Source organism: Arvicanthis niloticus, chromosome 26, assembly GCF_011762505.2.
Source record: "Arvicanthis niloticus isolate mArvNil1 chromosome 26, mArvNil1.pat.X, whole genome shotgun sequence".
NCBI lineage: Eukaryota > Metazoa > Chordata > Mammalia > Rodentia > Muridae > Arvicanthis > Arvicanthis niloticus.
In genome coordinates, this window is record NC_133434.1 from 26,978,663 (window position 1) to 27,050,142 (window position 71,480).

The following is a 71,480-nucleotide window of genomic DNA, read 5'->3' on the forward strand; positions in this document are numbered from 1 at the left end:
CAAAGGCATCCTTCATAAATAAAGGGGGGGAAAAAAAAACCTTTCCATGATAAACACAAAGTAAAAGGATTCTCTTAGACAATGCTATGGAAGATACTTGAAGGATACAGAACATATAGAAACATCTATGAGGTCACAGTAAAGCATAAACTGCCTTGGAGCAGTAAGTACATAAGAAAATAGCAAACATAAAACCAACAAAGACAGTTCAACATACATAGATCAATGAATGTGTCAGACACCATACACAGTATCGTGCATTGAATGTTAGCCTCCAACATTCTCCTAGGCGTATAAAGGATGCAGCCGTGGTCCCATTTGATGGGTATGACTGATTCACTTTCCAAGTGAATGAGAGACCTTGGAGGGCTGCTCGGGAGGGCTTGTTCCCTCCACCACATGCCTCTCCTTGCTGGCATCTCACACAACAGTCGTCTGGTTTTGAGCAATCTGTTCCTGGAAAGCAGAGGGAAGGAACAGATTGACTCATTGCCTGTGTGTGGCCAAGCGATTTATTTTTAATGTGACTAAACAAGACACACACCTGCCTATGGAAACACAGTCACATTGATGCATCGGGGACTCAGATGGCCATTCAGGCAAGGAAAAGACAGAGGAGGCAGAAAAGAAGCAGGCTAAAGAGAGGAGAGGGATGGGAGAGCAGAAAAAGAAAGAAGAGAACAGGAGAGAGGGGAGGGAAGGGGAGGTGGGAGAGGGGACAGAAGAGGCGAGGGGAGGAGAAGAGAGAGAGAGAAGATACAGCCTGGGCTAGCTCCTAACAGTTGAGTAGCATCTATCAAGAGCCCCATATGCCCTTGACTTACCCTTACTGGTACTTAGAATCTCATACCTTGACTGCCATTCCTGTGACTTCACCAACACGCCCCACCCAGAGTACCAATGCACTGGGAGATACAGATCACTAGACTCCACCCACTGTCTTCACCACAGCAAGAAAGAACCTGGGAGATAGTTTATGACATTCTTACCTTTCCTTTTCTTCTCCTTTTAGAAGGATGGAAGCATAAAAGCAGTTTATGGAGCCACTAGCTTCAGGGAAAGGCACCGAGGGACTGTGGAGCCGGCTTCCTGCTGAAGGGCTTAGCTCTTTACAAACAAGGGCAACAGGAGTTTAACCCCCAGCAGCGGGAGGCAGAGACAGGTAGATTCCTGAGGCTTGCTGGCCAGCCAGCCTAGCCTACTTGAAGAAAACCTGTCTCAAACAAAGAAACAAACAAACAAACCAAAACCAGCCAACCAACCAAACGAAAACCCCCAAGGTAGATGGCTCTTGAGTACCTCACACATGAACACCCCCCCCCCACACACACACACACGAACAAGAGAAATACACATGTTTTTACCACTCTTTGAAATGTTCCTGTTCACACCTGAATCTAAGTATGTGGCACAGGCCATGTGGATACCACTGTTGACACCGAGGTCTGGAGTCACATTATAGAGTTGCCATTTTACACAGAGAGGATAGATTTCCAGCCATGTGTACTCTCAACCGTAGTACAATCAGACCTCTCAAAGATCCACGGCCCTGAGCACAGTGCCTGGCACATAGTAAACACCAATTGACAGACTGAAATGCCTGGGAGGGGACATCGATGTAGATGGTCTCACTCAAAGCTGCCTGTTATAACCTGTTCCGAAACATTCCACCGGCTTCTCTTCAGAGCAGCCTGGGAAACTCGTGGCTTTGGGAAGCTAAGTGTCCTCCAGCCAGCTCTCTCCTCTACTTCCTGAGTTACAGCCATGAGCTAGTGTCTGCATGAGCTAGGAGTCTGGCGAGCTGGCAACCAGATCAATCCACTCTGGCCTTCATTCCAATGTGCCCTCTCCCTGGTGAAGCTGGGGTGCTCTCAAAGGGAGGTATGACTCCCCTCACCCCCGGGGGCTTTCTGGTTGGGGTCACAGCTGGAGGCATATCGTTCTTCATAGCAACAGCCTGTCTTGGTGTTTTCTGGTACTTTTTTTTCTTTTCTTTTAGCAATTTCATTTGAACCTCCTCGGCCTGCTTGAGTAGTGTTACAAAACAATTATAAAGCCCTAAGTGAAGGGGAAAGCCCGTCAGACAGAAAGATCTAGGATGTGTGAGGGGGAAGAAATGGATATTCAAGCATGGCGGTGAAGCCCCCGTTACAAGTCTCTAAAAGAATAGACTACAGAAGCGTGGGTGGTTCCACTGGTCTCACCAAAGGATCATAGTAAGAAGCAGTCCTACCCCACCCCACCAGTCAGCACCCACTGGCCAGATACGTGTGGAAGAGGTTGCCCGTCCTGGTTAAGTCTCAGTAGGGGCACTGCCTATAAAGAGGCTTAACTGTACCCATATCAAAAGCGCTATGTGGGAAACCGCCCAAGCAGGCAGCTCCCAGATTCCCAGCTGCCAAAATGTACGAGCAATTGTAGTATAAATTATATCAATAAATTGCCATGTGATGTCTGCATGCATTGAAAGCATACTCTGGGGGCGAGGAAGGCCCTCTTTTCAGACCCAAGCATGTTTGTGTCAAAGGGTCCTTCAAGGCCCCTTGTTGTGGACAGCTGGGCCCTGGCTCTGTGACAAGGACAAAAGAGAAGGGCAAAACATCCAGAGAATGCAGAAACACCATGTCTTTGAGAACAGTGAGGAGAACCATTTCCAGCAGAGATTACAGCTGCTTGTCTGATAGCATAACAATGTCTGCAGTGAGGGGCTTTGTGGATTGCTCAATTGTTTAAGAGTATTGGAGTCCAGCCGGGCAGTGGTGGTGCACGCCTTTAATCCCAGCACTTGGGAGGCAGAGGCAGGTGGATTTCTGAGTTCGAGGCCAGCCTGGTCTACAGAGTGAGTTCCAGGACAGCCAGGGCTACACAGAGAAACCCTGTCTCAAAAAAAACAAAAACAGAAACAAAAGTAAAATGTAAAATCTTTTTTCAAAAAGCTTCTGTCAGGAACAAGAAGCAGATGCTTATCCATGGAGAGAAAGGTCTCCCTTACACGGCTCTGTAAGGAACCAACAAAGCCCAGGGCTTCCAGCTGATTTCTGTTAGATGTTGTATGCACCAGGCCTGATGATGCTTTGCTGACTCTCTGATACTTGCTGTTTGTTCTTTTACTCTTGCTTGCTGCTTGATAAACTCACTCATTCAAAATTGAAGGCATGGATGGCTATCAGAGCTCATTCTCTGGTCAGAACGGCAGTATTTATTTATTATGGCATTAAGCAACTGAATCCTAGAGTAATACGCTAAGTAGCACTAGATAAATAAGAGAATAGTTTGGACCAGGAATTAGCTCAACTGGTAGAGTGTTTACCTACCATACCTGAGGCCCAGGGGTTGATCCCTAGCATCAGGATAAGAAGGCCTTGGTAATGCTTATAATCCTAGCACGGGGGACAGTAAGTAGGAGGACTAGAAGTTCAAGGTCATCCTCAGTTATGTGAGATCCTGTGTCAAATAAACTATTTTTAAAAGGCAGCTTTTAATGGGGCAGGTAAGATGGTTCAGAGGGGAAAGGTGCCAGCTACCAAGCCTAGCCTAGTGGTCATCACCAGGTCCCACATGATCAGGTCCAGTAGATCGCCCTCTGTCTGCCACATAGATACCTTGGCAACTACCTTCCCCTATAAATACATAAGTACATGGAGAAACAACTTAATTAAGCCAGGCATGGTGGCACATGCCTTTGATCCAAGCACTTGGGAGGCTGAGACAGGTGGATCTCTATGGATTCGAGGCCAACCTGGTTTACAAAGTGACCCAGGTCACCCAGGGCTGTTACACAGAGAAACCCTATCTTTAAAAAGCCAAACAAAACAAAATAAATAAATAAAGCCTTTATTAAATTAATTTTTAAAAAGACAGTAGCCACACGGAGATTAGAGATGGCACAGAGGTTAAAAGCACTTGTTGCTCCTGCAGAGGACCCAGGTTCAATTCCCATTACCCACATGGTGGTTCACAACCATCTGTAACTTCATTTCTAGATCCAACACCCTCTGCTGACTTCCTTGGGCTCCAAGCACACATATAGCGCACATAAGCGTGAAAGTGAACCCATGTATACGCATAAAATAAAATGAAATCTTTAAACAAACAAACAAAAAAACAGTAGTCATTGCTTCTAATTGCAGCCCCGCCCCTGCCCTCAAGAAATGTTACTCATGGAAGATTAAATAAACCACAATAAACTCAGCAGACATAGTGGAAAGCTCAAGACAATAATACATAAGGCAGCAATACTTATAATACAATCCCAATTACAGAAAACACAAAAAGTGATGTACAGACACATATATCCAATATATGTAATACACTCATACTTGCATCTATACAAACTTATCTATTGGCTTATGTACAAGGGGAGTTTGCCCACAGGGGAGCTGGGGTGCTGTAACAGGTATTGGTGATGCTGAAAGAGACTGGTGACTGGTGGCTTCCCATCTGATATGTTAAATAGGCACCTCAGCCATTTGTCCTGAGTCTGAGACCCTACCACCAGCTTCCCACGGAAAAGCAACATGGATGAGAGAGAACTTCAACAACTTACTCCCTTTGTTGAGACAAGACCACACGCAGCCTAGATTGGTCCCGAGCTCACTGTGTGTATCCAGAAATAACTTTGGACTTCTCATCCCCCTGCCTCCTGTCTAGGGCTCCCCGATATCAAGCAAGCACTCTACCCACTGAGCTAATCTGGCTTAAGCATTCCACCAAATCTGGCTCAAGCTCTTTGAGGCCATTGAGAAGTTGACACATGGAGACCTTTAACGGAATAAAAACTCACGAATTTTCTTCCATGTATGTAATTTAATAATGAAATACTCTCTACCAAAGACTAAAATATCACCTTAGGAAAGTTTTTATTCATTTATTTATTTTCTCTTCCTCCCCCTCTGTTAGTATTCTGTCTAAACTACACCTCCCCAGTTACCTGGCAACAGCCAGGTATGCTCCTCCCCACAGTTACCTGGCAACCGCCAGGTAGGCCGATCCACTATAAAAGGGGCTGCTTGCCCCCTCCTCTTCCTCTTATTCTCTTACTCTCTTACTCTCTCTCTTACCCTCTTGCCTCTCTGTCCCCTCCCCCACCTTCCTCTCTCTCCACGTGGTCATGGCCGGCCTCTACTTCTCTTTTCTCTTATCTCTTCCACCTTCCTCTCCCCACCTTTGCTCTATCCCCTGAATAAACCTCCTCCCCCTTGGAACCGCGTGGTCTGGAGTGGTCTGTTCTGAGCTGCGGTCGGACTTTTTCTTAAAACAACTAGCACCTTCCCCCTCCCCCTCCTTCTCCCCCTCTTCCTCTTCTTTTTCTTCTTTTGACAAAGTCTCACTATGTGGCTCTGGCTGTCCTGGAACTTGCTGTGTAGACCAGATGGAGCTTAAACTCACAGAGATCTACCTACTTCTGCCTTCTGAGGCGATGGAAATATTTGAGTGGCACACCTAGTGCTTTCTTGTGGCCTTCTAACTCATCTGTTACCCAGCAAGGTCATAAAGCTAGCGTGTACTTCCCTATGACTGTCCCCTGCCCAGACTTGTCTCTTGTCTGTAGGCACCAACTCTACCTGCTCCTTTTTATGTCCTCTGCAGTCCAGCCCTCCCTCTCCAATACCTGGAGGCTTGAGGATCCTGATTTCTAGCCATTGGCTTTCACTCCGGCAGGACCCTCCCCGTTCCCCGTTCCCCGTTCCCCGTTCCCCGTTCCCCGTTCCAGCTTCCGGTACACGATGGTTATAATGAGTGCAGACTCAAGGCTCAGGGCTGATTCCTGTTCTGCGGTAGACACCCATGTCTGATCTGACCTTTTTTCTGTGCTGAGATCTCAGAAGGCAGAGACTCTCCTCGTCTGTTTTGCTTCACAATTTTGTCTTCAGAGCTTGGCCCTGGGACCAAACAACACACACGGTGTTCAAAGGCAGTGGGTGCATCAGTATTTGAAATTAGCCAATTATCCTCAGCGACCCAGATAGCACTGAAGAGAGGCAGGGAATTCATTCCATCCCAGGGTTCAGCCTGGCAAGTCTATCGAGCGCCTTGTGTGCTCTACACAGGTGACTCTCCATCCATGCCAACCTCAGTGTTAAAATGAACCCGGCCCTCACCTAACTTTGCTGGCTCCCTAACAGAAACCAATTATCGAGACCTTTCCCTGGGTGTCTGTGATCACCATAGAAATATCACTAGTAGTCATTGCCGGCAGGATTAGCTCCGCAAAGCGTTTTAAAGTTTAGCTAGAAAGCCTCTGCAAATGTCAACAGCACCGCTCTGTCTTCTGCAAACCAGTGTTCCAATCAGCAGGATGGCCTTTTCCAGCTCACAGAGCCATGACATTTTAAAAAGTCCCCACATAATCGCTTCTCTGCAAGAAAAATACCAAAAGGCAGAGAAGAGGCAACAGCTATCACGGCCTCCAACACAGCCCGCAGTACTTACTGCCTCCAGGCTCCACACAGCAGACACAGAGGCTCTTGGGAGTCATGTTTCTTGATGTTGTGACCAACTTAAAGGAGGGAGGGAGGGAAAGAAGAAGGGAGAGAGTGGGAGGGGGAAAGGAGGGAGGGAGAGAAGGAGGGAAGGAGGGAGGGAAAGAAGGAGGGAAGGAGGAAAAGAAGGGAGGGAGAGAAGAAGGGAGGAAGACTTTGACTTACAGTTCAAGAGTATATCATGGTAGGGAAGGCACAAGAAACATAAGGCAGCTAATCACATTGTATTTACAGTGGGGGAGAGACAGAGAGAGACAAAGAGACAGACACAGAAACAGACAAATACACAGACACAGACATAGACAGATACAGACACACACAGAGGGAGGGAAGGAGGGAGAGAAGGAGGGAGAAATAGAAACAGAGACAGAGAAATCATTTTCTCCTTTTTATTCCATCCAGGCCCCCAGCCCATGGACTGATGCTGTAAGAATTTACAGCAGGTCTCCCTACCTCAGTTAACCTAACCTCACAGACACATGAGTGCTGATTCTAAATTTCTTCAAGTTGATAATCAAAACGAACCACCACGATACCCTATTTCCTCATCAGGGAACTAGCCTGGTGCCCCACCGGGGTTCAGTAGTGTAGATCATGAGGGTCTTTGGGGGTCGATCACAAGGAAAAAGAATGCTGTTCCTCGAGTCACATGCCCTGCAGGGCCACTCCTTCCTTCCTTTTTACACCTTCTCGACAGCAGGTATAATGATACAATGCACGATTCTGGAAATTTCTCAGCTGAAGGGAGAAAATATGGTGTTTTATTTTTATGGGGGAGCTGTTTGTAGTGTCTGTCTATTGGGTCCCTGGCGTAGCAGCTGGAAGGCCTGATGGGATTTCCAACTGAAGTTCCTGATGGAAATGACACACTGGGGGCTTTTCAAAGAAACTGCTAAAAGAAAATGGCTCCTGCCTAAAAGCAGCAGGTTGTCACAGCTGTGAGGACACAGCAGGGAGGCTGGGTCCAGATGAAATGTTAGAGTGGGGTCAGCCCTCAGCCCTGGGTCTGCACAGGAGGCAGATCTTAGGAGGACGCAAGGGGAAGGCATTAAACTGCGTACTAGGACGCAAACTCTAGGTCAGCCATCAGAGACACATAGAGCTAAAGATATGAAGACTTTTTTTTTCAGTCTGGAGAGTGAACTTCTGGGCCTTTCATATATTAAGACAGGACCAGGGCACACTGAGGTACCAAGGCACTCTTAAGGCATCTAACCTTAGACATAGGCAAGTAGCTGTTTGTAGAAGCTTAATGCTTGGTTCCTGGCAGAAGCCAGCTACAAAGTTTCAGATCATGACCTCCGCAGTATATCCCTAGGTTCCAAGACTAATGGCTCTTTTTTGAAGTTTGTTCTTTTTGTTTGTTTATTTGTTTGTTTGTTTTTGAGATGAGGTCTCAGGTCTCATCTTGACATGCCTACGTAGTCAAGGACAACTTTAAACTTCTTTTGAGATTATTTATTTTTACACATGCATGTGTGCAAGAGGTTAAGTGCACCATTTGCATGAAGGTGCCCTGGAGGAACTGGAGTTACAGGCAGTTATAAGTTGCTTGATGTGTGTGCTGGGGACTGAGCAGTAAGTGCTCTTCACAGCTGAGCCATGTCCCCAGCCCTGACTATGAATTGCTGGTTTTCCTGCATCTATTTCCCAAGTGCTAGGATTACAGGCATGCTCTACCACACCCCGGCTGAGGCAGTGAAGAAGAATACAAGTCTAGGCTGTGCCCATGCTAGGCAAGCCCTCCACCAACTTAAGTATCTCTCAACCCTATGTTGATTGAATATACCACTTAGGCCAGGCTTGCCTTAAAATCCACATGCTGCGGCGACGAAACTGAACTTCTGATTCCTCTGCCTCCACCTCTCAAGTGCTGAGATCGCGGTGTGGACGGCCACCCCCAGCAAACTGTAAGTACAAACGTTCAGGTGAATCATAATCTAGCAGGGTGGAGCCCGGGTGCCAGATATTGTCAAAGTTCTCCATATGATTTTGCCACACTCCAAGGTTCAAACCTTCAAGGCAGTCCAGGCAACACCAACACAAGACTCAAATAAAGCACCCTGTCTGGTCATTCTACCTAGGCCTCTCCCTGGATCTGGACTCATGAGCCCCAAAATATTGTACTTCTTGTTTTGAGACAGAGTCTAGTTGTGTAGCCCTGGTTGGTCTGGTATCTTTGAAAGCCAAACTGGCCCTGAAATTGCCAAAATCCTCCTACCAATCCAGCCTTCCAAATGCTGGGATTACATAATTACTGTGCTCTATGATAACCAGGCTGAAAAATCTGGTTTTTTTTCCTTGTGTACATGTGTGAGTGTAAGTGTGTGTATGTGTGTGTGTATGTATGTATGTGTGTGTGTACGTGTGTATGTGTGTGCTACTCTTACAGTTTTACATGTGTATGTATACATGTACGTATGTATATCTGTGTTTTACACGTGTGGGGGTGCATGTGCACATGCATGTGGAAAACAGAGATTATCTGTTATTGAGGAAGAGGTCTCTCATCAAATCCAGAGCTCACTGACGGAGCTAGTCTAGAGTTAGTCTCCTCCACCAGTTTGCTCTGGGATCCTCTGTCTTCTTTCCAAAGCTGGTATTACGGGCAGAATTAACATGGTTGCTGGGATCTGACTCTAGTAATTACACTTCTTCCACAAGCCCTCTAACCCCAGGCCTCTCCCCAGCACCCTGAAAATCTGTTTTGTTTTAGATTTTATTTATTTTATTTAATGTACATGTAACATACACTGTAGCTGTCTTCAGACACACCAGAAGAGGGCATCAGATCCCATTACAGATGGTTGTGAGCCACCATGTGGTTGCTGGGAATTGAACTCAGGACCTCTGGAAGAGCAGTCAGTGCTCTTAAGCACTGAGTCATCTCTCCAGCCCCTGAAAAATCTGTTTTTAAAGTGGCCGTTGGTAGTCGTTCTGGCCAGGTTATCTTGAACACCCACAACTATAATAAAATGCTTTGTGTTCATGTTATCTTGGTGACAATTGGTCCTCTGGCATGTTGTGACCCTGTTTAGGTGTATGCTATTGGAACCATCATTAGAGGAAAGGGGCCTTGATCTGTCTTCTGTGTTATTCCCAGCATTGGGAAGACTGTGAACAAACACTGAGTATTTGATACATGGGTAGTCCTGAATGAACAAAGAAAAGTGTTTCTTTGATTTTCTCACTTCTATCCTGTAAAGACAGTTAAGGTCGAGATAAAACTTTAGGGCTGGCAAGATGGCTCCTGGAGAAAAGGTTCTTGAAGCCAAGCCCGACGACCTGAGTTCAATCCCCAGGTCCATACCACATGACAGATGGAGAAAACAGACTCCGAGGATTATTCTCTGACCTCCACAGGACTCTTGTAGCATCGCATGTGCTCCCCCCCCCCCACTACATAACACAGAATAAAAGGGAAAAAAATGCATGTATATGTGCCCTCCCCCCAGCCTTGAGCAGGCTGGAAAGACCTTGTTTATCACAATAGACCTAGTAATAGGACCTAGGTAAAGTTATCCACCTTGGCTGCAGATACAACTTCCTACTGGAAAGAAGAATAGACTGCCCACTGAGCTTGTTTGCGATGTAGGCTGAAGCAAAGGCTGAAACAAAGGATGGGTTCAGTGGGGGCTTTCCCTTTAAATAGAAGAGCTAAATATTAAACTTTGAGCCTTGATCAGAAAACTTTGTCTTGGCTTCATGCTTCTTCTCTCGCCTCTCCGTCCTTGTTTTCATCTCCAGCCTCCTGTTCAGGTGAACCCAGTTTGTCTATAGCCGCAGGCAGCTACATGTATATGAATTCATATGCACTGTGAGAGTGTGCATGCACACACCACACACACACACACACACACACACACACACACACCTTTTATTTTGCCTTCCTTACAGATCAATGCTATTGTCGGGAACAAGTATTTATTGTATATGAAACTTGATTTCCTTCACTCACTTGTCACACTTATTTGTGAAGACTGGAAAACACAGATAGTAAGTATTGTTCAGGAGAAGAGGGTGTCCACAGACACCCTGGAGAAACTCCCCCACCCCTGGATAATGTCTACTTCATTTCAAGCCTTACACAGCCTCAGGTCTCCATAGAATCAAGCACAAAATGCTTCCAAAGAAGTTGGTGTCGCTGGCTCGTTCAGAAAACATTTACTGCGTAACTACCAGCTGCCAGAAAGTGCCCTGGGGAATTTAGTGAGAGACAGGGAAACAGTTCTTCCCTCGGAGGGAATTCTCGTTAGTGGAAGCTGGCTATGGAAGTGGGCAGTTCGGGGACAGTGTGACAACAAGGACACTGGCTCTAAGACACCTCTGTTGAAAGATTTGCTATTAACTTATGTTCTGCTGAGAAAAACACAGCCAACGGAACTGTGATGGGCAGAGGGTTATAAGACACATTCTAATTTCAGTGTTATAAAAATGGAGTAGGGCAGGGTGTATGAAGATGCATGCAGCTCCGTAGAGTGCTGGCCTAGCGTATCTGAGATGTTGGTGAACACCTGTGATCCTAGCACTCGGGAGTGAAAAGAGGATTAGAAACTCAGTTTATTCTCAGCTACACAGTAAGTTCCAGACTAGCCTGAGCCATAAGAGATCTTGTCTGAAATCTCTCTCTCCCTCCCTTTCTCCTTCCTCCCCTCTTTCCCTTCCTCCCCTCTCTCCCTCCCTCCCCTCTCTCCCTTCCTCCCTCTCCCTCTCTTACACATACACACACACACACCACCACCACCACCACCACCACCACCACCACAACAACAAAAGTGAGGTGGGAGGTGTTACCAGCAAGTAGAAATTCAGCTGAATATTTTTCAGGTTCTTGGCCTCTTAACTAAAGAATTTAAAATAAAGGCTCATGCAGATTTAAATGAAGAAGGAAGAGGAAGAAGAGGAGGTTGGAGGAGGAGGAGGAGCAAGAAAAAGAATATACTGCCAAGCTTGGTAGCAGGCCACAGGTGAAGATATCAAGGGCCCTGATTACTGTCTGGGGCTTCCTTTACGGTATTCAAGAGAAAGCATTGTTGGTTGCTAAGGCGCAGGGTTTGGGTGGTTCTCTATTTTGAATTATAATTACTTCTCTATTGCACACGTCCCTTCCCATGCTTCATCTGATTTTAATCATATGCACACCCAATTGTGCATAGGCAACAAGATGATAAATAGAGGAGTCTCCTTAGAAAGCTGTAAGAGGACACAGCTATTCCTTACTGCACATGCACCCCAAACCAATTCAGACCACACCGGCTCTTCCACTCTTCTTACAGGATACACTGGGAACACACTTGAATAGGAAGTGTTTAATGTGATTGTTACTAGGGATGGAGAACACATGCTGTTATTCAGTTATAGGAATACTTGCAGTCTGATGAAGGTGATGATGAAGGTGATGGGTTCTGAAGGTCGCTAGGTGTATGGCTTGGAGAGGGGTGTGCATGCTTAGTATGTGTAGCTAGCCTGCTGATTTCACTATCACAAGAGGGAGCTGTGCATAATCTCAAATCAAATGGGGTCCCAAGGTACCAAACTAGCTCCTGTATGTGCTTGCCTCAGGTGTTTGCATTCTAGAATTGATGATACACGTACGGCAGATGAAATTTCACATTGGAAGCGCATCCAGCGTATGGCAGTTGCTTTTAATTGTCAACTTGACACAATCTAGAATCACCTGGGAAGACCCTCAGTGAGGGACTGTCTAGATCAGGCTGACCTGGGGCCCTGTCTAGTGGGAAGTATCTTGATTACATTGATATACGAAGACCCAGTCTACTGTGGGGGGCACCATTCCCTAGGTCTGAGCTGTGCACTGTAGAAGAAATGGAGAAAGTGATAGTACAAACATGTGTGCATCTATGTTCCCTCTGCTCTTGACTGTAGTATGATGTAGATGTATGCATCCATCTCCCTCTGCTCTTGATTGTGCTGTGATGTATGTACATGCATGCATCCATCTCCCTCTGCTCTTGATTGTGCTGTGATGGAGCTAGCTGTCTCAAGGCGCCATTGTGACTGCCACATACTGATGGGCTATAACCTGGGACTGTGAGCTAAAATAACCCCTATCTCACCTAACTTGTTTTTGTCAGGATATTTTCTGACAGCAATGGAAAGTAGAACACAGCATAAGCCAGAGGGGAGGGCGTAGGAGGAACAGCTGGTGCTAACATTCTAGAGGGAAGCTCCTGCTTAGAACTCAGGGTCCCTGGGGGAGCACCGTGGGCTGGAACTTGAGAGATGAGGCTGGAGTGGGAAGCCGGGCAGATCAGCAGAAGCCATCTAAGCAGGCGGTCTTTCCTGGTTCACACCTGTAGTCCCGTTTCAGCCTTGAGTGTCCTGTTGAACAATGAACTCTGTGATCATCCTCTAATAAAGAACACACATTTTGAGATGTGTGTTCTCTGTTCTAAGAAAACATTTTTAAAAAGTGACATGGGCTGGACAGATGGTTCAGTGGTTAGGAATACCTGCTGCTCTTCCACAAGAGTTAGGCTTTTGGTGCCCATAGTTGGCAGCTCACGCATTGCCTGCAACTCCAGGTCCAGTTGCTGTGTCGCCCTCTTCTGGTCTCTGTGCGCACCTGCACTCATATGCACATATCTACACAAAGTCACATATACAAATACAATTGAAATAATAATGAAAAAAAAATTTTAAAATCTCAAAAGGGATTAACATACAGACTTGTGTATTTGTATATGTCAGAGGGGGTAGGGATTGCATTTTTGATATGCTAATAACAAATGTAACAACCCAAAAGTGAAGATTTTTCCCCTCCAGTCTTGCAAGTCATGCTATCAACATGTTTGGTTCCTCTTTCATTGATATTTACTACACATATGAACAAATCTTCTTTGTCTTTCATACACACACACATACATACACACACACACACACACACACACACACACACATATAGCCAAAAAATGTAAGAGTAAAAGGAAAAATAATCACTATTGGAAATACAGTGAAAACTGGGAAGAAGCCAAAAGAAAATCCACAGAACTCAAGACCAGCCTGGGCTACATTGCAAGTCAGAAGCCAGCCAGCCTGGCTCAAACAACAATTTATTTATTTTGCTTGGGATGGGTGGATGACTATGTGGGTGTGCTGTGTGTGCCCTGGCACTTGTGTGAAGGTGAGAGAACGGCTCCCTAGGCTCCCTACAGGGAGTGAGTTGGCAATTTCCTTCTACCACGTGGGTTACCACGTGGGTTCCAGGAATTGAACTCAGGTCCTCTGGCTTGGCAGTGAGAACCTTTACCTGCTGAGTCACCACTCATTCCTCAGCTTCAAAGGTCAGATAGTCTTCTCTGGTCTTCCCACCAGCTCTGGGTTCATCTCCTGTGTGTCTTTACTTAATCTTCAGCACCTGGAACTTTTTCCTGGTGGGAACTGCTGCGTCGTGCTTTCTTTCTTTCTTTTTTTTTTTTTTTCTTTTTTTTTTCTTTTTTCTTTTCTTTTTTGTTTTGTTTTGTTTTTCAAGACAGAGTTTCTCTGTAGCCCTGGCTGTCCTGGAACTCACTCTGTAGACCAGGCTGGCCTCGAACTCAGAAATCCGCCTGCCTCTGCCTCCCAAGTGCTCGGATTAAAGGCGTGCGCCACCACTGCCTGGCTGTGTTGTGCTTTCTAATTTTCTGGCTAAGAATTTCTTCTTTAAAGCCACACTCTTCCCTGAATTCTTTTCACTGTTGCTCATTTTGTCCCTCCCCCCCTCATATTTTAGCTTATCAAATCTTCATGTACATCACTCATCATAAAAGCAAATATTTCCTTTAAGAATATGTATTCGCTTGTTCATGTGTGTGTCTGCACATATGGGTGCCACAGCAGTTGAGGAAAACCTGCAGGGTTGGTTTTTAACTCTGTCTTGCAGGACCTGGGAATTGAACTCATATCAACAGAGACTCTTATCCCTGAGCCCTCTCACTGGCCCAGAGCAAGTTTTTCTTTTCCTTCCTCATTGATCTCCTTCGAGAGAGAGGTCAAGGTTGTCTTCCACACTGGCAAAATTTCTCCTGTGAGTCAGAGCTGATGAACGTGGATTCTCTCTAGTCCCTGGGGACCTCAGTTGTCATGGAGACAGATCTTATTTAGTCCTCAGTGGCATCCACACCACCAGTACGATATGCTGCAAACACTGCACATGCAGATGTGCCCACCACTTCTGAGATGTATCTCTCAGGTTGCCATGACACTGCCTTGCTCCACTTCCTTCAGTGCTGTCTCCAGCAGGTGGGTCCCCATTCCTGTTGGTGACTCTGTTCTTTGTACCTCTGATATATTTTAGGTGTATCTTATTTTCAGGGAAGAAAAAAAATATGTTTTATTTCCTCAGTTCCTTCTTACTTGGGCGTTTTTCCAGAAAAAAAATAATAAAGAGGGAGAGGGAATTAATGATCTATTGCATTTACAAATCAGCCCTCATATTAGAAAGATGATTCCTGGCCTTTGAGCAGGAGCGGGCAGAAATCTACTGGGCCTGTGGGGAAGTTCCTTCTGCACTAAGAGGTTGGTATTGGAGCAGAAAGGGACAGGGTGGCTCCTGGACATGTGTCAGTATGACACTGATGTGCTCTGGGCATATGGATGGTTTAATATGTTGTGGAACGGGGAGGTATGGTGTGGGTTGGGAGGACTGGAATATTCCAGGGCTAGCTTGCTGATGTGGCTTGTGATTTCACATGGGGCTGGGTTTCCTCTTCCAGTCTGTAGCTTCCTGTCAGATTGAAGCCATACCTGTTTGGTCCAGTGAGGCCCTCTATGAAGGTCAAAGGGATGATGCTGTTCCCACCCTTCAGAGTTAGGAATTGGCCACTGCAGGCCTTTCCACTCCTGTCCTCAGCACAATGGCCCATGTGTATGCTAGATGCCGTGTCTTGGGTTATCTTCCCCAGCTCTGACTGATGGGAGCAGCGGGGAGATGCTGCATCCTACCTACCAGGTTTTACTCTTCCCCTTGATTCTTCCTAGGTTCTAGTTCTTGACTTATCTAACAGTTCCAGACTCACCTGCCTCAGTGTCCCCTACATACAACTGTGATCACCGACAGCAACATTTGCAGGCACCCAGCATAAGCTGCTCTCTGTCAACAACATTGTCCACGGTCCCCAGCGACTGCTAAGCTCTTATGATTTTACTTTAATAAGAATATTATTAGATCCTCCGGTGCTTAGGACTTTTTGCTCAAAAACTCCCCAAACTGCTGGGCCAGCAAATAGCTTATCAAGGAAAGAGGACTGCCACCAAATCTCACAACCTGAGTTTGATCCATGGAACCCACTGGGTGGCAAGAGAGAACTGACTTCCACATGTTGTATTTTGACCTTCACAAACACACAATGACATGTGTGCATACCCACTTACACATAATAAATAAGTAAAATACATAAACATAATTTTGTTTAAAAATAAACCACAGAACTATGGATCTACCCTTATTTAAATGCCCCACTTTCTTTTAAAATGGTGCTTCTAAGCTGGGAAGTGGGGTACATATCTTTAGTTCCAGCACTTAAAGCACTTAAGGCAGAGGCAAGTGAGTCTCTGTGAGTTCAAGGCCACTTTGGTAAACAGAGTGAGCTCCAGGACAACCAAGACTGCTCAAAGAAACCCTGTCTCAAAAACAGACAGACAGACAGACAGACAGACAGACAAAATGTATTTCTAGCTGGTGGTAATACAAACCTTTAATCCCAGCATTTGGGCAGCAGTGGTAGGGAGATCTCTGGGTTTAAATTCTAGCATCTCAAAACACAATCAAACCTTAAAATGATATTCATATAAGCCAAGGCATTTAGAGAACCTTCAATACTTGCAAGGGAGCTGAGGATGTACATCAATGGGCAGAGGGTTCGTCTAGATTTGCTCAGAGCCCTGGGTTCAATCCCAGCATCACAGAAATTGAGTTTGGTGTTTCACATGTAATCCCAGAACCTAGGAAGTGGAGGCAGGAGGATCATCCTCAAGGTTATCCTCAGCTACATAGTGAATATAAAGCCAGCCTGGGCTATTGGAGACCTTGTGTTTAATAATAATAATAATAATAATAATAATAATAACAACAACAACAATAATAACAACAACATCATCATCAACAAAATCTTAGCAGGTTACTTATGCTCTCGTAAAAGAGGACATAAAATTATATAACTTCAATCATGTAAAAAAACAAGGAAGAGAAGGAGGAAGAGGAGGAAGAAGAGGAAGAGGAGGAAGAAGAGGAAGAAGAGGAAGAAGAGGGGGAGAATTATTGTTCCTGGGCTGGGGGAACAAACAATCTAGAAAAAAAAAATTTTTGAGGACAAGAGGCAGCCCTCCCCAGCTTCACGGCCCCTCCTATGATGACCACGCCTATTTCCTTTCCAAACAACTCAGAGCCACATGTTTTTGTAATCAAGTAAATGAAGGCTATCTTGGCTTCTAACCGGGGACTGAGGAGGTAAATATTCTCTTGAGGTCACAAGGTCAAAGTGTCTTTTCACAAGAAGCTGAGCTATGAGTGTAGTTAGAGGGAGAATATTAATTTCTCATGTGGTCAAGTATTGTTTCTGAGATTATATTTTTCCTGAAAGAAATTAGTCTTTGGATCTAGATACGTACTTTATTCTATAAACACTGTTGGGCAAAGTAGCTGTAGTTTAAGGGGAAAACTTCCCCACTCTGCATCCCTTACACACACACACACACACACCCCAGCCATGTACCCCTTCTTGAACAACCCTGCTTAGTGTACACTGATGGCTGACGGGTAGAGGAGAGGTGCGACCATTTCATTGCTGGGAAAGATAGAAGAAGGCTTCGGGATTTTTCACTAGTTTTAGGAAGACATGTCATTCCTAGAAGAGGGTAAGATAAGTGTCTGTGGAGAAAGAGATGAAGAGCCACAGCATAGCCAGGAAGAGACAAGGGAAGATGGAGACAGGACCACAATTCAGTCCCAAGTGAAATCAGTCTTTGGCTCTCCTTTAGTGTGGGGTGAAACCTGCACTGGTTAGTCTTACGTGTCAACTTGCTACAATCTAGAGTCACCTGGAAAAAGAGTCTTGATTGAGGAATTATTGTGATGAGGTTGGCCTGTGAGCATGCCTACAGGGGACTGGTTTGTTAATTGACCCCAGCCCACTGTGGGCAGCACTATTCCCTATGCTGTGCATAGTGACAAAAGCAAGCAGGCAGCATGGGTGCATTCATTTCTTCCTGCTCTTGACTTTGGATATGATGTGACTACCTGCTTGAATTCCTGCCTTGACTTTCCTGAAATGATGGGTGGTAACCTGGAATTGTCAGGCATTTAACCCCTTCTTTCCCCTATTGCTTTTGGTCAGAACATTTGTTACAGCTATGAAATAGAACTCCTTTTAGGTCACAGGTCACTGTAGGCTTTCCAGATTTCTCTGTTGCTGAATGGAGCATCTTTGAGGAGAGCCACAACCCCTAGGGTGCAAATACCTGGAGGTAGTAATCTCCTCATTCACCTTCCCCAGAAGGCTCCCAGAACAAACCTTTTCCAGGAGTTTCAAATTTATATGATTAGAAAAAAAGACAAGATGAAAATAGCTAGTATGTTAACACAGTCTTTACATGTTCTTGTCTTGTGAGCATCATAACTTAGTGTTGGCTTTCTGAATGGTCATTTTTTTTGAATAAGCTAAATGCTATTTTTATACTCAAAGGGGGAAAACGTCCCATGGCCAGCTGGTCAGGAATGTATAAGGCTAGAGGTTTCAGAGTAAGCTGCTGAAGCCAACTGCCAGGACTGGGTACACAGTAGTAAAGCACACAGAAGCCTTGAGAGATCACCTGGGTGAGAGGCATATTGAACAAGACGCAGTGTCTGGCCCCACGGTGTCAGAGCTGCCCCTCAGAGTGGAATTTCAAAAAGAGTGACTTCCCCACTCTCTGGGCGCCAGAAAACAAGACACTCATGGCTTTATGGAAACTGGAGCAGATGGCCCCTCGGAGCCTTGGCAGAAACACCCTGGCTTATGGGAGGGCAACATCCCCTCAGGTGTCATCACATATTGAGAGGGAAGGTGTAACACTACACACACACACACACACACACACACACACACTACAAACAGGAAGACAAGGATGTCTCGTTAGACTTCTCCTTACGGGGTCAGAGCTCAGAGAAGTGTGATAAATCTCCAATGAATCAAGATTTATCGAATATGATAAATCTGCATTCTTCTATCTGTCATAGAGCCACGAAGGTCTTGGCATCTAAGCCAGGGGAGAATGAACTTGACTGCAGGCCTCACTTACCAGTTCTCATTCATTTGACCTTGGCAAGAGTGTGTGTGTGGTTCTTCCTTGGGTTCCTGTCTCTTCTGTACACATGAAGATGTTAAGGATATTTGTTTTCAGAGTTACTATTAGGGTTAAGTAAGATAATACTGTTAAGATGCAGGGCACTGCAAGGAGCCCAGGCAAGAACACAACAAAGCCGAGCTCTCCTTCATTCTGCTTCTTCCCGAGCCTGTGGGAGAAAAAGGAGTCACTTGTTTAATGGTGCTGAGGTTGGAGCAGGTTTTTGCCTGTCAGAAACCTAGAGCTGGAGATATAGTTGTTTTGGCAGACTGCTTGCCTGGTATTCATGAAGCACTGGGTTTGATCCCAAGCACTCTGTAAACTGGGTGTGATGGTTCATGCCTGTAATCCCAGTACTCATCTGGTAGAGGCAGGAGAATCAGTTCAAGGTCACCTTCAGCTACATAGTGAGTTTCAGACCAGCCTGGGAAAAAGAGGACCCTTCTTAAAATAACAGGAAAAAGTTTGGGGATCTCCCATGTGTCCAGTTCTACAACGGTGTTCCTGCCTTTTGTTTCCATCTCTACCAATGCAGAAGGTCCATAAGTGTGAGAGCTTTTAAAGCCTCATTTTAATTAAGTATATTTTGTACCTACCGTGGCAGCTGAGATCCTAGGTGTCTAACTCAAATGTCCACCAGCTGTGACAGGAAATGGAGAACAGACAGGAAGGTCCCTACTGTACTTTCTGAGGATGAAACAAAAAAAAACAAAAACCAAAAACAAGAAGAAGAAGGAGGAGGAGGAGGAGGAGGAGGAGGAGGAGGAGGAGGAGGAGGAGGAGGAGGAGGAGAAGAAAAGAGAATGAACCCATTGATGCCCTGGTGAGCATCACGGAAAATCTGGGCCCTTGGGTCCAGTCTCAGGAGACTCCCATGGGCTTTAGGAATCCTTTCTTTGGGGGCTATGGGATGGCTCTGTTGACAAAGGTTTTGTCACAGAAGCATGATTATCTGAATTTAATACCCATAACCTGGAATTTTAAAAGCCAGGAATGCTGATATGCATGATAGAAACAGAATGGGGCCACCAGGCCAGCCACTCTGGCCTAAGGCTGTGAGAGTCTGTCTCAAAAAAAAAAAAAAAAAAAGTGAGAAATGTAGAGATGGATCAGTGGTTTTGTTTAGAGCACTTGTTGCTCTTGCAGAAGTCCTGGGTTCAATTCCCAACCTTCACATGGTGCCTTACAGAACTCTGGCACTCCGCTTCCATGAGGTCTGATGCCCTCTTCAGGCCTCTGTGGCACTGCATGCACATGGTACACAGACATGTACGCAGGCAAAACATCCATACAGATATTTTTTTAAAGCCTGGGAGTGGCTGCACGTGCTTGTAACGAATGCCTGTGCTACAGGGCTGGAGGGTTGGGAGATCACTAAGGCTTGCTGGCTGCCAGTCTACTAACCAAAGGTGAGCTCTGGGTTCAGTCCAAGACCTTGCCTAGAGGGAATAAGGCAGAGCGTGGTAGAGCAGGATACCCCAAGTCTTCTTCTGGCAAATGCACATGAACACGCACGCACACACACACACACAAAATACAAGACAGACAGCTCCTAAGGCATGACATCTGAGGTTGACCTTTGGCCTCCATACATATGAACACACACATGCACACGCGCGCACACACATGCGCACGCGCGCACACACATGCGCACGCGCGCACACACACACACACACACGTGTACCCCTACACACGTATTCATACACAGAATCTGTTCCTTTCATGCCATCCCCAATAACAGCATGCCAGGGAGTGGGTAGCCCTGGCTGAATGTACTTCCAAGGACTGATATCAGACTCCCAAGGGGATAGGACACTTTTTTTTTTTTTTTTTGACAAGACCATTTCTTTATAAACTGCTTAACAGATATTCACATCAGGACACAGGCTTTAAGAACAACAGAATTGGACTTCTGGATCTCATCTTAGACAGTATTTGATTTCTGGTCTTGAGAGAGAGGTGGGAACTTCGCCTGGAGAATTTTTTTCTTTCTTTTTCTGTAAACTTCTCTTTCTCACTTCAGTGCAGGCGTATTTCTCAATTCTTAGTCTGATAAAGTGATCCACATAAGGCATTTTGAAGAACTGCTTCCTGTCATATCTTTAGGTACCAGGAAATAGGTCACTGCTTGAATTTGTGCCAGATGATTCCTCCAAAGATGTCTTTTCTCTAAGCACCAGGTCTTGGTTTTTCTTGACTGGTCTGAAGAAGCCTTAAAGCATCTTCCCTATCCTGGACAACTTTATCTAAGGCGTCCACGGAATCAACAACCTTTTCTAACTGCTCTGGACTTGGCATTGCCAATCTCTGTCACTTGGCCTTCTGCTCTAGAGTTAGAAGCATGTTTCCTTCCTTCAGGACATACCAACGCTTATGGAAGTCTTTGTTACTTTTGTTCCTTAGCTGCTGGCAGGTCCACGAAGCTCCAGATTCCACTTTTTCTTCCCCCCCCCCCCAATTCTTTGAGTCACCCCCCAAAAATTCTTCTAGTCCTTTCCTTGACAATGTGATATGGAGTAATTTGCACTGGAGAGAAGATGTGACATGTGGTGTATTTCTCATGCAACAAACGAAGAGAAGGTCTGCAGCCAGAGTGAGCAGGGGCCTTGGGATTTACTAGGGAACACGTAGCCTTGAGGAACACTGAGGTTCCTCTACAAATACCCACTAGACTGGTCGCAGCCATGTTTCTAATGTAGACCCACTGTGTTGGTGTCCACGAGGTCCGGGATGTGACATCTTAATGCTCCTGGACCTTCAGAAAGGTTGGCTTTTTCCCAGGAGGGTCCCCTCCGTTTTCCAATTTCCCCAGAAGAGTTCCCTCCATTTTCTAGGTTCTCTATGTGCCTTGTTCAGCTTACTTCTGTGGATACACTTGAGCACTTGTGCCCTGGGCTGTGGTCACAACTATAGCAATTAGGATACAGGCTCTGTCTTTAAGGTGAGGCCAGCCTTGGGACCAGAGGCCACAAGGAGGCTCTGCACCCAGGAATAGGACGAGGAGAAGGGAAAAGCATTACCATCAGTATATACAGAGTATCAAGTAAGAGCTGGAGAACTGTGGGGCAAAGATGGACTCCCCCTGGGAGCTACCGCAGGCCTGAGGTGTGGGGGTGTCGAGGGGGAGAGGGACAGAGGAGTGGCTTCCAACTCTGTGGAGCCAGTGACAGCCTATGAAAGGAAGCAGCTTTGGCACCAGGCTGGGGCTTAGGTATATTGACTGTCAGGCCCTAGGGGGACATTAAGGTCCCATCAGATGTCATATGTTTGGCTTTGTGGCACAGAAATGCTGGTCAACTGGAACTGTGGATTCAGAAAGCATCAACAAATGGGCGGTCAAGGAAAGCAGACAGGGAAGACGAGAGAGAGGAACAGCAGTATGGGAGGTGGCTAGAGAGGCCTGAAAAAGTGAGGGGAATGGTGTGGGACAGAGATGGGGCTCTTACAGTTACCCCTGTTCCCATTTCCCCCCCCCCCTTTCTCCTTTCTCTTGTCTACACATGGTATGAGTGTAGGTGGCCAGACACTGGCCATCAGAGTCTGGGTTCCCACTGCCTCTTTCAGTTGGTTTAGGGATGGTTGTGTGACAGTCAGAGCCAAGAGAAAGTTCCCAGGATGTGAGAGAGAAGGGGTGCCTGGGAGTTCAGAGGAGGGATTCATCTACTGGGTAAGGCACCCTTAGCCTAGATAGAGCAAGGTGAACACATGGGGACAGGCACCCACACAGCCACCAACAGCTGTAAGAAGTCCCAGAACACCTGAAGATAAAGCCTGAATTAGAGATGACAGTGACACTGTTCTAACCAGTAGGTCAACCCCATTGCTAAGCTTTTTGGTCACTCAAACTTGACAGGTCCCTTCATTGTTCAAGCCTGTCTGAGCTTTGGTATTCTCACTCCTGGTACCTGGAAGCCCCCTAGGCTGAGGAAGCGCTGACCTGGATCCATAGTCAGGACACAGAGTGGGAATCTCGGTCTCCCTGAGTTCCTCTCACCTACAGAGCCACACTGGTGGTGTTGCTACTTTCTATTTTCAGTCTCTTCACAGTTTTTTCCTCCTGCCCTCTAGGGCAGTACAATTAACATGCTATTAAAGCCACTTACTCACTAAGGAGATGCACCAGGAAATAGGTTAGATTCCCCTATTTATGGCTGTCTAGATGTCAGAGTGCTGTCCCCACATGGCCATGTGCATGCTCTAAAAACCATACGGCTCTTCCTAGACCTGTAGCAAGACCTGTAGCAAGACATTCTAACCTGTTCACACTGGGGAACACATTCTGAAAAAGCACATACAGTTTTGGGGTTGAGGTCTGCCTTTGGGGTCAAGGCATAGGGGATCAAATGGGGAAGGCTCAGAGACAGAAGGTGTGGGTACAGCAAGAGCAGGATCAGGTTAGGAAGGGGGTCTGGGGCTCTGCCTCAGCAGAGTCCAGCCTTCTCTGCACCCCAGCCAGTGTTTCAGGGTTTCCAGAAGCTGAGTCATCGGAGTTAGGTCCTCCTCCCTATGTGAAACCCCTCGCCAACTTGACATCTCTCTGTCTCTCCCTCTTTGTGTGTGGGGGAGTGTTTGCAATTTGAAAATATCTAGAGCCTTACCACTCTGAGAAAGATGGTCACACACACACAGCCACGGTACAGTTCTTACCTCAACTAGGCTCCTTCTGTGGTTAAAAGGAGCTGCATCCCTTCATCTTGTCTCAAGATATTTCTATTATCCTTCCATCCCCACCTCTCTCTCAGGTAATCCAGAATAATGAGTTTGCACAAAACAAAAACCAGGAAGGGAGGAAGCATCTTCTGAGGTGCCTGGCAACTGCAGTCTGAAAGATACATCTCTCCTAGAGAACAGAACACAATAGCTGCCCACCTGGGTTAGAGTGCAGAGGTAGAAAGAAGGCTCACCCCTCCAGCCCCACAGCTCTGCCACAGCCTCACAGTTGGTCACTGAGAGTCTTCCGCTTGTGCATGCACAATGGAGACTGAACTCAGGAAGACAGCTGTGTATTCACTGGGGTCATTTTGACCTCAGGTTGGGGCCTACCGCACACAGTAAGTACTCAGCAAGCGTTGAAAGAGGATGAAAAAGAAGAAAGGAGGAAGACAGGACAGTTTTTTTTTTGTTTGTTTTTTTTTTGTTTTTTTTTTGTTTTTTTTTTTTTTTTTTTTTTCCTGTTTTCCAGGAGAAGAGCCTCTGTCCAGAAGGGCTTCCCAGGCCAGGGAGAGGGAAAGCCATCAGTACCACTGAGCTCTGGAGATGGCAGGCCTTGCCGTTTCTTGGGGATTTCCAAGCTGTGATAACACACCTGAGGTGGAATAAGAAGTATAATTGGTTTCCTCCGGGCCACCTAGTTCCCCTCAACCAGCAATGGCTTTGAGACTAGCTTTGGCTCATCCCCACACTAGCTCTTAATTATTTAAACTATTCTGTCTCCCATGTGGTTACCTCTCCTTCAGCCCTGGTCGGCTTTGCTTCTTCATTGGAGTCTCCTTAGCCATGTCTCTCTAAGTTCATCTACCTGCTGGTTTACATCTGTCTCCTCAGTCCAGCTCACACAGGTCTCTCTTTTATACTCTTACTATTTTCCAGAATCCTTTCCTTCCTTGCCAGTGCCCCACCTCCTATTTCCTACCTCAGCTCATTGGCCATCAGCTTTTTTATTGACAGGTGATGCTTCTAAGAGAGTCTCTCCACGGAGAAAAACAACTGAGGAGAGCAAGGACGCATTTAAGCTCACAGCCCTCCCGGCTTCAGTCCTTGGTCACAGGCCCCCAGATTCTGGGCTGTGCTAAGACAGAACATTACAGTTAACAGACTGGTAGAGCAGAGCTGCTCTCTCATTGGTGAAAAGACGCAAACAGACGTGAGGGGCTGAAGGCACGGTACATGTGCTGGCTAGGTTTATGTCAACTTGACCCAAGCTAGAGCCAAGGAGAGGAGAGAGCCTCACTTGAGAAAATGCCTCAGTAAGAATGGGCTATAGGGAGCCCTGAAGGGTATTTTCTTAATTAGTGATTGATTGGCGAGAACCCAGCCCATGGTGGGTGGTGCCATGTAGGAGGGCCTACTCTATTGTGGGTGGAGCCATCCCTGGGCTGGTTGTTCTGGGTTCTATAAGAAAGAGGACATGAGCAAGCCGTGAGGATCAAGCCAGTAAGCAGCACCCCTCTATGGCCTGTGCATCAGCTCCTGCCTCCAGATTCCTGCCCTGGATTTGCTTTCTGTCCTGACTTTCTTCTTTGATGATTAATGATGTAAAAGGGTAAGCCAAATAAACCCTTTCCTTGCCAAGTTGTGTTAGTCATGGTGTTTCATCACACAGAAATCTACCCACCACTTCCTGTATTAGCCCCTACTTCCTCCTTCCCACTACCTCCCAGTGATCTGTCTTCTCACAACTCCACCGAGGGACTGATCCATGGATTAAATCCCAAACTCCACCTCTGAACACTATTTTGGAAACCAAGCTTTCAGCATATGAAATTGTGTTTGTGTGTGTGTGTGTGTGTGTGTGTGTGTGTGTGTGTATGTGTCTGTGTATAAAATTTTAAACTAAATACAAATGTTTAATTTTTCCAAACTTAGCTATTTTAATGAAAATAAACTATAGACAGCCTTTAATATTTGTACATTATCTTCATAGAACCATAACAGTGCTTTCAAAAGACATTTTGGGTTTTTTTGTTTTTTTTTTCAATCTCTTCATTTTTTTCCCATTTCTTTTTTTTTTAATTGGTTATTTTATTTATTTACATTTCAAATATTTATCCCCCTTCCTGTTGGGGGCCGACTTTTAGCAGAAAACGGCTATCAGCTTTGCAGCCATCTTGAGCCATATACCCTGACATGAGATTTGGATTACAATAGCCTACAACAGCTAAGAACACTCTGATAATCTTGGTTTAGATACCTTTAGATTAAAGGTGCGTGAGATTAAAGGTGTGTGAGATTAAAGGTGTGTGACTTAAGAGTATGACTTAGAAGTATAGAGATCAGAGTTAGAGACAAGACCTAAGGGCATGATTAAAGGTGTGACCAAAAGGTGTGGCTTAGAAGTGAGACATATAAAAGGCAGAGGCAGACGGTAGAGAATGAGACACTTTTAGGAGACACTTCAGAGAGTACAATTTGGAGTAGGAATTAGGCATTAGGTAGCAGGCACTTGGAAGAGAACTTGGAAGAAGTAACTTGGAACTTGGAGGCACTAGGGACTAGGAACTAGGGACTAGGAACTTAGGACTTGGGACTTGGAGAGAAGAAGAGAGACTGAAGAATAAACAGGATTGAATCACATTCTGTCTGTTCTCCATTCTTCGAGTCCACCCTCACTCTTTCTCTTGCTGAACCCCGACCCTCGGACTGGAGCAGCAGCTTGGGCCAGGATACAGTGGCCGCCAAATGCAGGGCAGCCCGGGCCTCAACATTTTGCTTGGGCCGCAACACCTTCCCAGTGTCCCCTCCACAAATTCCCTATCCACTCCCTCTCCCCCCTCCTTCTATGAGGGTGCTCCCCCACCCCACCCACCTGCTCCCACCTCAGCACCCTAGCATTCCCTTACATGGTCATCAAGCCTCCACAGGACCAAGGGGCTTCAAAAGGCATTTTGTAAAGGATATTGATTTCACAATACAATCATTCCAAAACAGTGTAACATTAAGAACATTAGTCTGAAGCATTTGTCACAGTGCTGAGGGGTATATTGTTCCTTATTGAATCAACTGTGCATATATATATATATATATATATATATATATATATATATATATATGCATAGCTTTTAATGAGTGGCAATTATTTCTTGACCATTTCAGTGATTTTTTTTAAAGGTTTTTCGAGACAGGGTTTCTCTGTGTAGCCCTGGCTGTCCTGGAACTCACTCTGTAGACCAGGCTGGCCTCAAACTCAGAAATCCGCCTGCCTCTGCCTCCCAAGTGCTGGGATTAAAGGCGTGCGCCACCACTGCCCAGCAGTGATTTCTTGAATACAAAACAAAATCCATGAATTCTTTGCAGACTTCATTTGCTGCCCTCCCTTCCACTACCATGGAATGATTCACATTCTCAATTCAGCGGCTTTACTGGGAGCTTGCATTTTCTGTCAGCACATGAACTCTTGGGAGACATTTCATATCTAAGCCATAAAAGGAACTGATAAAGGATTTCTATATGCACAAAGAACTTCCCTAAGTCAACCAGACAAACCCAATAAATACATAGGCAAAATATTCAGAACAGCCATTCTACCAAGGATGCTCCAACTGGCAAATGAGCAAATAAAAAGATGCTTGAGCCCGTAGTCATCAGATTAGCAGTACACAGAACGGCTAAAATCACAGCCCGACACCATCAAGTGCTGGCGGGGATACGGAGCAACTGAAACTCTCCTATACTGCCAGTGAGATGGCAGATGGGTACAGTCGCTCTGTGAAAACAGAAGTGTCACGAAAGTTGAATACAGTCGGATTCATATACTGGAATCTGGGTATATAACTAACAAGTTTGTTTCTGCATCTGCCAAGAAGTCACATGCAGGGATATTCATAACTGGGCTCCTTGTAGAACCCACAAACTAGAAACCACACAAATACCCACCAGTAATGGATGGTAAGGAAAGCATGTAATTTAGGCAGCACAACTGGGTACAGCAAAGAGCAGGAATAGAGAACACAAGAGAGTCTCACAGAAATGATGTTGAGCCTAAGATGCCAGACACTGGGTGCAGGCTTGGTGATTCTACTACTACAGAGTATAAAGGCAGGCAGGCCTCGAGCCTTTGGTATTATAAGTCAGGCTGGCTGTGACTCTCGGGATGGAGGGACTCTGGAAAGCTGGAACGTTCTGCCTCTGGATCTGTGCCACCCTCATGCCAGGTTTACTCACTCTGATTAGATTTACATTGTATGAGGTTGGTTGAGTCTTCTCTCTCTATTACAACAACAACAACAACAAGGCTATTTTTTAAAAGAGGTGGAAGGATTGGAAAGTCAGCATTTGTCCCAAAGGGTTCAGTTGGTGAAATTCACTGTCTTTAAGAGCCATTTTCCTCCAGAAAGTTATCCTTAATTCTCCTGAGCCTTTGCTTTGCTGAGCCTCTTCTAGAGGCTGCCTTTTAAGAAAACCCTTACTTTTTTAAAACTGAAACAGAAGCCAATACGTTATACATTGTTACTATGTCTCCATACCTTACAAGAATAGATTTCTGCTTCCTAAACTTAATATATCTGCAAACCATGGGTTTCCACTTATGCTGAACTTGTAACCCCATCATGTATACCCACCCCTTTACCTTGCTAACCCCCTGAACAATTGTGATGACTCCCCTTCCACATGATGTACCCTTGCACTCACCTACCCTGCAGGCAGCCTTGAACCCTGAGTCCTATGTCTAGGTGCGAATAGCCAATGGTCTCAACCAGTGTTTTCAATGAACCCTAACCCTTTTCCATAAAAGAGACCTCAAAACCCAGTGAGGGGTGCTCTCTGAAATCTCGACTTGAGGATGGGGCTACTGTCTGGCCCATCTAAATAAAGCTTGCCTAACCAGACAATTGTAGAATTAAACACTCTGTTAATGAGAGCAGACTGAGGTTGAGAGATACATATGGTCACTACATAACAATAGTGGCAATTTGATGATGTATAATTTCTTTAAAAATATTTGTCATTTATTTGTGGGGTGTATGTTGGAGTGTGTGTGTGCAGGTATGCACCCAGAGGCCAGAAGACAGCATCTGGGGTCCTCCTCTATCACTCTCTACCTATTCCTTTAAGGCAGAACCTCTTCCTGAAACTGCCTGTTTTCTTAGCTAGGCTGAAAGCTAGCAAGACCCAGTATCTGCCCTCACCAGGGCTGGGGACACAGCTGTATGTAAGAGCTTGTTATGTGGGTGCTGGGATCTGAAACCCAGTCCTCTTGATTGCATAGCAAACAGTTACCTGCTAACCAGTCTCTGGCCCCGGGGCTACAGTTTCAATCTGGAATGTTGTCCTAAGACAGTGGGTTGAGGGCTTGGTTTTCTAGCCTGTGGTACTATTGAGGGGTAGTAGAGCCTTTAAGAGGTAGAAGTGCAATCCTAGGGGGTGCACCCATGAAGGGAGGGGGCAGCCCCTCTCTTTGCTTCTTGACTCCCATGAGATGGACAGGCCACAAAGTACTATGGTGCTATGATCGTAAAGTGAGGGCACCAGGCAGTTATAGGCTGAAAGTTCTGAAACCATCAGCAAACTGTAAACTGATCATTTCGTGTATTTTGTCACAGTGAGGGAACTCTGACCAAGCTGGCTACAATGTATTTAGTCCCTTTAGCACTGAGTGTGGTGCCGCTTTCTCTTTGAGACATGATCTCATATGGCTGACTTCAAACTCACTGAGCAGCTGAGGGTGATCTTGACTTTCTGATCCTTCAATTTCTGAGTGCTGAGATGACAGGCCTGTAACACCACAGCCTGTTTGTGTGGTACTGGGGATCAAATGAAAGGGTGTCCTTGCTGTTTAAGGACTCTAACCACTGAGCCACATCCTTAGCCCTGGATTTTCTTAAGATCAATCAACCCTGTGAGAAGACCACAGCCACCCCTTACTTCAAACCCACTTGCCCACAGTCACGAAATCACAGAGTCAGTGCATAGCGGAACCAGTGTGACGACCTGGGGCCCACCTTGATTGGTGACTGGGGAGTAAGGGAAGGGGAGTACGGGAGAAGGGAAGAAAGGGAAGGAAGAAGGCAAGAGGAAGGGCAGAAAAAAGTGGTGGGAGAGGGAAGGAGAAAAGAAGGGATGAAGGAAATCAGAAAGGGAGATGACCAGCTCTCTTTCTCCCTGTAAGGAGAAGCAGCTCCCGGGCAGCCACTGGCACACTGGAGAGATAGCCCACCTCGCCTTAGGAAGCCAGGGGTGAGTATAGCTTCATTTCCCTTACAGCTGGGGTCCTGACTGGAAGGAAACACAATTATTAATTCAAAGACTGCCTGTAAGGGGCTCCACAGCAGGTCTGCAGCAGAGGCTGGGTTAGTTCTCAGTTTAATCCAATGTTTACTTTCTTTCTTCCACCCCCCAAGTGGCTCCCTTTGAAGAACTGCCTGGGGTTCATGTTGGAGCATCAAACGGGGAAGGAAGAGGCATCTGACTTTAGTAGCTGGAGTCTCTAAAGCAGCTAAGCCCCGGAGGGGTGCCTGGCACACAGACTCCTGCACAAAGGCAGAGCACAGCAGGGCGGGGCTGTATTTGCAGCTGCAGTGAGAAGAGGAGACACACCCAGGCCGTGGGCAGATACAGAAAAGCAGTTCTATGGGTGAACAAAACTTCAAGAGTCTACAGAGCTTCGTGTACTCAGACAAACACATGACCACCAATGTGAGTTCGGGTGTATGCACACACCTATGTGATGTGCATGTAGAGAGACACTCCTGTGTTTCTCTACATGCAATAGCTTCTGAAAGGAGCTCAATTTTGTTCTCAGCGTCCTGCCAGTGACAGTCTGAACCTGTCACTGAAATGTCCCTCCAAGATGAGGTTCCTTGTCTCCACATCTGCTACAGTTCCAGTCTCTCTAACTCCTTTCCTCGACAACCTGACAATAGTCTTAGGGTAAATCCTTCTCTGTTCTGACCTGCTCTTTTGCCCTTTCTACATACCACAGTGGTGCCACCTGAGTGTCAGGCAAATCTGACATCACTCCCCTTCTGGAAACACTTGGTCTCCCCTTTCCTACAAGACTAAGTTCAAAGCTCTTGGCCTTCCATTTAAGGCTAAGCTCCTGATCCTGACCAGACTCATACCTGTACCGCCAACTGTCCTGAGGATGAGGATGTCCACAGGATGCTTAATGCAGCTGCTATTTCTGGATTCACACTGCAAAGTCCCTCCATCCCCTCCACCTTTCCTTGCTGGATCTCTGTTCTTCTATCCTCTTAGGCTCACTGGCCAGTATCTCTTCACCGCACCCAACATTCAAGGGTGGCCACTGACTGTTCCATTGCTTTTACAGCCTTACTGGGCTTTAAGTACCAGTTGCCTTTTGCCCTGTGTGTTCATGAGCATCTCCCTCACAACTCCAAGCACTGTGGATGCATAAGACAGCATAGAAGACAGGATGGTGCTTCCTAGCCAGGGAACGCTTGGACAATGTGGTCTAATTTCTCTGAGCTCAGCATCCACAGTGGCAAAGAGGTCCCACTAAAAACTCTTGGTAGTTTCAGCACATATGTGTTGAAGTAATTATTTAAAATGGCTGCTAGTCAAGCCCACTATCTAAGCTGCAGCGGCTCTGCCTAGCTCAGCCGCCATGTTTTGCTGCCAGAGGCCACATGCGCCGCAGCTAAAAACAGCCAGCCAGAAACACCAGCCCTGCCACCCACGAGATGCCAGCGTGGGAGATGGCTCTGCCAATCTTCCATGCTGTCTCCAAAAGGCTGGGCATTGCTCAGACCATCCTGCCATCCACGTGGGCCCAGTAAGAAAATGAGACTCTAATGCTTAAAGATTAATCAAAGGCTTTATATGTTTGGTAATGCTCAATAACAATATGCCCATACAAAGAGACTTGTTTCCCAATTAGCTAACCTAAATAAAAGTTGTTACCCGAGACTGCTCTCCATACCTGTGTGGAGAGCATATCTCTCTCTCTCTCTCTCTCTCTCTCTCTCTCTCTCTCTCCCCTCCTCACTCCTCCTCTTCCTTTTCTTCTTCTTCTCTTTACTCCTCCCACCTTAGCTCTCCTACACATATGGAAGGATGTTGTTATGGAGATCTTTTCTCCAAACAGAAACTCTGGAGATATCATAAGACTCAGGAAGTAAACAGAACATACCAAGCTCAGAATGTTTCAGAAAGGAGACCCACCCAAGGCTATGATTGCCAGGCAGAGGAGTCTCTCAGATCAGTTGAACTTGGTGCAGGGCACTCCAGGGACACCGTTTTCACAACTTGTAGGAGGATGTTAGTCCCTTGTTTCGTGCTGAGTGGACTCTGGGGTCACTCAAGCTCCTGTAAGCAAGTCCCCTCAACCATGTTCCTGCAAATAACCAGCTAACTCACTGGGTTACTAATCCATACTTGGATGGAATTGTTTGTCTATTATCGATGCCCTGTCTGGGGTGAAGAGATGTTTGTTCATTTCTCCACAGGAAAAGACCCACAGCAGATGTCTGTGAAGAACCCAGCCAACTGGCTAACACATGGCGGCCACTGACAAGCAGTAGCCATGGCCCATGTTTTCCATTTCCATCTTTGTTTTCAGCAAGACCTTCCATGTCTCCTGACTCTCTGTCTCTGACCCAGCTGCCTTAGTTCTGTGCTTGGCTCCCAGAGCTGGCTCACTGAAGGAGAGTTGGATTGATCGACTTAATGGCTTCTTAGGCTGCTTCTAGTCTGAGGATTCCAAGCTGAATAATGCTTTTCCTCTCTGCCAGCCTCCCGAGACACTGGCAGCTAGGAGTTGCTTGGAGTAGCCCCTCCTCAGGTCACTACAGTTGAACAGCTGCTCTGACTGGAGTTCTCAGAGCTGAGCTGAGTGGTGATTTGGGGGACTGGAACAGCCGAGAAGGCCTTCTGCTCCAAAAGCTAGTCATTGTAGCCTGGCCCCCAGCAGCTGCCTAGCCCCTCCTGAACATCCCCAGGGATGTTGCACATGTGGCTGGAGTTCCCATGGCAACCTCTGTGGAACCTGCTGTGCCTGCATCACCACATCTCTTGGCCTCATGTAAGAAGTGGGAAGGAACTGGGGTGGGATGGGGTGGGTGGTGGCTCCATGCATTTTTTTCATTCTCACAGTAACTGGGAATGTACCATTGTTGTCTTCATATAGCAAGAAACCAAGACCACAGAGTTCACCCAGCATAAGTACAAGAAAATAGGGATGTCTCCAACCAGCTTGTATTGATGGTCGAGACAGTCAGAACCTACCACAGAGTCCTGGTTGCAAGCAGGAAAAAACCCAGCTCTGTATCCTATCAGATTTGATGGAAAAGTGCAGTGCACACCTAGAAGTGCACACCTACAAGCTGATGGGAAAGAACACAGAGCCGGTCAGCTTTGAGTGCCAGGCTTTGTTTCACCAGAATGACTAAACTCCCACCAGGATTTTTTTTTCTTTCTATCTTCCAGAGTTCAGACTTCAAGAGGTGGGAACCAATGTCACTTTTGGACAGGAGAGTCCTACCAAGCCTATGTTCCCTGGAGTGGTAGACGGTTCCTACTCAATATTGGGCTGTTTGAAAAGGGAGTGGATGCTAGATGAGCCCAACCTCAAGGATACTGTGCTGCAATGGTAAGCAAGGGAAGGATGCTAGGGGAGGGGGCCCATGACCAATGAGAAAAGAGATGTGAAGAGTGTAAAAGTGGGTGGCACCCAGTGGAGCTGGGTCTACATGGGAGGCAGCAGGTTGGAAGATGGATGCTGGGAGAAAGCTGGAGGTTGATATTTCCAACAGAGACATCCACACCTCAGCTCTTAACATGCCTCGGCTCCTGGATACCACAAAAAATTCCCTCTCTCTCTCTGGCTTGGGGACCCAGAGGTTTCAGTCTATGGTCCCTTGGGTCTACTCACTTGGACCTGTGGTGAGTCTATACACCACAAGAGGGAAATCTGAGGAGTCAGAAGAGTCTGATCAGAGCAATTCTTCCAAATGGAAGAGAAAGCAAGTGCAAAGGTCCTGAGGCTGGAGCTTTGTAAGCAAGGGATAGATGATAAGGATGGAGATGTATCAGGTGATGGCATAAAGTTTGAATTGTATTTTGGATAAATGGATAAATCACTGGGGATATTTTAGCATGAGTATTTCTTATATAACTGTTTTCTTTGGGCCGTATACAATCAGAACCACAGCAGTCTGGTTCCTGAAGGAGGTCACCACAGGATCAGGCACATTAACATCCCTTGGGAAGATGGAGGGAAGAGCCTTCTTGGGAGCCTCAGCAAGCCCCTCCCTCTCCTCCACAGATAATAGAGGAGGTAAAGGATTCACTGGGGTGGAGCTCTTCCCTGGAGCAGAGTTTAGGCAACAGAGTCACCTCCAGGCCACCTCAGCTAAGTGCTATAGTCAGGTGGTATAGTCAAGGCAACGTTATCACCTGCTTGACGCCTTGAAAGCACCTCTCTCCTCCTCCTCCTCTTCCTCCTCCTCTTCCTCTTCCTCTTCCTCCTCCTCTTCCTCCTCCTCCTCTTCCTCTTCCTCCTCCTCCAGGCTACTCCCCTACTCCCAGCCAGTGGCTGATGGAGGGAGCGCCTAAGTGACAGGTGACAGATGGGGTTGGAACCAAATGCTCTGAGCCATGCGGCCAGTACACTGCTCCAAGGAGGACTCGGGAGCCAGGAGTTAATTTTTAAAAAAGAAGGAGCAAGGGCACTCGATAGCCCTTCTTCTGCTACTCAATTAGTGGAGCAGGCTGCAGGGAGCTGGAGTTTTAAAGATCCCCTTTAATCATCTTTGTCTGTTTGGCCTTGTGCTGGAGTGTGGTGGCGATCATCACACGTACCCATTAACAAATACAATTAAAGCGTTGGGGCACCCAGCACCTTGGATTCTAATTAAATAGCAGCTGAGAGGCTCTCGGAGGTGGCCCTGGAGATGAATCACTCCAAGCTGCAGACATGGGAGGCTGGACAGAGAGGTGATTAGAATCTCTACAATTGCCACAGGAAGGGGTGTCCCTTTATCAGTTCCAGCGTGTTCCAACTCGAGGCCCAACCTGCAGGCAGATGGACTGTCTTTCTTTGGGAAAATTATGAAGACCTGCTTTATGCAACAGAGGGGCAGTATTTGGACTGACTGAGCCATTACCTCCTGCCAAGCGTTTCCTCTTTGCCAAGGACATAATCATAGAGCGTTTAGATGCAGGTAAATCCCTGGATCATCCATTCTGATGAGAAAGTAGGATGTCTGGGTGGGTTGCCAGGAGTTTCTGGCCAGCCCCGCTCCCATCCTGTGGAGGAAGACAACGCAAGGACTCTCTGGGGAATCTCTGGTGTGCCGGGCCAGGTGCTGTTCTTCCCCTGTCTGCTGTCTTTAACTCAAATCCCACTAGCCTCAGCAAGAGCCCAGATGTCTTTATTACAGACAGATGATGGTAGGGAGACTTGGGGGAGTTCAAGCTTCTTGTCTATGATCACAGAGAGAGCAGGTGGTGGAGCTGGGATCAGAACCCTGGCCTGAGATTGCCAGTAGCACACTCCACCGTGCAGGGGCCTGTCGTACCTATGACTTCACTGCTGCTATGGTTACCTGCACAAGATCAGGTCAGCCAGCTCAGTTGATATATTAACAGGCATCACTAATTGGACTCAGTGAATTGATTACCAAGAGGGAGAAGGGGAATGAAGTTGGGAAGAGGGGATAGGCTGGAAATGTCTAGAAGTTGGAAGGGGAGCTGGAGTAGACACGATCAATGTATACACACAAGAAATTTTTTTTTTTTTTTTTTTTTTTTTTTGGTTTTTCGAGACAGGGTTTTTCTGTGTAGTTCTGGCTGTCCTGGAACTCACTCTGTAGACCAGGCTGGCCTCGAACTAAGAAATCCACCTGCCTCTGCCTCCCAGGTGCTGGGATTAAAGGTGTGTTCCACCACTGCCCGGCCAAGAAATAAATTTTAAAAAGGTTTTGTTGTTGTTGTTTTTTAAGGAACAAAGTGAATGGCTCCCGAAGAACTGCACCCAAGATTCATCTCCAGCCTCCACATTCACCCCAGACAAGAAAAGGGGTGAGTCTGGTTCTGGGATTTAAGCTTCCAGAGGAGATTGGGTGTCCCTTGGTTATCAAGGCTTACAGGAACCCCCTGTAGAAACCCAGACAATGGCTTTCTGTGTCTGCTGGGGACTCAGCAGCCCTGCAGGGGTGCTGAAGTCCCTCTGTTTCTGTCCCAGGGGGTGAGCATTGTATTTCCTGATTCCTAGTCACCAGCCCCAGTTTTCTGAGAATTCTTTTTTTTTTTCCCCTTTGTGTCCTCACTGAAGAGCTTGTTCAAAGGACAGAGAGTCACTGGGTTAGGACTGGTTTAAGAGAAGCCACTGTCAGCTCACCTGTCCTCTGAGGCCTTGAAGCTCACACTAGGACATCTGCTGTTTCCTGGGGAGGGGGCACTTTCTTCTTGAGTTTAGAACTGTCCTGTACAATAGGAAGAGAAAGGGCAGGAATGACTGACCACCCATGGCATGGTCCAGATATGAACCAGCTACTTGTCTGGTTCACAGCAGCCAGGCAGCCACTTACCTGCCAGAGGAAAGGCCAGTGTTCTCTTGCCACTCTTAGAGCCCTTGCCACTGCTGGGCATTAGATATGATCCTGAATTCTTCCCTCATCTTCTGTCCCTCCCCATTTATAGATACCTTTCAGAAGTCTGGCATAGGTCTGGGGTAGTGGACCAAGCAATAAACAAGGCAGCTCCCTGTCAGGTCAGTAAGGAACACCAAGGCAACAAATAACTGTGTGAGTTTTCCCTGGGGCAGTAGCAAAAGTTCCCTCTGGAAGCCTGAGGGAGCAGTGACTGGGGAAGCTGGGGTACGAGCCCTCTGTAGTCTGTCTTGAAGGTAGAATAGGGCAAGGTAGGTACAGGTACTCAAGAAAGGAGAGAGGCCATGCCTACACAAGCACAAAAGACATGGCACACTGTGGGAGCCAGGGCAAAATGGGAGCCGGGATTAAAGCACTTGCCAAAATCCTGACGACCTGAATTTGGTCCCTAGGACCTGTGTAAAGGGGACAGAATCAACTCCATTAAGCTGTCCTCTGACCTCCACACGAGGTGCCACCCAACTCCATACATAATAATGATAATAAAAGATGTGGCATGTAGGTGCCACCTGCACCTCCATGCTTCCAGGGACCTCAGATCATCGGGATTTCATGGATCCAGCCTCAAAGTAGAGGAATGTCACAACAATTCCCTATACTAGTCTCTTGGGCCAGGTGGGAGCCCTGGAAGGTCTTCTCAGGAGCTGAAGTGAAGGTGGAGGGCTGCAGGACACCTATACCTTAAAGAGAACATCAGTACATCCAGATGCGTTGTCTGGGAAACAAACTCAGAGAGAGCCGTGGACACATACAGGTAGATGACAACATACCTTAAACATAGTCTTCCCAAGATCTGTCGAAAGCATTGTGCGCATGCACAAATACAATACACACACGTATATTCTCTCTCTCTCTTTCTCTCTCTCTTTCTCTCTCTGTCTCTCTCTCTCTCTGTCTCTCTCTCTCCCCCGCTCCCTCTCCTTCTCTCCCTCTCCCTCTCCCTTTCCTTCTCTCCCTTTCCCTCCCCACACCCCCACATGAGATCTGGAACCCAGCTTTGTTCACTTTGCAAGCCCTCTGCCCCAGGAAGGTTCCCCTTCACACCAAACTGAGCACTGCCAATCATCTGCTGCCAAACCAGATGGTGGCAAAAAGTTCTTGTTCCAGGGTAGGGGCAGTGTCAAGGTCACTTGTTCCAGGGTAGGGGCAGTGTCAAGGTCACTGTTGACAGGTGAGGGCTGGTTGTGAGGCAGTGAAGGATGGTGACTCCCTCTCTTCTTTCCTGCCCTGCATCTCAGCTTTTCACCTGGTGATAGGAAGCAGCTCTCCTTCTCACACTTAATTTTAACCCTTTCAATCCCTTGCCCCCTCTGCCTAAGGTCTTCATTCCTCTGGGGGGTGGGGAGTGGCCGTTGTGACAGGATAGGATGGTGATGGATGATGGAAAAAGACAAAAAGGCCAGTGACTTCAGAAACTGTGGGACCCTCCAGCAGAGCCAGGCTAGTGTCTGATTGAAGGAGAATGGTTTCATATGGTGCCACTCACGGCCCCGCTAAATCCTCAGATGGGATAAAATGAGACATGGCAAGGCCACTTCAGGATTTATCTAACCACAGATGAAAACAAAGTTGCCCTGTCAGCCACAGAAGACCAGATCTTCCCTCTTTTACTTTGGCAGTTTCCATTTTCATTCCTGTCTCTTGCTACAGCTGAACTTTCTTGAGATGACAACCCTAAGGTTGTCACTGGACTGACTCTCTCTCTCTCTCTCTCTCTCTCTCTCTCTCTCTCTCTCTCTCTCCCCCTCTCTCTTTGTGTGTGTGTGTGTGTGTGTGTGTGTGTGTGTGCAAGCAGAAGTGTGAGCATGTGCACAGGCCACAGGTGGATATCGGGTATCTTGCTGTATTGCTTTAAACTTTCTTTTTATTTAGAGACTTTATTTTTATTTATGTGTTATCTGTATATATGTGTCATGAGTGTGGATATACATGGAGGTCCAAAGAGGGCCCCAGATCCCCTGGGGCTAGAGTTACAATTGGTTTTGAGCTGCTTGAAGTGGGTGCTGGGAACTGAACTAACATCCCTTTCAAGAGTGCAAGTGCTCTTAACTCTGAGGCCCTCCTCTTTACTTTTTGAGACAGGGTCTTTTATTGAACCCGAAGCTCACAGATCACCTAGACTGGCTGGCCAGCAAACATCCCTGGCTTTCTACCTCCAACTCCCACCCCTGGAATTATAGGAGTGCTGACCATTGCACCCATCCTTTTACCTAGGTGCTGGGATATGAGTTCATGTCTTTATGCTTCCCCAGTGAGCAGTTTACCCACTCAGCCGTCTGCCCAGCCCCTTCCCCTGCTTTCTGATATTCAGCCTGGAGCAGCCCTCACTGTTCCACAAGCATCCTCTACAAGCCTTGCCACCAGCACCCACATGATAGAATCACTTTTTTCTTCCACCCTCTGTTGAAGAGAACATCCCTCACAGCTCCTGTGTGTGCCTGCCTCCACCCCGCCCGCCATGAGTAATAACTCCACTGGTGTAACTGTTGATATGTCCCTGATGGTCTTTGATGAAACTGGAGGCTTAGCTGGGACCCTCGGAGCTTTAGATAGAAACCTTCAACCAACTCAAGTGTATCTATCTTTGGGAGGCGTGTGTCTCAAGCTCTCCTATTTCTAAAGCTCCCTAGAAAATTGAACAGCCAGCTTAGAGTGAGAATCTTTGGGTGATAAGTCTTTTTAAAACTTGTGTCAAGGGATACATGTTGTAAGTCCCCCCACCCCAGCTGCATAAGGCACCCAGCTGAGGTTATCTGTCCTTGTTGCTGCTCTGTGGAGTCTTCCTCTGCCCTGCCCTGCCCTGCCCCTCCGTAAACAGTTGTTGGATGAGCTGTGATCCTGGCCGAGCAGAGCAGCGGCTGGGAGTCACAGCCTTTGTACTACACCTCAAAGCACACCTGTCTCTCCCCCAAGTCAGCTTTCTCCCTCTTTTCTCACTCAGGAAGGCATGAGCTGGAGCCTGGAATTCACTGACTTACCCCTTCCTTACACTGGATCTTGTTGCTTCTTCTTCCTCTTTGGTCCTCAAGACCGAATGGTGGCTCCAGGCTCTCAGGTTTTCTTTGGACTTGTCTATAAAGCTAAAAAAAAAAAAAAAAAAAAAAAAAAAAAAAAAAAAAAAAAAAAAAGCCAGGACAGATCTTTCTGGAGCTGTTATATTGACAGTTCACCAACTCCCAGTGAAGTCCCACCCCTTACCTTGACATTCAAAGATGCTTCAGTCCAGCCCTACCTGACACAGGGACACACAGCCCATGTGTGTGTTCTCATTAGTCCTGCTGCCCTCGGGTCATTATGCTTTGCTAAGGCTGATCCCATCACCCCAATGTCTTTCTATCATTAAGGCTGGAAAGCAAACAAACAAACGCAAAAACCCCACACAATCCTGATCAGCCTGCAGCGAGGGTTCCGTGGTCGAGAGTCTGTGCTGTACAGTGAGGAGAACTGGAGTTCAGAGCCCAACACCCATGTAAGGAGAAGGGCAAGGTGTCCTTTGCTTGCCTATACCCCCAGCTCTGAGTGGGTGTGGAGACAGGAGGCTTACTCAAGTTTGCTGGTTTCCCGCCTCACTGAGAAAATGCTAGTCCTGAGTCCATGGAGAGATCTGGACTGGAAAGATAAGCAGAGAGTGACATAGTGATAGCTGTCCTCTTGTGATCGCTGAACACACCGCGTATACAACACACACACCTTTAGAAAGGATCTCACTGCTTACACAAACGTCAGCCTCCTGCTACCTCCTCAGTCTTCTATCAACCCCACTCATGACCCTGAACTCATGGTCCTTCAGCTTCTCCCTCCCAGGTGCTGTGGCTACAGGCGTTTGTCACCTGAGACTCTTCTGTCCACTTTTAAAAAACACACTCATAATCCTTTTTAATATCCTGGGCTGAGGTACAGCTGTCTTTGCTTGCCCTGTGTCTACGTGACAGGAGTTATTATAGGCTAGTGAAGAGCCTGGGGTTGAGAAAATGCTGGGGTTGCGATTCTCTGCCCTCCTGATGTTAGCAGTGAGCTGGATGTTTCCTGGCCTCTCTGAACATCATCCCTTTCTTGTCCACAGTAGGGAGAGCTCCTCATGCTGGGTGAACTTTATGTGTTCTCCACTGAGATATCTCTCCCGCTGGACAGGAGGCTGGCTTGTTTACCACCTAATTATTGTAATGGTGAAGTAAAATAATCATATGGGCTGAATGCCTCGTTCAGAACCAGGCAGAGATCATAGTTACAATAAAACAGTTTTTACAACTAGGTTGCTACCTGGCAGAACAGGCAGGTTCAGTGCACACTCAGTGTACACAGAAACCACATAATAATTAGGGTAACTCAAGAGGCCAGAGCAGCCTGAGATTCTGTATCTTCTTTCTGTTAAGATGAAAAAAAAAAAAAAGTTGTGTGTGCGTGTGTGGGTGCATGTGCTCACGAGTGTGTGTGTGCATGTGTCTGTGTGCCCTCCTGATAGCCTAGGGGTCCTGATGAGGGCATCAACTCTCAGAGAGCTGGACTTCCAGGCAGCTATAAGCTGGGAGTATTGGGAACAGAGCTCTGATCCCCTGCAAGAGCATTTTGCACTCTTAACTGCTGAGCTGACTCTCCAGCCCCAAGTTTCTGCATTTCTAACAGCTCCCAGGTGCAGTCTCGAGCCAAGAGCCTCACTTGGAATAGCTGTCTTTCAGTGTAGGGTTTGCAACCTACGGAATAATCTCTTCTTCTGCAGGGTTGCTATGGCTTCCGTAGGTTGCAAACCCTACACTGTAAGATAGATGCAGAAACATTGTGGTGGTAGGCATAAATTGCACATAGCCTTCTTGGCTCAGGAGAACACACACACACACACACACACACACACACACACACACGCTCGATACACACACATCAGCTGGTCTAACCTTGCACAGGCCTGAGATTTCCCAGGGGCCCAACTGCTGTGTTTCAGAAGTCAGTGCTCTGAGACAGAACAGCCGAGCACTAACCTTATAGCCCTGATTAATTCCCTCCCTTTGTTTGCCTCATTATCGTGATTAGGTTCTGCCCGTAGCATAGCAACAGCTAATTGTAGGCTGGTTGCCGAGTGCATAATTCCTGCTATTAAAATTTTATCGAGCCTTAATTGTGTTCCCTTTTTGCAGCAGGGAAGCTTCGAAGTTTCAGGGAGAGAGAGAGAGAGAGAGAGAGAGAGAGAGAGAGAGAGAGAGAGAGAGGATGTGGTTAGTGGGAGCTGATGATTTTTTAATCTTAGCAAGCCCTGTGAAGCCACCGTTCTGCAAGATCGCTGACCTTGAGATGGGTTCCAGTGGCCAGAAAGAAGCCCATCATTTATTTATTAGCTCTCCTGCAGGTCTGCAAACAATCCCTTGTGGCCAGGCAGAAGGCAGATTCTAGGTCAAGTGCTATTACAGAAAGCCTCAAAGGGCAGGCAGAGCAAGGAGCTGACCATATGGGCATCTGGGCGGAGAGAGCTGCGGGAAGCTAATGTTGTGTTCCGAATGTAGAAGTGGAGTAGTGTGTGCATGCGCGTGCAGAGTGTCCCCCTTATTGCCTCTCGTTGACCCTCCAACTCTCCAGAGAACCAGGAGGCTTTTGAGATGGTTTTCTAGGACCATGTGTGCCAAATTGCCCAACCTGTGCTCTGCAAGAATTGGGAAGAAGAAGCCTATTACCAGCTGTTTCCTACAGCTGGCTCATACCTCTCTGGTTGCTGCAGAGCTTGTTAGTGCTGCACTTTCCTAAGCCCCACCCAGACCTGTGGCTGGGAGCAAGGAGGGAGGCTGGCCACCATTCCTCACCAACCTGCAGACCAGTGGTTCTCAACCTGGGGGGTTGAGTGACCCTTTCACAGGGGCTGCCTGATACCATTGGAAAACACAGATATTTATATTAAGATCCTCAACAATTATGAAGTAGCAACTAAAATAACTTTATGGTTGGGGGGGGCAGGTCACCACAACATGAGGAACTGTGTTAAAGGGTCTCTCAGCATTAGGAAGACTGAGAACTATTACTGCAGAAGGAAGGCAGTGTGGAAAACACAAAAAAAGGTAAGAACCAACCAGCCTTTGGGGAGGTATTCCCTTAACTCTGTTTAGCTCGTGTTGAAAGCGTGAGGCCTGCTGGTATGGCTTGACTTGTGCTATATTCTCACATAGCCTGGGGGAGCCAGAGTTTTGATCCCTCAGGTTCACGATTACCTGTCAAACTAGTCTGCAGAACATGATACTGTAAGGACACTTTGAGACCTTCTTTTATGGTCCTGGCAGAAATGGCAATGTTCTGAAGGGTTATTTGTCTCTCCCTTTGCTATCAGATCACTACAATCACAGTCTCTAAGAAACTGGAATTCCCCCCAGAAATCTCATGTTGAAAAGTAAAAGGCTGGAATCAGCCAGAGGAAGAGCTTGTCACCAGGAAAGAGATTTCACACAGTTCTGACAACTTGTCAGACCACTTTGAAGGAGACAAGAACAGGAGATCTGATCTTATGTGGGGCTGTTCTGTAGCAGTTAAAACCTTCCATCCTGGAAGCCTTAAGAGACAGGGTGTTAGGAAGGAGGGAAACAGCAGGATGTTCTAAGAAAAGTGAAACATCATCGAATCCTGCAGGAAAGCACCTTCAGCTCAGAAAGTAAACAACCCAAAGGATTCGGGAAGTTCCTGAAACTGACCAGATATCCTAGGCCTCTCCTTCCCTTAAGCGTATAAGAACTGTAGGGCCAGATGAGAGACACTCTCAGACCAGCTGAGCTACCTGGAAAATGCTCAGATCACGTGAGCTGCTGGAAAGACAGTCTGCAGCCCACTGAGCTGCCTGTGGGCTGTGTAGTGTGTTCCAGGTGCCCAGTTTTTTGTTTTTGTTTTTTTTTTCTGGGCTTTTGTTTATGCTGTGGTGGATTTTTGGTGACACAGCTGTCATAGAGTAGTCCTGTAAGTAACCCCTTATCCATATTCCTATAAGGAACTCTAATAAAACTTGTTGGTTGACCAAGTTGGACATTGGTGGTACCCATACTTTGGTCTGCTGTTGTTTCCCCATCTGGGAAGAATAGATGCTTGATCCTCTCTTTCTAGGAAGAGAACACAACTGGGTTCACAGTCTACCAGAACTGCTATAAATAATAAATAAATTTACATTGTGGCTGGAGAGTTAGGAATGCATGTTACTCATGTTGAAAACCCGAGCTCAGTTCCGTATTAGGTGGCTCACAACCTGTAATGGCAGCTCCACAAGCTCTGATCCTTCTGTCTAAGGGCACCTGCACGCACACATGCACCACATCTCCCTGCACGCGTGCACATAATTAATTATCTATCATGAAAGTCATGCAATGGCGTAAACGTGGAGATCAGAGGACACCTGGCAGGTGTTGTTTTTCTTCTTCCACCATGTGGACTCTGGGAATTCAACTCAGGTAGTCAGATTTGGTGGCAAAAGCCCTCACCCACCAAGCCATCTTGCTCCCTGTTGCTTTATATTTAACCCAAACCTCGTACGAGGGCCTCTGAGATGGATTGGGAGGGCTGTGGGGGAATGTTACTGGATCTCCCTCTTTATTCTTCTTCCTGAGGTGGGCATATGAAAAACATCTCCCTCCTCTTCATTTCACTGTTGTGTGGTTCCTCTATTGCTCCATTTAATGCCAGAGGCTGTGCCTAGCTTACTGGGGCTGCCTGGGCTCAGGCTCCGACCCTAACAACTCCAATCACAATGCTCTTCTAGATGCTTCTTTAAATTTGGACCAGGTCTGTCCCATTGAAAAGGACTCCACTGTGTGTCTTCCTCAAAAGATAGAAAGTTGCTTTTCCTGAGGAGCCAGCGCTTGTGTCTCAGGCAGCTTCTAGTGATCCCAAAGCAGAATATCTGTAATGAAACTTTGGCCTGCAGCGTTGTGAAGGACTAGGGCCTAGATCCACCCAGGGAAGTTCCGAGGAATCCAGCCTTACACTGCCACTGTCAGCTCTAGCAGGGATTTCTAAAGGAAGTAGGATTTTAGACTCTGGGCAGACAAGGCATTGTTGGATGAGTTGGCTTCAAGCCAAGAAAGAAAGGCTTTAGCTAAGACATGGTGACCAAGCTGTGTGAGGCATGAAAAACACAGTAAGCATATTTTATGGAGAGGAGGTAAATGGTGGGGGTCAGGGGGAGGGAGAACCTTCAGGGGAAGTTTAAAGCCAGAGCTAGAAGCTAGTGTCTTAGGGTTTCTATTGCTTCGACAAAACACCACGATCAACAAACAAGTTGGGGGAGAAAGGGTTTATTTGGCTAACCCTTCGATTTCATAGTCCATCACTGGAGGATGCCAGGACAGAAACTCAAGCATAGCTGGAACCTGGAGAAAGGCGCTCATGTAGAGGCCAAGGAAGAGTGCTGCTTAATGGCTGGCTTTTGTGGCTTGCTCAGCTTGCTTTCTTATAGAAACGACTGCCCAGGGATGACACCACCCATCATGAGCTGGGCCCTCCCCCAGTGAGGAAACGCTTTACAGCTGGATCTCATGGAGGCATTTCCTCAACTGAGGCTCCTTCCTCTCTGATGACTCTAACTTGTGTCAAGTTGACACATAAAATCAGCCAGTACACCCAGAATGGTGGTTTGAATGAGAAATCCTCCCTCCCGCCACCATGGATGCACATATTTGAACACTTTGTCTCTAGTTGGTGGCACTGTCTGGGGAGGTTCTGCAGGCTTGCTGACGGAGGTTGGTCGCTGACTGCTCTGAGCGAGCTTTGAGAATTTAAAACCTTATTCGCTTCCAGTTAGTTCTTTCTGACTTCCTCCTGTGGTTGAAGATGTGATGGCTAAGCTTCCTGCTTTGTGCATCCACTGCCATCCCTCCCCACCACTGTGGACTTGTCTTCAGGAAAGTAAGCCCAAATAAATCCTTCCTTCCATAAGTTGATTTTGCTCGTAGTATCACGTTCATGAAGCTGTGGGTTCCATCTCTTGAACCTCATAAAGGCTGCATAAACTGGGCATGGTGTTGCATACCTGTAATCTCAGCCAATGGCAGGTGGAGGCTAGAAGGCCAGAAGTCCAAAGTCATCTCAGCCAGCCTGGAAAATGAGAGAGTCTATCCAAAACACAAAACAAAGAGCTTCTGCGGCTAGGCAGCTATAAAAACTATGCAGCTGAGACATTTATTAAAACCTGTAGTTCCAGACACTCTGTAACAGAATGTGGGGACTGAGGTGAACTGGACGGCCCCAAACTCTCTTAAAGGGGAAGGAAAAGTCTCCACTTCAGCACCTGCCAGGTTTAGCCGTGGAAGAATGTAGGCCAAGGGTTGCCTACCCTTTAAGTTTTCAAAAGAAGCTTGGAATGTGAATTTTTAGATGAAATTTTCCTATTTAAAAAAAAAAAACAAAAACCCAGCTTCAATCAAAACATGCCTGCAGGCCTTGAGTTTGCAACTTACTGCTTGAAAGGTTCAGAAGGATTCCCAGATCCTAATCATAATCATGGGGCCGCTGTTTCAGGAATTGGTTACAGCAGATCATATTTTTTTTCCTTTTATGTTTGTTGTCTTTTAGAGGAGGTTGGTAGTTACACAGAGAAGAAAAATAAGACAGAGGAAGATGAGCTGATGGAAAAGTATGAGAAAGACGTAGAAAGGGCTTGAGGACAGACACGGTCCTGTCCTCTAGATCAACAACACTGCAGCATGCATCTCTTTACAACTTAGTGGCTCTGTGGCATCCCCTCTCACAGTGATTGGCCTGGCCAGGGGTCAAGGTTATTAGTAAACATCGTGCAAAAGGCTAGAGGAGTGCTTGTCCACTGGCATGTGCTCTGGGGGAAATCTGCCTGTTGAGATCCAGTGACCAGGTAGCAAGGTTAGCTATGAAAGAAGGGATGGAGGGCTGGGGATGGGAGGACCCGAGGCCCTCAGTTGGAAGGAAGCTTTGAATCCTGTTTTCCCAGCATCCTATAAACTGAGCATGGTGATACACACCTATAATCACATCAAAGGGGAAATGGAGGCAGAAGGACAAAGTTTGAGGCTAGTCTGGGAGTGGGGGTAGGGAGAGAAGAGAGGTTCAACTTTCAGTTGCCCCTGTCAAAGTGCCAGGTGCACGAGTGGCTTGGCCATCATGGACTTTTTAACTTCAATTTCGTGAGACCAGAAGAACAAACTAGATTAACTTCTGTCAACCCAGAAACTCCTGAGAAAAAGAAAGTCGTTTAAGTCACTATGTTTTGAAGCAATTCCTTACAAAGCAACAGTGGAAACACTTAGTAGATAGCCACCCCTTGACACCCACTGCTTGGCTGGATCTCTGACAATTAATGATTTAGATAAGTTAGAGTCTCGTTGTCCGTACCAAGACGTTGACTTTTGTTTCAGTGGCCAGAAGCAGCTTTACCTATGGGAAGAAGGGGCTGTTAACAGCTGAGGAACTGTCATTAGCTGGGCACACTGAGCAAAACAAAGGGCATTTTCCTTAAGACTTACTTTCCTTTTTAACTATTTGTATGCCCATATAGGCCAGAAGAGGATGTCAACCCCCCTGGAACTTGAGTTACAGGTGGTATTAGCCACCTGTCATGGATGCTGGGAATCAAACTCAGGTCTTCTATGCGATCACCAAGCACTTAACAGCTGAACCATCTCCCTAGTCCTCAGGAGTTGACCAGTAAAGAAGAATAGACCTAGATAATTCCTGTCAGGACCAGTTTCTACCAGGAAAAAGACTAACTTGTGATTGTCCGGTGAATTTTACTTTCTGCAGCAAATTTAGTCATAAAGGCACAAGCTGGGCAACCCGTACAGCATCCACACATCCTGCATTTGAAGGACGAGATCTCTTCTTAACGGCTCAATGTTGCATGTTTTTCAGCTTCCTCTGGGTTCAATTCATAAGCAGCTAATTGAACTTGGGCTTGATTCAGCCCGTGGATATTATCCCTGCGGATCAAAGGTCCCTGGGCAATCAGCTTTAAGTCTGAAGCGTTGCCGGTGAGCAGGCAGCTCCAAGTGAGATCTGTCAGCCTTAGCCGACTTCTAGGATGTCTGGTACAAGCGGCCATGGAAGTAGCTAAAATAAAGTCTGTAGTTTACACAGTGAGCTGGGGGCTGTTTCATGAGTTAGAAAGCCATTGGGATGGGTGATGAGTAGAAGCCATAAAAAGAAATGAGGTTAAAATCCACTTGTTTTCTCTCATCTCAGTAAATTCTTGGAAGGAGGAAATTCAGATGAATGAGATATGAACATGGACTTGGCAGGGCTTCTGGAGAGAACTGATCAACCCTTCCCCCTCTTGTGAGTCACAGTGGCTAACTTTTGTCGAGTATTTTCTACAGGTCAAGCATTATGCAAGAATACTTAGGAATTCATTCTTTAATTTTATCCTTGGCACATTCCTTCAAGGTACTATGATTTTAATGCCTACTTTATGACACCTTGGTCAGTAAGTGTCACACGGCCACACTGAACAGATCACGATGCGCCTGTTCTGGCAAGAATGAAGATAGTCTAAAGACTCTGCTCTTTGACTATTGGAGTGTTGAAAAAAAAATTGGCCCCTGGAAACTGGCATCCCTCCAAGATTCTTATACTTGGAGAGGGAAAGGGATGAAGTCTGGTGCCAATCAGAAGAGAAGCTTGTTTTCCGGGCAGAGATTTTCCATAGTTCTGACCAATGGAGAAGAGACTGTCCTGAAATGATGATGATGGTGGTGATGGTAGGCAGGACTACACCCTGATAGGAATTGCTTGGTTATGCATACCTTCACTATCTATTTAAACATAACCTTATGGCAGGACCCTGGAGATGGACTGTGGAGGTCACTGGGCCTCTGTCTTCCTCTTCCTAGGGTGGCCATGTTGACTAGATCTCCCTTTTCTGCTTTTCACACTTGTTGTTGGATTGGCCTGTTGAAGATGGGTGGTGCTGTGTTAGCAGGAGCCCCAGAATTCCTGGCTAAGCATGCCGCCCTTCCTCAGTTCTCACTCCCACCTCTAGCAGCCTCTGCTCCACTATCCTGGATGCTCAGTTCCATTTGGAAAACTAGACTGCTCAACCACTCATCTGCATCTTGTAGATGAAATTTGTCCTAGAAATTTCTGTCTGGGCTGCCCTCTGAAATAACACATCGGCCAATTCTGTTCTAGCATGGTCCTTTCACTCAGCATCCTCTGAGCCTTTACAGCTTCAAACTGAATGTCTGCACCAGTCCTCAGCCCCTCCTCTTCAGATACTTGTTGTGTGTACATCTATGTTCATATATGTTCATGGGATACAGATGCATATTGTGTGTGTATCTATCTATGTTCACATGTATGGGTGGGGTGCATGTGCATATTGTGCATATGTGTCTGTGTTCAAATGTGTGGGTGGGGTGCATGTGCATATTGTGTGTATGTGTCTGTGTTCACATGTGTGGATGGGATACATATGCATGTGTCTATGTTCACATGTGTGTGTGTGGAGGGGGATACATGTGCATATTGTTTGTATGATCCAGAGGTCAGGGTTGGGTGTCCTCTTGAATATTTTATTTCACCTGTTTTTTTTTTTTTTTCCTTGAGACAGTCTCTCATTTAACCTATAGTTCACTAGTCCAGCTTTAGGCTGTCTGTCTGTCGGTCTGTCTGTCTGTCTGTCTAGTGAGCTCTAGGAATCTATCTGTCTCTGCCTCCCTAGAGCAGGAATTACAGTAACCATTAGTATACAATTGCTAGACAATCTAGTTAAGGCCCTCTTGCTTGTATGGCAAGCACTTTCCCCGCTGAGCCACCCTCCCAAACCTCACAACAGATATTTTTATGGACTATGCTGCCTCTCTGTGTGAACCCCCAAACCCAAACTTCTGAAAACCCCAAGCTAGTCAAGCAAATAAAGAGCAGACCTGGAACAGTGAGCTCACATGGACAGCTCATGCCTTTATCTTTCCACTTTCCATAGAGACATGGACAAGGAGCCTTTTTTTTTTTCTTCTGCAAAGTCAATGATAAAAGACATTTAGCACTCAGCCTTGCCATGGGGACAGCAAGAAGTGGTGAGCACTGAGGCAAATTGGCAAGCAACTGCTTGATCTATGGGAAGCAGACATCTCTCAGATCCCTCCAGGTATTGCTACAAAAGGGCTGTGCTGAATTGTCTGAACTTTCTAAAGCCTGCCGGAATTGGGGGTTTTTGTTTGAAAACTTTTGACTTTTATCAGCTTTTTTTTTCTTTTTCTCATCTTTTCTTCTTCCTACTAACTTCTAGGCCTTAAGAACAGTTAAAATGGTTTCTATGAGCCAAACAAAGTGAGTCTGCAGACACCTATGGGTGTCTGTTCTTTCTTACCAGGTAGACCCAACACCCTGACAAAGTCCAAGGGTGGAGGAGTCTTACCCCACTTGACATGAATATTGTACTTCCAGGAATATAGACTCATCTGCAGGAGCTTCCCAAGCCGCTGTGTCCTGTCATCTTTGAAGCTGACATGATGCTTGTGGCCAAGTGACAAACTGTGAATCTTCTCATGTGGCCCCTCATGACCTCCTAAGTCATCTTGTTAATGTTAATGGTGCTGGAACCTAACAGTCTAGTTCTGTATCCATTCTTGCCAGCCCCATTCTTTCTTGGAGAGGTTTTGACTGTTTTCCTTCAATCTGATTGTATGTGGAGCTTGGAGCATCACTTTTTTTTTTTCTGTAAAATCCACAGCTGGATTCAAAACCTCATTGAAGTCTGACGGTCTACCAGCATTCATAGAAACATGGACTCATGGGCTGGTGATATAGCCCAGTAGGTGGAGTGTTTATCTAGTGTGAGTGAGGTCTTGGGTCTGATCCTCTGTACCATGTAAACTGGATGTGGTGGCACATACCTATAATCTTGACACTTGAGAGGTGGAGGTAGGAGGAACATAACTTCAAGGTTAACCTTGTTACAAAGGAGCTCAAAACCAGCTCTTGTTCCCAAAGAGCCATGGAGGTGGCTTAGTGTATAGAAGGCCTAGTGTTGACACATGTTCAATCCCAGGAACTATAAAAAAGCTGGGTGTATTGGGCTCTACCTGTGATTCCAACATTTCTAAATCAAGATGAGGGGAAATAGAAAAACCAGCCAGAAGCTTACAAGCCAACCAGCCTGGAGTGTTCAGCACAGCAGAAACTAGAGAGACCCTGTTTCAGCACAGTAAGTAGAATGTGAGAACCAACTCCCAAAAGTTGTCCCCTGACCTTCAAATTCCATGCCATGTGTGTGTCCAGGTATGTAGACAACACACACACACACACCCATAGTGAAAACTAATGAGTTCTTGTACTTCAGAGGCCCAGCCGATGCTCACCACCTGTCCAGCTCCTTCCTTCTCTCTTCCCACCTCCTATGTATAGGAATCCATCTTGCAGCTCTGCTCTGATGGCTAAGGATAAACATCCAGGCTTCATCTCAGTGTCATCTGAATCCCCATCTCCAGTCTGGAATTCCCACCTTAGTGCCTGGTGGAACTGTTGTTCTGGATCTCAGTTCCCCTCTGAATGCAGATACATGTGCTCCACCCCATGGGTCAGCCTGGCTTTAGCATCTGGCCTACAGACAGAGGACACACACAGTCCTGGGCACCATCTCTGGGTCTGCCATTTCCACGATCTCACTTCACAATGAATCTGCTTCCTCCTGTGGTGGTTTAAATACGCTTGGCCCATGGGAAGTGGCAGTATTAGGAGTTGTGGCCTTGTTGAAGGAGGTGCCTCATTGTTGGGGTGGGCTGTGGGTCCACTGCTCAAGCTCCTCCCAGTGTGGAGGACTCCCATCCTGGCTGCCTTCGGAAGAGTCTCCTGTCTGACTTCAGATCAAGATGAAGAATTCTCCTTCAGCACCATGTTCTGCCTGCAGGTTGCCATACTTCCTGCTGTGATGATAATGGACTGAACCTCTCAAATTGTAAGCTAGCCCCAATTAACTGTTTTCTTTTGTAAGAGTTTCCTTGGTCATGGTGCCTCTTTACAGAAAAAAAAAAAAAAAAAAAAAAAAATCCTTAACTAAGACACACAGCCACCCAAGCCATGCTTTTAAACTGAGCCTTCCGAACGACCAGAGCATTTGCACTCTTTATGTTTGTCCTGCCTCCCCATTAGTGTAACCAGGACCAAGGCAGCTTGCTGTTGGGTGACTTACATAACTTGCCATGATAATCTGATGTGTGATGGTTTGTATATGCTCAGCCCAGGGAGTGACACTATTAGAAGGTGTGGCCCTGTTGGAGTAGGTGTGTCACTGTGGGTGTGGGCTTTAAGACCCTCCTTTTAGCTGCCTGGAAGCCAGTATTCTGCGAGCAGCCTTCAGATGAAGATGTAGAACTCTTAGCTCCTTCTGCACCATGCCTGCCTGGATGCTGCCATGTTCCTGCCTTGATGATAAGCCAGCACCAATGAAATGTTGTCCTTGTAGAGTTGCCTTGGTCCATGGTGTTTGTTCACAGCAGTAAAACCCTAACTAAGACATGATGTAATATCACTTTAGTCAAAGACTTCAACCAGTGGGGGAATGGGGATGTGAGGAAGAGTTCCTAACCTTGGCTCCTGGAGTGTCTGAGGGTGGAAAACTTGACCTGAGCACCAACAAGTAAGTAAGCATGTATTCTTTTTTCTCCTCTCTTCACTGTGGGTGTGATGTGCCTGGCTCCTGTCATTGTGACTTCCTGTGGCCTGGAATTGTGAGCTAGCTAGCATGAACTCTTTTTTTTTTTTTTTTTTTTTTTTTTTTTTTTTTTTTGGTTTTTCGAGACAGGGTTTCTCTGTATAGCCCTGGCTGTCCTGGAACTCACTCTGTAGACCAGGCTGGCCTCGAACTCAGAAATCCGCCTGCCTCTGCCTCCCAAGTGCAGGGATTAAAGGCGTGCGCCACCACCGCCCGGCTGCACGAACTCTTCATCTCCTAAGTAGCTTTGTTGGGTGTTTTACCACAGTTATGAAGCCAGGATGGTCCCCTAACTAGTAATCTACTCAAAATAAGTCTTAGCTCCAGCTCTCCATGGGAAAGGGAGAGGACTGTTGTAATTGTATCTTGTTTGTTCTTGAAAACAAAAAAACCGTATAGTGGCAGATGACCCACAAATGCATTTACTGCCCTGTGTCTTAAAGGTACAAGGACATGTCCAGCCTTCTGTAGTGAAAGACTCAACTGGTCATGGGTCCCCACAGCCACTCTCATTGTTCTGCATCTTGGAGCTAACTTTGTTGACCTCCTGAAAAGTAAGCAGGCATGAAGGTACTAAAAAATGGTATTGGCTAGTGTCATGGCCAAGTCTGACATTTTCTATCACCAAGTGGTCCTGGTACGTAAGTATTATTCACTTAAATAGTCAGTCACTGTCAACAAATTCCAGGTTTCTGAGTAAAATTAGCAAAACAAACTATGGGCATAAAATTCATTCAAAGTTCAAATTAGTGACAGCACTTGCTTTCAGTTAGTCTGTCCAACTCTTTGAACACCAACCCTCTTCTACTGGTCTTCTTCCCCCCCCCCCTTTTAATAAATAAATAAACAAGTGTGATTGACCTTTTTGTTCAACTGCTGTTGGGTTCAATCATATCATCATGACACCATGCTCTTGTCTGGGAGTGAGGTAATTAAATGAGTTGACAGGAAGGCAGCAGGGTGGTTGTGTAGCTTCTCTGGGGTACCCCACTCCCATGGCTTGGGGACCCTTGTGACTGAAGGATGGGGAACAATAAGGGGCTCATGAGGATGAGGGATATTTGAGATGAGGGTTCTTACTGTCTCCATTCTTGGAGAAGCCTTGTGACACCCATGCTCTGGGCTCCATTCTCCCTACTCTACATACCTGGGTTTGCTTCCTACAGGCTCTGTGACATTGTCCCAAAACTCAGCCTCTTCCCCTAGGACCTAACATACTCTCACACTCCTCTGATACCTCTTACTCAGATGCTTAAACTGGAGTGTCAAGTCCCCTCAGACACTGCCCTCCAGTCCTGCTCCTTGGGCCTCGCCACACTTCAGGTCTTCCAGATGGACTGTGCAGTTCTCTTTTGCCCGTTCTGGGAGCTACACAGGGATTCCTCTCCACCCTCATTCTGCTCTTTAACAGATGTTAGTGGTTTCTCTCTCTGTAATCCACCATAGACACTTCTGCCAACTTTTAACTAGCCACTCCACATTCAAGATCCTGCCAGAGTGCCTGGGCAATCCAGCCTACAGCTTCACATCAAGGGTGGCCATTACTAGCAGCCACTACCTGCTAGACAGAGCCTCCCCTGACTCCCTCACCTTTGATTTCTGTGCATTTTGAATTGTCAGCCCCGTCTCTGCTTCTCAACATGCCCTGCACTCTCCTGCCCACACACTTTAGGTCGCAGCAGCCTTGTGCAGGGAAAGCAAACCTTTTTCATTTCTCTCTCTTAGGGAAATCATTCTTTCCAAAGCCTGCTCAGTGCTCACATCTGCCACGTAGCTTCCTTGCCTCACCCCAGGCTCCAGCGATCTGTCAACTTCAAAGAGCTTGAGAGCTTATTATCTGGAACATTCTTTTTGATCCTTAACAAGAAGCTTTGTGATTTTTTTTCCCTCCATTCACTTGGCTGACTGGTACATTCTTTGAAAGCAGGGACATGCCTTCCGGACCCTGTGGATGGTCTTGCTTAATGGGTGAAGCCATTTCTAAGCCTTCTCTGAGAAGAAGATATGCTGGGTAGTCTTATATCCACTTGACACATAAACTAGAGTTATTTGAATGAACAAAAACCTCAAATGGGAAAATATCAACATAAGATTCAGCTGTAAGGCATTTTCTTAATGATTTGTGGGGAGGGCCCAGTCCATTGTGTGGGGGTGCCACCCCTGGGCTGATGGTAATCCTTAGTTCTATAAGAAAGTGGGCTGAGCAAGCTAAGGAGAGCAAGCCAGTAAGCAGTACTCCTCCATGACCTCTGCATAAGCTTCTGCCTCCAGGTTCCTTCCCTGTTTGAGTTTCTGTCCTAACTCCCTCCGGTGATGAACAGCGTTATGGAAGTATAAGCTGAATAGACCCTTTTCTCCCCAGCTTGCTTTTTTTTTTTTTTTTTTTTTTTTTGGTCATGGCGTTCTAGGCACAGCAATAGCAACCCTAACTAAGAAAGAGGTGATGTGTCCATTTCTCTCATCTCCAGCTTTCAGGAGGTGGCTCAGACGGGTTAGCAAGGAGGCTATGCCTTAGAGTGGCTATGCCAGGCATCTGCTTGGGATTCCCATGATGCAGGCAGCCTGGAAGAGCCCCCATCACATATGGACATAGTGTTTGCACTGTAGCAATCTTTTGTTGATTGTGGCCATGAACCACAAGCCCCACTAACTCACATCACCCATTTGTCTCCCCAGAGACTCAGGGAGTGGGCACAACACCAAAGGCCTAAGGCACATGCGCTTTCACCTCCTTTCTCTGTGCAGAGTTGCTGGCGAGAACTCAGTTGCATAGCAACATTAGGAAGCTTGGCCCCTCCAGCAGCCCAGCAGTAGGATTCTCCATGCATGGCAGAAACTCTCTGTGGATCCTCAGGATTCTCCTATCAAAGATCCCAGGATGTGGCCCAGGTAGTGAGGTCTCTCCTTTCTCAGGGCCAAGAAAGGAAAGAACTAGCCCTTAGTGTCTTCCAACTGTGGTTCCTCTCCCCAGCTCCCCAAGCCAGCCCGTGTCTCCTATGCACTAGCAAGCTAATGTTTTTATATATATATTATTTTATGTCTGTGGAATACATATGTGAATGTGTGTGTGTGCCTGTGTAGGCCAGAGGTCAACATAGGTGTCTTTCTCAGTTGCTGCCTTTATTTTTCATCTTTGTGTGTGTGTGTGTCTTATGTCACTCCAAGTGACTAAGACCCAACGCAATGTCTGCAGATTTGTGTGTTTTCTACAAACCTTAGGGGTTTGACTTCTCCCATCCCAAAAATCACCCAGAACGTAACTGCTGGGGAGACAAGAGACTGAACAATTGCCTCTAGGAAAGTGCCAAACGACCTGTGATGAGTAGAGTCAGGCCCCTGCCTCACCTCTCAGCTGCTTTCCCTGAGCCCTTCTGAGGGAGACCTGAGATGGAGCAATAAGAGTCGCCAACTCTTTTCTTTAAAGACCTTGCAGAGTCTTGACCTAGGTAATATCCTGCCTCTCTGTCCCAGGGTGAGACGTGAGCCTTGCTTATATCTTATTGGACTCATTTAGCTGGGTTCAAATCCCAGTTCTGCTCATTACTGTCTAGGCAACCTCCTAACATTCTTTTATTTCCTTTTTTTTTTTTTTTTTTTTTTTTTTGGTTTTTTTGAGACAGGGTTTCTCTGTGTAGCCCTGGCTGTCCTGGAACTCACTCTGTAGACCAGGCTGGCCTCGAACTCAGAAATCCGCCTGCCTCTGCCTCCCAAGTGCAGGGATTAAAGGCGTGCGCCACCACGGCCCGGCTATTTCCTCCTCTTGAAAATAAGAATGTAATAATATCTGTTGAATTTGTGTAAGAACCAAAGTAATGTGATTTGGCCCAGCATGGCACTTAGTAAAGGCTCAAAATTAACACTGTTACCTGAAAGGCTCTTTGAGTCTGACTGAGACATAGCTTAGGGGCTAACCCTATCCCACAACTGCGAACGCTAATAGAGGTGAACTCTTATTAGTGTGGCAGCGCTGGTACTTGGGTCCTTATGGTTATTCAGATACCGGTCCTGTTACCCAGCTCTTCTTCCCTGCCTTCTCTCCCACCTCAGTTTCCCATCCTTTGGAGATTACTACTGAGACTGCCTGGATGTGCTGCATGCCCTTCAGGGCCCTCAGATGAGCAGTTACTCTGCCCTTTACCCCCTAACTGCTGTGTGTTAATTACTGGGCAGGTGGAGGCAGCTGCCACGATTGGGCCGCACCTGCTATAGCCTGTCAGCCCAATGTCAGATGCAACCCCAGGGCAAATAGCAGTCCAGCTAATGAAAAGCCCAGCTTTGGCCCTGGAGCTGCGCAGCTGCTGGCTTTGTGTTTCTCCACCGTTTACTTGGTGATCTGGCCCTCAGCACCCAGAACCAGGGCCAGAGCCTTGGCACCACAGTCCCCTTCTCCGGTGATCTGGTTACAGAACACATCCTCTGGCTCATCTTGAAAAAGCAGCTTTTTGCTATAACTTCAGGAACTCTGGGAGGAAAAACCTCCCCAAGCCTCAAATATTTTCCTACTACAGACTTGAAATTCTACTGATTCAGGGCAGCAATTCTCAGGACCCAGGCACATCTCCTGGGCAGTGTCAACTGGCATGTTAGAAAAGCAGATTCTTGGGGCTGGGGCTATAGATTATAGAGTATTTGTTTAGCATGCAAGAATACACGAGTTCCATTCCCAGCAGCACAGAAGCCAGGTGCGGTGGTGATGCAAGCCTGTGATCCCTACACTCAGAACGTAAAAGGAGAGGGGAGGACCAGAAACTCAAGGTCATCCTCCAAGTGTGACCAAATAAATCCTCCTTAAGTTGCTCTGTCAGGAGTTTTGTCTCAGCAATGAGACAGAGTTACTAATACAGAAGAAAGAGGTCTGGGTTGACAGCATGAAAGGATGGCACCAGTGATGAGGATTTGAGAATCTTAGATGTATAGACCAGCAGAGAGAGGGGAGAATTGAGAAAGAGATGCTCCCTTCAGTCTCCCTATCTCACTCGCTCTAGTCCTCAGGGACTGATTCTCATCACCATTCTTCCCTCTCCAGCATCCATTCCAAGAATGGCACTGACGCCGCACTCACTCTTGGTGCGTCTTCCCAACCTCCTTTGGATGCGTGTCTCACAGGCTGTAAGGCTCCTAATTTAGAGAGGTGACTGGTGACTGGAAATATGGGAGGGGTGAGCTCTCCTGCCATCCTGGATCCTTGGCTTTAAGAAAAGAGTTTTTGCAATTCATGCTGAGATCACTTTTGACCAGATACCTTAAGTTCCTCATGGTCAGTCCACAGGCAGTCAGCCGAGAGCATCCCCAGAGAGAAAGACAAGTCCCTGGAAAAAGAAATATGTACAGTTTATAGCAGCACATTCAGTGGTAGTTTGAATGAAAACACTGCTTACCCCACCCCTCTAGGACTCAGATGTTTGACTACTTGGCCCCCGGTAGGCAGTAATGTTTGGGTAGTTTTAGGAGGTGTGGTCTTGCTGGAAGCAGTTTTTGAGATTTGAAAAAAATTCTCCCACAGGTGACATATATACCTTTAATCCCAGCACTTGGGAAGTAGACACAGGCAGGTCTCCCTGTGAGTTCAAGACCAGCCTGGTCTACAGAGAGAGAGAGAGAGTTCCAGGACAGCCAGAGTCACACAGAGGAACCCTATCTAGAAAAACAAAGAAAACAAAAAAGCAGACAAGCAAACAAACAAACAAACAAAAAATCTCCCATAATTCCTAGTGTTCCTAGTGCTTTCTCTGCTGTGTGGTTGGAGTTTAAGATGTGAGCTCTCTGCACCCAATTCCTTCTGCCATGCCAGCTGCTTGCTGCCGTCGCCTCCCCAAACCCCGCACACTCTTAGTTCTCTGGAACTAAAAACCAACCAAACTTTTCCTTCTATAAACTCCTGTGGTCATGGTGTTTTATCACAGCAATAGAAAAGTAGCTAATAAGCGCCCCTTGGTTGTCAAGCCTTTACATCAGTACTTGAGGCTATGACGGAGCAGGAGAGTGAGCTAAGATCCTAGTCTCTCTAGACAGGCTCATGCACAGGGATTTTTAGGTCTGTTCTCCCAATTTCCCTCTTTTCCTCTTGCCAATGGTTTCAGAGTCAATGTTTCATCATTAATTAAAGGGTGTAATCCCCACTAGAATTTCATCTCCATTGACTGGGTTCTGGGCTTAGGTCAATCAGGGTTCAAATCTTTGCTCTACTGTTTGTTAATCATTATGTTCTGGGTTAAATATTTAAACTCTTGGAGCTTCATGGTTTCCTTTGTAAGATGGAATCCACGTTTTATGCTTCCAGACAGATATCTATAGATACTCATTATTATTTCAAGGGTTAAAAACATGTGTCTGGATTTCTTACAAGCACCTCTCTTCAAAGTTACATAAAGAGGCGTGCTTAGAGGCAGAAGAGAGTGGTTGAGGATTCTGACATGGTCTTGGATTGCTGGTGTTTCTACAAATGCAATCATAAAGTGTAAATATAATATGGCCCAGGCCTGTGGTGGCACATGCCTTTAATGCCAGTGCATTAAAGAGTAGAGGTAGAGTAGAGGCTGGCAGATCTGTGAATTCAAAGATAAGCCTGGACCACATAGGAGATTTCACACATGTGTGTGTGTGTGTGTGTGTGTGTGTGTGTGTGTGTGTGTGTGAGAGAGAGAGAGAGAGAGAGAGAGAGAGAGAGAGAGAATGTGTGTGTGTGTGTGTGTGTGTATGTGTGTGTTTGTCGGGGTAGGGGCTGGGAGCATTACTAACCCGCATTCTCTTCTCTGGTCCCACTTGCTCCCGCTCCCTGAAGGCGGAAAGGCAGACTATGACTTGCAATTACTAGCAATAGAATTGAAGGAGCCCATTACCTGGGCTCTTCAAAGGCAAGCACAGAAAGAGCTACTTAGCCTCTTAATTGAATGCAGCCTCCCAGCATCATCTAATGCTTGGAGCTGTCCCCAGTCTTGGCGCCTGTCCCCTTGATGGTCATGAGTGAACTCTTTTATGTGTTCTCATGAGGAAAGAGAAGAGTGCTTCTCTGTAACAGTCTCAGACACATGTTTGTAAGCCAGAAAGATCACGAAGCCTGTTTCATCAGGGTTGAATGAGAGCTGGGGACTGAGGACGGGAGAGGCTTAGAGGAATCAGGCCCCCCGTGGGAATTCTAACTTCCTGGCTGCTTGGAGATCAATGGTAGCCTTTGTATGTGCATCCCAGCTGGAGGGGCCTGGGGCTGGCAGGTGTTTTCCATTATTAATAGTGAGATCTCTTTCCTTCCTGATAGTCTCCTTCCACATGTATGGAACCACTTAGAAAACCAGCCATGTCTATGTGAGTGTTAAGTAGGTATCAAGGCAGTGGCCCTTCTTATCAAGTGTGGCAGGCCTTGTGCCTAGGACCCTCTGGACTTCCAAGGGCCAGGAAGATATTTTAATTTGGGTTTCTCTTAAAACCATGATGAAAAGAAAGAAAAATAAGGAAAGAAACAATAACGAAGATAGTCTAATGAATCAACTATTTGTCTATACTAGTGCAGTTACAAAATATAATATTTAACATCTTATTTTACTGGAAGGGCCCACAAAGGCAAAAGTGCACAAAGCCTGGGGACATTATATTATGGTCTGAGACACGGGGTTGGAAGACATTTTAGTGGAGTCTGAACACAAAGATGTGATTCTACCTTGGGCCCTGGAAACGTCTTGACCTCAACTAAGTCATTTTGCTAGGTTATAGCGGTCTCGGTGGTGGTCTAGGGTTCTGATGTGCAGAAAGAGATTGAGTGTCCCCCCTCTTCTCTTTCTCTCTGGCCAGGATCTAAGGACAAAAATCATTACACAACTGCAAATTCATAAGCATTCAGTAGGTGTGTGCCTATGGGGACAATGGGGCCTGCATTCCATGCATGGTACAGGAGTGAAGTGTACAGCCATTACTTCTCCATTCCTGGGAAAGGTAAGTTGGTAAACAGCTGGGCTATTGAAAGTGTGTGGGGTCCCAGGCAATGGGCCAAGAGAATGGCACAGCCCCATCAGAACCCATCAAGATGAGGCAGTCTGACTCAGGTATAACAGCTGGTAGGGAGAGAAGGTTCCATAAGTGAGAGGTGTGGTCCACCCGCAGGCCAGCTCATTAGCCAGCTCAGTGGACCTCTCAGCTGATATGAAGAACTGAAGAGATCTGGGAACTGAAAATGCCTTTTCACAAATACACTCGGGAGCCAGCAAGACAGCCGAGCGAGTAAAGGTGCTGACAACCCAAGTTCAGTCCTAGAACTGGGTATAAGTAGAAGGAGAGAACTGAATCCATAAAGTTGTCCATTGTCCACATGTGTTCACAAAACACATGCCTCCCCACACAAAGGCAAACTTGGAAAAACAGAAAGAGAGAAAGGGAGGGAGGGAAAGAAAGGGAGGGGCAGTGATGGTGTTTCCTATTCCAGAGGAGGATCAATTTAAAGTCATCTTCAGCTACGTAATGAATTCGAGGTCAGACAGGGTTGCATGATACCCTGTCCAATGAGGAACGGGGAGAAAGGAAGAAAGAATAAGACCACAGGAGAGAGAGAACGTGGGGACATTTTGATTAAGATCTGCTTCTTGATGTGACATAGCTTCTTCCTTCTTCCCAGAGACTCATGGGAAACAAGGCAGCACCAGAACTGGGTTGTATGTTCTGAGCTATCATTTACTGATAAACATGTCTGCCTTGTGCTCCAACCTGCCTCCTCATCCTTCCTCTCCTTCTTCTTCTCCCTTCCCTGTTTCCCCCTTCCAACCTCCCCTCTTTCACCCATTCTTTATTCTCCTCTTCCCCTCCCTTTTTCCAGAAAGTTCTTTCTTCTCACCAAAAAATGCAGGGGACATGTCTATCTCAGGCTTCCCAGCTGTGAGGACCCCAGGTTGGCATGTCAGGAAGGTTTCTGATAACAGCTGCTTAATCTTTTGGTCAGGCTTGTGTGCCTTGTTCTGACTATGAAGTCTTTCCGGGTCACCCCAGCATCGTTTGTCATTTATGTCATTTCCTGATCCTCTTGTTGCGTTCCTTCTGTGCCTTGGTAGGGAACAGAGGTGATCCTTTTCAACTGATTCTTGAGGACAGGGTCCAGGTGGTCATGCTGTGGAGACCATCAGCCAGCTGTGGAGAGATCAGTTAGCTGGACTTCACTCTGCGAGCCTGCAGAGCTGGCAGGTCGGCGGCCTGCGGATACAAGCCCCATCATCTGCATGGGCAAACCAAAGGCTACTGAAACTAGTGAGGGACAGCTTGGCTGTTTCACCTACCCTGTGGGGAGAGGAAAAGCAAGGCTCAGCTAGAAGGGTGCAGATATCTAACTGTGGTGGGGTGTAGAGCTGACTGAATGGTGGACAGAGCTCTTGCTACCTCTGTGGAACTCGACCCACCAAGCTACTGTAATTAACAGTCAAAGAAATATGCATTCACATAATCAAAAACCATCTTGAGACTTATCAGATGGGCAGTTCGATAATAAATGTCTTTGAAGTTTGCCTTCTAAGCAGGTATTCTCAAAGCCTACAGGGAAGAGTCCACCAAGCTTTCTGAAGACATGGGTTGGGAAAAAAAATGCAAGTCCGAATATATTTCTTGACACAGCAATTCATTTCTAAGAACGGACCCTAAGAGAGGCATGCCTTGCAAGAGTGAGGACCTGGGTTTGAATCCCCAGAGACTGCATGAAGTTGAACACCATGGTGACCCAGCATGCCTGCCATCCCAATGGGTTTATAGTGAGATAGAAGATGGTGAGCCAGAAATTGGTTCTCTCCAGGTTCTAGAAGCCAGACACCTGTTGTCAAGGTGGCATGTCCTTCGCAGGCTGCAGGGCCTCATCTTTCCTGGCTGCTGCCATTCTATGGGGGTACTTCCTCCACTCTAGTCTTTGCCACCATTGCCACATGTGCTCTTCTCTGGGTGACTTTCCTCTGTGTGTCTTTTGTAAGGACATGAAGTCCTGGATTTATCTGACTAATCCAGGATGGCCTTGTCTTGAGACCCTAGGCTTAACAGCATCCACAAAATCCTTGTATTAGTCAGCTTCTCATTTCTATGACCAAAATGCCTGACAAACAACTGGAGGAGGAAGGATCCATTCTGGCTCAGACATCAAAGGACACTGTTCATTCATGGTCACTCCACTGGGGTATCATGGCATCAGGAGGAGATGGCTAAAGAGGGTTTCTACCTCATGGCAGACATGAAAAATAATCTAGTGGCAGTGGCTATCTTTCTTTGTTCCTAGCATTCTCCAGTGGACTTACTGAGCATGGCAGCCAATACGTACTTTGAAAAGGCATACTGCTGGCTACCTGGTGCCCCCTGACTCAGTGCTGCCCCTCTGAGAGGATTTGCCTATATCCTGAGTCTCAAAGCCTATCAATTTGAATTGATTTACAATAAAAGTTTATATAGTTTGAATATAAAATGGCCCCCACAAGAGAAATTAACTTTCCTCCAAAGAAAAAGATCCCTTCTAATCTCTTTTTCTAGAGATAAAACAAAACCAAAAATTAGACGTTAGGACAGGAAGAGGGCTTACATTTGGGGAGCCCGTGGAGACTCTGACCACGGGGATGTCCTGTACCGCTCTGGCCCTCCTGCCAAAGACAACTCTCAGTAAACTCTAGCCCAAATAATGGTGCCCTGGACCCAGTTAAGCCTATGCCCTTTGCCCCACTTCCCTCTGACTCTTCACTAATCTGTTTTGTCATCTTGGACTAGATGATTCTGCCACACCTCAGTTCCCCCCAAGGGCTGACAGGGGGAACCTGAGTGAGAGAGCAGGATCTCAGCACTGACTGCAGGAACCCCAAGTACAGCAAGGCACAGAGGACATCCCAATCTGACATCCCTGCCATGGTGTAGTTAAATTACAGAGATGTCCAGTGAGGGGAGGCACGTTAGCCTGAAACCCCCAAATCCATGAATAGAGGGGAAACTTTGGAATTAAAGGAAACAGCATTATTAGGAAGCTGTGGTCGGTGTTTCACTTGCCCCCATCCTAATGTCTTTAGGAAACCAGATGAAGACAAGTTTCTCTTACAGGAACAGGCGGACAAGTTTGTTACCATCCACCCATGGTATATCCCACCTTCTTCCAAAAAGTATTTATGGCAGGTAGAACTAGGCAAAAGCTATTGGTTTTTTAGCGATTAAAAAATAAGTTAAAAATATTCAGCATCTTTTAGGATGTTGGCAGGGTGGGGATTAAGAGGAGAGGAGACTTGCTAGAATGACACATAGCTGAGAGACAGAGATGGGAGAGAAAGGGAGGGAAGGAGGGAGGATAGAAAAGGACAGACCCTCTATAGCATAAGTCCATTTATTAAGCAAATGACCTTTCTCTCTTCCTCTGCTGTGCTCTGGAAAGGCCTCTGCTGAGCAGTATCGATTAGAGAGCTGGCCACAGTCCCTGCCTGGCAGAATCCATCAAGGTAATACCTGCTTTCAAAGAAGATGGCTTTCTGGTGCTGATGGGTCAGGATCCAGCCGGTTCTTTGCAAGACAGTTTGGATTGTAATGTGCCCCAAGGAAAGTGATCTTCCGGCTGCTTTTTCTTTGATCTTATTCAGTAGGCTGAGCCTAAAAGACGTTGGGTAAAAAAAAAAAAAAAAGATCAAGGTCACCTGAGGTATATAGTAGATATAGGCTAGCCTGGTCTACAAAGCCAGGCCCCCTCCCCCATCCCTATCTCAAAAAGCAAACAACAAATTAAAAAGATTAAAAATAATAAAAGAGAGATAGGAAGACGGTTCAGTGGGGAAACCATTTGCTATGCATGCATGAGGACCTGACTCTGACTTCCCAGAACTCACACAAAGCTGAACGTGTTAGCCTCTGTTTGTAATCCCAGAGCATCTACACAGAGATGGGGGCGCCAACCAGTAAGCTGAGATTGGATATTTCCCAGAAACTCTCAGCCAGCTACACTCTCATACTCAATGACAAACACAAAAGAGAAAGAGGCTTGGTCTCAAATAAGGTGGAGGGCCCCTCATGTGCGATTGGCACACGTGTGCCCATACTCCAACACAGCACACATAGGCACACGCATACCACACCACTCGAACAACAACATGCATGTCTACTAGAAAATAAAGACAAGCCGGGAGGAGGGCTTTAGGACTTTAGGTTTGCTTCCCTCTAGATGCTTTAGCACTAGGACCAGGCCCACCGTTCTGGGGACACCCTGGAACCCTACCCTGAGCTCATGGGGTGAACTGTCATTAGCCAGCCAGTCAATCAGTTGACTAATGGGTCTATATTGGGTACTTGGGGCTAGCGGAGGAAGTGCTTGAATGCCTCCCTTGAAGTTGTTTCAAGGGAGGAAATGTCATTGTGCCACTCTTGACTGCCGATCATGCCTTTAAACAGTAAAGGAAAAGTGGAACAGAGTATCGGTGGTTTTGGTGGCTGCCCTTATTTGGAAAGAGCTGGCTGGGTGACAGCCAGAGCAAGGTCACTTAGACATAGAACTGAACTGTGAAGGCTGCAGCCTGATCCAAGGGCCCAGAGTCTAGAGCCACAACTGCCATGAGCCCAGGCAGCCAGAATAACAAAGAAGACACCTGGTGCTGTGACTTGTGGCTTTAGCTTCTTGTATCCCCTGTGAATTGCTAATGTTCCAGGATACTTGGGAGGTTGGTGTGTTTGCAAGGCCTTCCTGGCTGCCTGCCTACTCCATCCCTATTGGGATGACAGCACATAGGATTTGTTTTGCTTCCGAGCTGGTGGTCTCCAGGAAGCTTTATATGTGTATATAGTTACCCACAGGGCATCGATTCTCTCCTGGCTAATACAAAGGCAGACGTTTTTATGCTGAGCTGATCAGTGGCCAGTCTGAGCCTGCTTTTCATCCACACATGAGAAATTAATTAGTCATTCTGCACCAGCAAAGGGAACAACAGGAGAGTGGGAGTCATGGATCCCCACTTCTGGGGAAGGCTTATGCAGTGTAGACACTCACTTAACCTGCAAAACAACTCTTGTGGCAGTTACTGTTATTATAACCACATTCTATGTTATGATATATTCCCTGTCCCTTTTAGGGAAGATGGGCATTTTCTGGAGCAGGGAAGATGGCTCAGTTGGGAAAGTGAGTAAGCATGTGTAAGTGTGAGGACCTGAGTTTGATTCCCCAGAGCCTATATTAAAAGCCAAGCCCAGTAGCATACACTTGTAATCCAGTGTTGGGGAGACAGAGGCAGAAGGGCCCTTGGGGTCTGCTGGCCAGCTAGTCTAGCTGGATCAGAAAGCTCCAGGTTTGCCAAGAGACCCTGTCTCGATATATAAGGTGGAAAGTGACCGGAGGAGACACCTGACCTTGACTTCTGGCCCCCCTCCCCCCATGCATATTTACACTTATGAACACACACCCACACACAAAATAATTGGTGATGGAAAGGACACACAATTGTCCTGCTTCTCTTTTGCTGCTCAAGGGCACTGGATGAGCCTCTGACTTCTCATCTGTAAAATGGGAGCTGGGATTCAGGAATGGAGAAGGCTCCTTTCTTCTCAGTCTCTTGGATTTGGTGATTCCTCTCATGGCCTTGACTTCGGCTTCTAGGGCTCAAGCCAGCTGCTCAGATCCTGTTCTCTCAATGGTCCCTATGTTAGCAGGCACCAGCCCGAAGGCTCTACCCAAAGCTGTGCCCTCCCACCCTGCCCCAGGGCCATCTTGAACATCTGCCATCACTTCCTGCTTCTTGGCATGTACCGGGCACAACGGGTACCACCCTGTTGTGCCTGGTCAAAGGGCCAGAGCAGGGCAGATGGCAAACAGAGCTGTCACTTGCCACCCTCATGTTGGCTGAAGTCTTGCTTGGCTGGCATCAACCCCCGCTGCTCAGTTCTGCCAAATGGCCTTTGCAGACGGAGCCCTGACAAGAGAATATAGTTTCTGTTTCTCGTGGCTTTTGATCTTCCAGCTGGATGAGGACACTCAGCTCCTTTTCCGATTCTAATGTTCTTGGGTATTGATTGCATCAGACACATGAGAGGCTTGATGGTCTTCCACCCTGCTCCCACTGGTCAGAAGGGCTAGATGCCACAGTGGAGTCTGAGTCGAGGGCCAGGAGAGACTTAGCATGGCCACAGGGTATTGAGAGAGCTGTGGGCTAGAGTCTGGGCCTTTATCTTTCCTGGTCGTCTATCTCAGAACTCTTTGTGCAATAGAGGCAGGAATAAATGATCTCTGGAGGAAATTCCACCCTCTGCCTTTGTCTGTCTGTCTGTCTGTCTGTCTCTGTCTCTGTCTCTGTGTCTGTGTGTGTGTGCGTGCGTGCGTGCGTGCGTGCGTGCGTGTGTGTGTGTGTGTGTGTGTGTGTGTCTGTAGGTCAGAGGCCAAGTTCAGGTGTCATTTCTCAGGTGCCATCCACCTTGTCCTTTGAGTCAGGGTCTCTTATTGACTCAGAGCTTGCTGCCCAGGCTAGGTTGGTGGGCTACCCAGCCCCAGAGAGCCACCCGCCTCCACCTCCCTGTGGCCCACCCATCTCCACTTCCCTGGCACTGGGTTTACAAGCACACACCACTATGCTTGATTTTTTTTTTTAAATACATGGGTTCTGAGGAATTGAACTTAAGTCCTCCTCCTCATTGGTACGTATGCCGCAAGCCCTTTATTGACTAAGTTAGCTCCCCAGCCTTAAACAAAACTTTATTAGTACATGGCCATGTTTACTGGCTGAAGCTGCTGTTGTACGACCAAGACAAATTGTTGCAACAGAGGCCGCATGTGGCCTCCGAAGCCTAAAATGTTTGGTATCTGGCCCTTAGGAGCAAAAGCCAGGCGCGCTCTCTCTCTCTCTCTCTCTCTCTCTGTCTCTCTCTCTCTCTCTGTCTCTCTCTCTGTCTCTCTCTCTGTCTCTCTCTCTGTCTCTTTCTCTGTCTCTCTCTCTCTCTGTCTCTCTCTCTCTCTGTCTCTCTCTCTGTCTCTCTCTGTCTCTCTCTCTCTCTGTCTCTTTCTCTTTTTTTTTCTCTCTTCTCTTAGTCATACGGGTTATAGAAATGCCTGCTGCTTTCTGTGTAGTTACAGCTGTTTAATTAAACCTTATAGGGTCAGGTGTGAGTCAGACCTCAGAAGTGTTTGACTTGGGGTTTTCTTTACCTTGCATGGCTAGTGTGGCATGTATCACCCTGGTGGGTCTGGGGCAGCATCCCACAATCGAATACATTACTTTGTTTTTAAATCTATTCTAATTGTTTTCATTTTCTTTTTTATTTTATATGTATGTCACCATGTGGGTGCTGGGACCTGAACTCAGTCAGGTCCCCTGCAAGAGCAGTGTGCACTCTTAATTACTGGGCTATCCCTCAGCCTCACATGATTTTTTTTTTTTCTAGAGTAAAATAGAGAACTACTCCTAGTTTATAAATAAAACCATAATTAGATTCCCATCAATTTAGGCCAGTCTCTATGACAAAATGTATTCATATCGCATGAAAGATGGCTGCCAAATGAGTTAAGTAGGCCACTTTTGGAGACCATAGGAACTTTAAACTAGAAGGCCATTTGGAATGGGTCTGTATGGTTGATGAGAAAGCAGAGACTGGGAAGGTTCATGCTGAAGTTCTCTAGTTGGTAAAAAAAAAAAATGGGCTTAGACCTGACTTGAAGCCTGATTTGTCTCTGGATTTATTTTCTAGGCCCCCTGAAGGCCCAGGTTTCATCCTATTGGCTCCCGTGTCACCTTGCACGAAGCTTCCCTGAGAAGGAAAACCTATATTCACCTCTAACATTTCCAGGGGTTCTTTGCCTCAAAATCTAGTGTGGGGAGCCAACAGAAGGCGGCTATCATCCTTGCAGCCATCTTGAGCCATATACCCTAACAAGAGACTTGATTACATTAGCCTGCAACAACTGAGCGCTCTGATAATATCTTGCTTTAGATACCCAGGATTTTCCCTTGGGTGTGTGAGACTTAAAGGTGTGTGACTTAAGGGCGTGACTTAGAGATCAGATTTAGAGACAAGACCTAAGGGCATGATTAAAGGTGTGACTTAGAGGCGTGGCTTAGAAGTGAGACATATAAAAGGCGAGAGGCAGACAGAAGAGTTCAGAACAATTTGGAGTAACAGAGAATCAGACACTTCAGGCAGTACAACTTGGAGTAGGAATTAGGCATTGAGGAAGAATACTTATTAGTTATTAGGCACTTGGCACTTGGAGGAAGAACTTGGAAGAAGTAACTTGGAACTTGGAGGCACTAAGGACTAGGAACTAGGGACTAGAACTCAAGACTTGGGACTTAGACTAGGAAGAGAGACTGAAGAATAAACAGGATTGAATCACACTCTGTCTGGTCTCCATTCCTCGAATCCATCCTCACTCTCTCTCTTGCTGAACCCCGACCCACGGATTGGAGCAGCTTGGGGCAGTGCAGGCTCTAACAGTTTAGCCCCCAAGGCTTTTGGCAGTGTGAGTTCCAACATTGATAAAGCGGTCCACGACAATCTATTACTTAATTACCGGTTAACTGGGGACATCATACTTCAGTGGTCTCTATTTGAAGATGGAGCCTGGGTATTCATCTTTTTTGGTCTTCTCCAAAAGAGGCTGAGTGTTCAGTCTTTGGTGATGATTCATGACCACAACTATAGGAGGTATAAAGCAAATGACTTGGGAGGTGGCTCAGTCACTGGCAAGAGGACCTGAGTGCCATCCCTAGCACCTGTGTAAAAGAACCGGAAGTGGCAGCATGAGCCCGTGATCTCCTTAGGAGACAGACACAGGAGGATCCCTGAGGGCTTGCTGGACAGCTAGTCTACTGAACTGGTGAGTTCTAGGTTCAATGGGAGGCTCTGTTTCAAAACAAAAGAAAAAAAAAAAGGATAGGAAACAATTTAGAAGGACACCTGATGTCAACCTCTGGAACACATACACACAGACACCTAGAGAGACAGACAGACATAGAGACATACACACAAACACACAGATATATACACATATGCACACACATAGACAGACACATACACAGACATACACAGAGACAGACAGACAGACATAGAGACAAATATAGCACACAAACAGACACATATACACAGACACACATACATATAGACACATATACACAAACACACAAATATACATATACACACACAGACAGACACACAGATATAGACTGACAGACAGAGACATACACACACAGATAGACACATATAAACACACACAGAGACACACACACATACAAACACATACAGAGAGATACACATAGACACATACAGGTGCACAATTTAATCTGAGCAGTAAGTCTATGTTTTCTGCCCAGCATGGGGTGGAATACAGGAGGTTGTAGGTGTCTGACCATAGAATAAGACACACGTAGGACACACTCTATTTGACTCCACTATAAACCTCAACACTCCCTAACCTGAGGGGCCAGATTTGGAAATAGGTTCCTGTGGAATTAGACCATGTGTGTACCATACGTTGTTGAAAAATATACCTCAGAAAATGAGTAGATCTGAAAACAGGTATCTCAATCATCAAGGGCAACAAGCAGGCAAAGACAGCCATCCTTCTGTGGTTGATGTCAGCAGGAAAGCCAAAGACAGAGTCTGCATTTAGGAAAAGCATTTAGGAGAATCTTGTGGCTGAGGGCTCTCACGGGGCTTGGTAATACTGATGAATATGTGCGTTTTGAAACGGTCAGGAGTCGTCTAATAATCCATCACATATAAAGATGCCTTGGGGAGCCACTAACCCTTTCTCTGCTGCTGTGGAGTCTAACCCCTTCCAATGACGGGTGCCTGGGCTGCACCACCACTGGATTTATCATCGTTATCAGCACTCATCATTGTCAGCCATGGGGGAGACTAAAAGGACTGCTTGTGTGTGGTGCTTGGTAAAGCTCTGACCAGGGTGAATCTTCTCTCTGCCCTTAGTGATCATCTGGCCCAACCTTTTCTATGAAACACACTAAGGGACCATGAGGGGCACTGGAGGGAGGTGTCCATTGGTATTGGTAATCTAGGTGGAGAGTCTAAATTTGCTAGTTTATCTGGTCTTAAGCAAATTATTTACTTCCTGAAATCTCACATTTTCATTCATAAAAGAGACTGTCAATAATATCCCCGTTTTGGGGTTTGTTGTAAGATATGATGAGATGGTCACTATTAAACACTTATAAAAACAATTCTGGCTGTGTGTGCATGCACACACATCTCCAAGGGCACTCACCCATGCAATTGCATAAGGAGACCAGAAGTTGAGGTTGGGATGTCTTCCTCAATCATGTCTGTCTTTTTTATTATTTTACTGATTTATTAACTTTTTGAGACAAGATTTCTCACTGGATCTGGAGCTTGCTGTTCTCAGCTAGACTGCCCAGCCAAGGAGCCCTTGAGGTTTATCTGTCTCCATCCACCAGTTCTAGATTTATAGGCAAGTGCTACCATATCCAGCTTTTAACGTGAGTGCTGGATGTTCAAAATCAAGTCCTCATGCATATCTAGCAATCATTTCATCCACTGAGCAGTAAATCTTAAGTCCCTTCCTTTCCTGCCCACTTACTAGTCTCAAAAGGTAATGATAACCTAGATGGTTCAGTGATTGATTATTGATGCCTGCCACATGCTCTGGAAGGAAGAGGGGTAGTACGTGTCTCATATGTAACACTTGTAGCAGGCACCAGAATCAATCATTGTACTATACTCTATCTTGCTTGTCTTAAATCTAGCTCCAGAACCTGCAACACAGTGTTCCAGGCTCCAATCAATTAGGATTTAGATCATCATACACACAATTCCATCCACCCATCCTCAGATAGTGTGGGATGTTTGGTTTGAAGCTAAGCTCTGATCATAGTCAAGTCAAAAGTGGTTGTTGAACTATCAGGACAGGCCCAGCAGGAATGTATTCACATGAAGAACCAATGAGTCACCTAGGAGAGAATTTACCCATCGGGAAGAGAAAGGGTGTCATACAAGATAAACTGAAGGTCAGAGGCCTGCAGTGGAAAGGAATTCAGAACTAGATTCTACTATCAGAATGACCTCTGCATAGCCTACTGGGCCAATGCCTGAGCCCTTTTGGTGGTAAAAAACAAAACAAAACCAAAAAATCAAAAGCAAAACAAAACTATCAAAAAATTATAAAAGCAGTTTTCCAATGGTGGTCAGAGAAAATGGGATATAAGGCAGCTGCTGCCTTGGAGACAGTAACTATTGTGGGCCATAGGCAAAAATGGAAATGAGCAGGGAGGGACATGGGCAGGAGGGGCATGAGCAGGAGGAACATGGGCAGGAGGGGCATGGGCAGGGAGGGACATGGGCAGGAGGGGCATGGGCAGGGAGGGGCATGGGCAGGAGGGGCATGGGCAGGAGGGGCATGAGCAGGAGGGGCATGGGCAGGGAGGGACATGGGCAGGGAGGGACATGGGCAGGGAGGGACATGGGCAGGAGGGGCATGGGCAGGGAGGGGCATGGGCAGGGAGGGCATGGGCATGTTCTGCACAAGCACCAGGGAGCAGTTGTACCTGCTGAAAGGCCTTTGGTGGCAGCCCTAATGTACCTGGGTTTGGTCACTCCCTGTAGTGGCTACTGTGTCATTTATAATGACTGAGGACCAGCAGAGTGAAGCACTACAGGTGAGCAAGCTAGTGTTCAGTACTCTCAAATCCCCACAGACAGTGAGCCACCCATGAGGAACTCCCAGACAAGAGCAGTGTCTAATACTACTCAGAGTACCCCACTACTCTGTAGCCCCAGAAAATACAGTTTCTATGAGCTGGAATCACCATGCATCTTGCTATTTTTTTTAAAAATTAA

General features: G+C 46.6%; 4 long non-coding RNA genes and 1 pseudogene across 5 annotated transcripts; 3 read left to right on the forward strand and 2 right to left on the reverse strand.

Annotated features, from left to right (window-relative positions):
- Positions 1–12,448: 12,448 nt before the first annotated feature.
- LOC143439254 (uncharacterized) lies at positions 12,449–40,136 on the reverse strand. Of its 2 annotated transcripts, XR_013107575.1 has the most exons (6): positions 39,636–40,136; positions 39,070–39,171; positions 35,821–35,905; positions 18,759–18,972; positions 12,956–13,088; positions 12,449–12,824 (listed from the first exon to the last, which is right to left on the reverse strand). It is a non-coding gene; the product is annotated as an uncharacterized LOC143439254 (long non-coding RNA). The 2 variants fall into 2 exon arrangements; XR_013107574.1 differs by lacking the exons at positions 39,070–39,171; positions 39,636–40,136 and adding an exon at positions 36,011–36,176.
- Positions 20,493–22,247, reverse strand: LOC143438884 (large ribosomal subunit protein uL29m pseudogene; annotated as a pseudogene).
- LOC143439255 (uncharacterized) lies at positions 31,525–49,018 on the forward strand. The gene is made up of 4 exons (XR_013107576.1): positions 31,525–32,502; positions 32,907–33,069; positions 35,423–35,501; positions 46,572–49,018. It is a non-coding gene; the product is annotated as an uncharacterized LOC143439255 (long non-coding RNA).
- A 2,025-nt stretch (positions 49,019–51,043) lies between these two features.
- On the forward strand, positions 51,044–52,582 carry LOC143439256 (uncharacterized). Its single transcript, XR_013107577.1, has 2 exons — positions 51,044–51,647; positions 52,166–52,582. It is a non-coding gene; the product is annotated as an uncharacterized LOC143439256 (long non-coding RNA).
- Positions 52,583–62,507: 9,925 nt separating this feature from the next.
- LOC143438885 (uncharacterized) lies at positions 62,508–68,005 on the forward strand. The gene is made up of 2 exons (XR_013107438.1): positions 62,508–63,145; positions 67,359–68,005. It is a non-coding gene; the product is annotated as an uncharacterized LOC143438885 (long non-coding RNA).
- The last annotated feature ends 3,475 nt before the right edge of the window (positions 68,006–71,480 follow it).